This window comes from Hordeum vulgare, chromosome 5H (genome assembly GCF_904849725.1).
Source record: "Hordeum vulgare subsp. vulgare chromosome 5H, MorexV3_pseudomolecules_assembly, whole genome shotgun sequence".
NCBI classification, from domain to species: Eukaryota; Viridiplantae; Streptophyta; class Magnoliopsida; order Poales; family Poaceae; genus Hordeum; species Hordeum vulgare.
Genome location: NC_058522.1, coordinates 152,289,812 through 152,361,900, shown reverse-complemented (window position 1 = coordinate 152,361,900; position 72,089 = coordinate 152,289,812). Strand labels below are relative to the sequence as shown.

The following is a 72,089-nucleotide window of genomic DNA, read 5'->3' as shown; positions in this document are numbered from 1 at the left end:
GCCGACGCTCAGCGATGGGAAATGAGTGGGGAAGTGGCGGAGGTGAAGTTAAAGCTCGCTACGGTCACGATGGAGGTGGAATGGAGGCCGGAGCGAGCATGTGTCCCGAGATCGATGGAGCCCCGACGCGGCGACACCTCTGTCGATCTCGAGCACTGGTGCTTGAGGAGCTCGATTGAAGGTAGGAGAGGGGTTCTAGAGGAGGGGAGGCCTGGGTGGCCTTTATATATGCGGGGTGTCGTCCACCAAAGGGTGATGCGCCGGCGAGGTCATGGAAACGGCTAAAGGAGGGGAAACGGCTCGGGCATGAGTTTGTGGCCTTCATGGGTGAGGTCTACGCCCAGATAGAGGACTAAGGAGGAGTGGGGCTGGCTCCTTGGCGCGTCGCAGTGGCAAGCACCACCTGATCGCTTCGGGCGCGCGCGGGCATGCGTTGCTAAGAGCAGCGGCAAGGGGGAGAGGAGGGACCCGCTCGGCGCTGGCTTCGGTCATCAAGGCAGTCAAAGCCACAGAGCCTGTGGAGGCGAGACCTGGCCGGGGCTGGCCTCCTGCGGCTCAGGCATGCACTATGGCGCGTCCAGAGCGCAACTTTGGCATGCCATGGCATGCTGGTGCGCTTTGGCGCGCCCCCACCATGTCTATTAGCGCCTGGGTGCTCTGGAGATGCTCCTGGGATACTTTGGAGCCGAGGGGAGATGTGGCGGTCAAAGCAAAAGTGAGAGCAGTCTCTACCAGTGATGAACCAGAAGGGAAATTGGGGATTTTCTCTTTCTCCACATTGAATTAGAGATCAAGCTTTTGGCTGCAAATGTGCGGATAACCCCCGGACGTGTGATTAAAGTTTGGAGTGAAGGAAGTGAGTGGAAGGGATGAAAGTAGTGGTTTTACTAAATCACTAGAAGGTGTTTGATGTTGTTTTGAGTAAGTTAAACTCCACCAAATGCAGGGAGAATTAACATGATTAAATGAGGGGTAAAATAGTAGGATTCATCAAGTTTGAGCTCATTTGAGCAAGGTTAGCAATGTAGACATGGAAAACCCTAGAAATGGGCAGAATCAGGTTTCTGTGAACCAAGGTGAGTAAACCAGCTCCCAGAATTGCAAATTTTGGCGTGGCATCCTTATTTGGGGGTTGGATCACTCCTGCAAAGTTTTAGAGCAATTGGGCAAACTTGGCAATGTGGAGTTGTTCCAACTTGGTTCTGGACACGAAGGGTTTTAGGTTTATTTGGTGAATCAAATCAACTTGGATGAGGAAGAAACCCTACACACTCATCTCATATAACATGTGAGACATACCAGAATTTTCCTGGGATTTATTGATAATATTTCCTTTGGAAACATTTTAAAAGCTTAGAATAGACAGAAAGGGTTTTGAGGCGTTTTTCCCATTACATTGAACATGGCCGTGTGTTGAAACTCACATATATGGAAAATATATGTCTTGTGAGTTTCCCTGAATTTTCTCAAATATTTCTAAGGTAGGAAAATAAATTTTCTCTATGAATAACCATTTCTGGCCTCAGAAAAGGGCATTTATATAAAATGGGCAAATAACTTTTTAAATAATTAGTTTGTGGTTTCGGAAGGTTATCTTAATAATAGAATCAAAAGAAAAACTTGGGGGCAAAACATCTCCCCTAAATTAGGGACTTCTAGTGTAAATCCCAATTCAGGGGTTTTGAAGCTATAAAACAAATGAAGGGCTTTTTGTTTAAATAATATTTTATAAAAAATAGTTTCTGGTCCTATACACATGGCATGATCATTAGGCAATGGTTTGGGTCAAAGATAGAAGCTTTTGATAGAAAGTTGCTTTGGTGAGCTAAAACACAATTAAGCACACAAGCAAGTTGCAAGCAATTTAATCATCGCAATCACTCAAAAAAGTTTTAGTTGGTTCCAAATTTTGTAAAACAAGAAGGGGCAAACTGGTAAAAACACAGAGTGTGAGAGTGACACATCTCCTAGTGGTCGTCGACAAATTCACGAAATGGAGAAGCTTGACGGCCCGACGACCGTCACGTTCATCAAGTACATCGCCGTCCGCTACGGCCTCCCCAACAACATCATTATCGGCAATGGCACCAACTTCTCAAAGGGCGCACTTGCCCGCTATTGCAACGAGCAAGGAATCCGGCTGGACCTCGTATCTGAGGCCCACCCGCAGGCATATGGCCCTGCGGAGCGGGCAAACGGCCTCATCCTGGCCGGCCTTAAGCCTAGGCTAGTCGAGCCGCTCGAGCGCTCGGCTGGTGCCTGGGTTGAGGAACTCCCGGCTGTGCTATGGAGCCTGCGAACCATGCCCAACCGGTCGACTGGTTTTACCCCATTCTCTTTGGTGTATGGGGCCGAGGCAATTATCCCTACCGACGTCAAGTTCGACTCGCCACGGGTCACCCAATACACCGAGTCCGATGCCAAAGAAGCTAGAGAAGACGGCATCGACCTCCTAGAGGAGGCACGTGAACTAGCACTGTCCAGAACAGCCATCTACCAGCAGGGCCTGCACCTCCAGCACAGCCGGCGGGTCAAGCTCTCTCATTCCAACAAGGCGATCTGGTGCTCCGGCTGATCCAACGGACAACCAGCCAGCACAAGTTGTCCTCCCCTTGAGAGGGCCCGTTCATCATCAGCAAAGCTCTGAGCAACAATGCCTACTATCTGATTGATGGTCAGAAGCCAAGAAAGAACAAGAAGGACACCTCCGGCTCCGAGACAGAGCGACCATGGAACACGGAACTCCTCCACCCATTTTACAGTTAAACAAGTGTATGTATGTATCTTCCCTATTTTCAATCAATGAACAACCGACGCCCCAGAGCAGGACTCGGGGACTGCCTTTTCCATCCTATCTATGGTTCCATTATTTTCTTTCCCCGGCCGCCCCATGTCGGCCCAGCCGACTCAGGGACTGTCGGATCACCCAAGTCCCACCCCGGCTCGGCAAAGTAGCATACCTCCTCCTCGACAGCTTAACCCTTGTCAGCTACAGACCACAACTTGGATGTCCGACCAGCAAGCGCACACACAAAATGGGCGAAGCACATGGGAAATGTTGACAAGGGGCGGGCCGGGTCCGGCCACGCTGCTCAGTTCGTTCAAAAACCCAACTTGCAAAATCCAAAGTACTAACACCCTGCCTCCGATAGCCCACTCCTCACCCGACCACAGTCCGCAAGCCGGTTCACCGACAGGAAAAAAGGCAAAGGAGCGGGGCACATGAGAAAACGACTAAGGAAAGAAAAGGTACCGAACGAATCGACTGACGGTAATAAGTTAAACTAATACTGAAGCGCATAATTGAAAGATAGCGGCGCAAGGCCGAGAGTGCATTACAATAAAACTTACACCCCTAGTGGGTGGACTTTTCCATAAGAAAGTGTGAATAAGAAAAGCAGGAAGATACAAGCAACACCGGCTCCAGTAGTGTCGCCTCCCCGTCTGAGTCGGCAGGGTCGTCGGGTTCGTCTAAGCATCTAGGGTCGGCGGCGCCTCCCGGTTGGCCCCCACATCGCCAGTTGGTGGCACCTCGACATCACCAGTCGGGGACACCTTGCGGTCTCCAGTAGGCGGCACCTCAACGTCTCGACTCGGCGGTGTCACTGTCCAGGCCGCCTCGGCATCACCAGCAGGCAGCTCCGCCTCTTGCATAGAATATCCGGTCACACCCCCGGCCACCGCCTCGCTGGTCTCGCCATCGCCTTGATGCTCCTTTGATTTGGACCCTACTTCCTCCTCGCTGGCAACAATGGGGACGATGTACTCATCCTCCGGGAGGGGCGTGTGATACGTCCCAAACGTATCTAAAATTTCTGCTTGTTCCATGATCTTTTGGGTGACAATGTTATATGTTTTGCTACCCTTTTATAACATTTTACACATATTTCGACTAACCTACTAACTCAGCGCACCCAGTGCCAATTTCTGTCTGCTGATGTCTATTTTGCAGGGGCTTTTACCCAATTTTCTGAAGCCCAAACAATTCCAGAAAAAATATAAAAAAATATGCGAAACAGAAGCTTCCAGATCACCGAAGATGTGCCAGAGGGGGGCCAGGGGCAGCCCAGGCGACCTGCTGGCGCGACCAGGCCCTAGGCCACTCCACGAGGCCGCCAGGGTGGGCCCCACCTCCTCCGGTGCCCTCCTTTGGCCTATATTTAGTCCTCCGAAAGGAAACCCTTCCACAACTTCCAGAATCGCGAATTTCTCCATCGTTCCGCAGGCGCAGCGCTTCCGAGATCGGGAGCGTCACGAGACCTCTTCCCTGCACCCTGCCGGAGGGAGGATTGACCTCCGGGAGCTTCGCCACCGCCATGGACGCTTCCCAGACGTGCCGTGAGTAGTCCTCGTTGGACCATGTGTCCATGACCAATAGCTATGTGATGTCTTCTCTCCAATCTTGTGCTTCAATGGTTAGTCCTTGTTAGCTGTCCTACATGATCAAGGCATCTATGTAATTCTCTTGCTATTTCTATGCTCGGTTTGTTGGGATCCGATGGATTATGAGATTATGTTCAGATTGTTATGAGTTATATATTTGATTATCCTTTTATATTATGTTCCTTAGTGATTCATGCATGTTCTCCATTTCTATTTATTGCTTTGGCCGAGTAGTAGATTGTAACTCCAAGAGGGAGAGTTATGCATGATTGGGGGTTCATGCCCCTCGATGTCTAGCTTGAGTGACAGAAACATGAGACTAGGGGATGTGTTGTTGCCACCAGGGAGAAAACAATGGTGCTTGTGACCACGGTTGCAAGGATTGTTTACCTTACGCATAGTTCGTTAATGTAGTTGTCCGCTGCTTTGAGTTTACACTTTAGGTGGGGCTCGCAACTTAATACCGACGCGATGTTGTGGATAGATATCTCAAGGTGGATGATTAGTAAGTAGATGTTGTTGAATAAACGGTCTACTCATCTTGGCGTACTGCCCATTACTATTGAACCTCTAACTATCAAGTAGCATAATTAGCATTGCGGTGTGTTCATAATTCTGTCAATTGCCCAACTATGATTTGTTTACCCAAGCATAGTTATTTACCGTCTTTTGGGAGAGAGACATCACTAGTGAACATCATGTGACTCCGGTCCATATCACCATCATTGTTACACCTCCATCATTTACCGGTTTCATTTACTTTTCCGTAGAAATCACTATTACCTTCCTGGTTGTGTTTTGATCCTTTGCAAACTACAAGGCCGGAGAGATTGACAACCTCTCTGTACTCGTTGCGAGCAAAGTTATTTGTAGTGTGTGTAGGTCCATGTCTTCTGGTAGCGCCAGGGTGGAAGACACCTACTTGTTGATCCTGGGAGTCCTCATGGTTCGATAAACCTTACACTCTCCGTGTAAGGGCAAACTTGTTGCTGACTACATCTCAACCTTCCACTTGGGGTAAGCAACGAGGTGCAAGAAGTATATGCATCATCTCGTCATCAGCGCGTCGTCCTCACCCAACTCGGGGTAGTATGTGTCCAGCACCGCATAGTTGGCGAGCTCGTGGCCCCAGAAGACAATGACCTCGTGTAATAGCCCGAGACCGACGCTCCAGAAGATCCCCATTTTATTGAATTGCCGTCGTGCGATTAGATTGTTTGTCGCATTCATCATCGCATCATGTGAATCATCTGCATTGCATCTGCACTTGTTGCCGCCAGTTTTCAAAACTTGCATCCATTAGCATTTTAAAATATTGTTTTTAAAAGTGTATAAAAATTACTATGATTGGGTTGAAACTTGTCGTGCTATCTTATTTTAATGTAGGTAGGCCGTTTGCCAAATTTTGCCGCAATTGGAGTCCGTTTGATACCCCAACGGTCGACCGTAGCGTCATAGTCATCTGATTATTATGGGATGTTTTTTGGTGTTTAAAAATGTTGTGCCGGGACGCAAACCTCCCTCCCTTCCTACCTTGCTTATTCTTCATAGCCCAACACCATCAGCCGAGCCTACCCCTCCGTTTCGGACCGTCTGATCGAGATCCGACGGCCCAAAAACGGTGCAAAACTGCTAACCCTAGCTCCATGTCTATAAATACGCAGCCAAACGACCATCTCCTCGATTTTCGTGCCCCTCTAACCCTAGCGGTCGTAGCCTCTCTCCTCCCCTTAGCCACCAGGCCCGTTGAGGCCCAGATCCGGCCTGCTGAGGCCCGGAAACCCAGCTGTCGCCCCGCTCAGATTTGGATCGGGAGGATCCCGATCTCCATGGCCGCGGCTTCCGTGGAGCCGCAGCCACATGCCACCCACCGGCCCGTCGCCCCGATTGAGCACCGGCACGCCGCCACACTAGCCGAGCAGCAGCGCCCCATGCTCGTCGAAGCTGCCTTGAACGAGCTAGCCCCGTTCCCTCAACCTCCACCACAGCCCCAACTCACTTTGACCTCGCCCGTCGCCGCATGGAGCTGCTGCTTGCCGCCGGCCCTTCTGCTGTCGGGAATGGCCCCTTGGTCCCCGATCCGGCCAGATCTGAGTGTTGCGTCGTGCCAGTCGCCCCGGCCCCTGCAGCGCCGCCCCCGTCGTGGCCCAATTCCTAGCCGCCGCCATGGCTCCCACTCGGGAGGACGAGGCGACCGAGCACATAGCTGCCTGTCGTGGGCCTTCGCCAGCGCCGCGCGGCCCATGAGTGCTTCACCGGCCCGAACCTCCCCAAGCACCCCAAGGCCCAGCCAAGGGTGAGCATCCCTATTGCCCACTGAGGCGCAATTTATTTAAGTTGCGCATGTTGATCTGTTGGGCTAGAGCCAGATTTGTCCCAATAGTATTTTTTCTGTCATGCGATTGTTCTATTATTCCAGGTTTTAATAATTTCAGAAAAACATGCATATTTGAAAACGTCCTTAACTTTTAAACCGTGCGTCGGATCGGAATAGTTTATATATGTAAAACGTGTAGAATTTCGTGTAGATCAATATTTTCCAACTCCCATGCATATTTAAAATCATTAGCCGTGTTGTTTCCATTGGTTTTCATGACAACGTGTTAAAAACGGGTTAATTCGTACCTGTGATCCGTAGCTCCATTAGAGATGAGCTATATATGTAAACCGACTAGAATGTCGTGTAGTTTCACATGAACCACTTTGTTTTGTCGTTTAACAAACATAAAATGTGTTTAGGACAAATATGGACAGATTTCAAAGTTAACACTTAGGATCAGTTCGAAGATGATATATGTCGTTTCCGGCCTCATTTAAAATACCTAGATAGGTAATTTACTTGTGCTTCACCCCTTGTCATGTTTAACAACATTTAATATTGTCGTGTACCTAAACGAGAGTGAACTAAATAATTCGTATGTGGAGTTTCGTCAATATGCAACTCGTTGCATATTGAGCTTCACTTAATGTGTAATGTTTGATTGTTGTGAATTGCCATGCAATACCTTGCATCATTGAAATGGACATGCATCATATTAGGTTGTGCAGCATATCGTTCATGTGCATGGTGAATGTCGTGTGTTGATTGTTGTTCCGACTTGTTTCTTCTCGATAGAGTTCTGATCCGCTTCGGAGTCTGAGGATCTGTTCGACTATGTTGGTTCATCTGCTTCACTGATTCAATCTTCTTCAAAGCGGGATCTCAAGCCAGATGACTATTTCCCTAGATACCATTATTATCAGTGCCATGCTAGTTGTCTCGTTTCTTTTGCTATGTCTCGCTGCCTACCACCTGTTAAATGTCAGCCTCTCAACATTGCCATGAAAACCTTCAACCTTTCTACAACCTAGCAAACCACTGATTGGCTATGTTACCGCTTGCTTAACCATTTGACAGCGTTGCTAGTTGTAGGTGCAGTTGCTTCCATGTGAAAACATGGGTTCCTTGTTATATCACCATATTAAAGCTATTTAAATTAATGCACATATATACTTGGTAAAAGGTGGAAGGCTCGGCCTTTCTATCTTGGTATTTCGTTCCGCCTTTGCCGCCTTAGTTTCGGCTACCGATGTTATATTCCATAATTGAGCGCTCCTAACACGATCGGGGTTGTTATGGGGACCCCCTTGATAATTCGTCTTAGTTAAAGCTTGTCTGGCAAGGCCCAACTTTGAGCGCTCCTAACACGATCACCATCAATGAAACGGAGAAAAGAAGGCGGGAGATACGGCTCCCAAGCAGATCGACCCAGGGAGGAGCTGCGCGCTTTGGAGGGAGGAACGGCGGTAGTGTGCACTATGGGCGCGAGGAGGGGCGACGGTGGCGGTGAGCGCTGCAGGCGCGAGGAGGAAGGGTGACGGCGGCGAGCACCAGAGCAAGCGCTAGATGGAGGTGGGAGGGAAGGGAGGCAATGGCGAAACCAGCCTCCCCACTTCTCCCTTTTGAAGCCCGAGGGAGACGTGGGGGAGTGGGATCAGTTACACCGACGTGTCCCACTAACCCACAATCCCCGCGCGCATTAAATCGCATGGGGAACCCCAATCGGGAGCCCATGCAGCAATAAATCCCGTGCGTGGGCCGAAGTGTGTTAGGTCGGGCCTGCGGGACGTCTCGTTGCGCACGTAGTGTCGGGCCCGCCATCCACCACCAGCCCGCACGTGGCACGCGAGCCGACGTCAAACTGAAAGTATCGCCACGGGGCCTGAGGCACCGTGGTGTCCGACTGGGCCACGGCCGGCTGCCGCACCAGTCAACCAAAAGAAAAACGTCACCACTTGTCGGCTCCGGTAGGCGTATCAACTTCAACAACAACTTCGGGCACGGGGGGAAACTGTTGCCCCCCTTGTTCGGAGGCCTCCGGATCCCAACGGTTTCAGGGGCTACTGATGGGGATACTACCCCTCGGTATACTGAAGTGGAGATAATCTATCTCCAAGACATTTGGGGCCGACTGCCCCCCCTCCCAGGTGGCTCGCGGTAGCCGGCCCGCCTGGCCGATGCGCGCCACGCTGACTGGCAGGATTTTGCTTCCCCCGCTCGCCCGTCGCCGGCCGGACGACCGACTTTCGTGCCATCCGACCATACTCCTATATGGCGACAAGACCATATGCATGACACAGAGGCGCTCGCGGCAGTAGAAGGCGTGGCCACGGGCGAAATGATGTGGGGGTAAGCGAGGCTACAGGACCCCGGTCACCGCCGAGGCTGACCAGGTGAGATGTCACTGTAGCCACGCTCACCCCTACCTGCTCCCTGATGACCGGCGCGTTGGCCGCTCAGACACACGGCCGGTGGGCCCCACGCGGACAAGACCCGATAGCCGGCGGGACACGCGGCTAGCCGGAGAGGCTGGCAACCGGGTCCCACCTCCTATCCTATCTCCACCACTATACACTTCAATCTACACTATAAAGCCTTGCCTCGGCCCCTAGAGAGAGGAGAGGCTGATTGGATTCATACACGAGACACACCTAGAGAAACATCCACAGACCATCGAGGCAGCAAGGCCGGCAGCTAAAGCTCCGTCTACCTCCTCATGAACAGCTCAAGAAGCACCATTTGTATTGTGATCTCATATAGTCACACAGGCAGTACTAGGGGTTTTACCTCATCGAAGGGCCCTGAACCTGGGTAGATCGGTGTCATGTGTGTTGCCCGTACACCCATTCCTAGATGCCGCCAGCGCGTGTCGGCCCCAAACCACGATCTAAGCCACCCCCTGGCATCTACCATGAAAATACCACGACAATTGGCTTCACAACATAGGAGAGTATGCCGTCTAGTGAGGGAAATTATCAACGTAGAGGTACATATTTTGATGGTACAAACTTTGCTAGTTGGAAGCATAAGATGAAAATGCATATTCTTGGTCACAATCCTGCCGTTTGGGCTCTTGTTCGTGTTGTTGTGCAAGGTGATTTCTTCGGAGAAGGAAGATAACCGGATCGTGATGTGACAGCAGAGGAATTGAAGATGTTGCAATACAATGCTCAATCGTGTGATATCCTATTCAACTGTGTGTGCTCTAAAGAATTCAACAAAATCAACCGCCTCGAGAATGCAAAGGAAATTTGGGATACTTTGATTGATATGCACGAAGGTACCGGATCTCTTAGGGAATCTAAGTTGGACGTGCTTCAAAGTCATCTTAACAAGTTAAAGATGAAGGATGGTGAAGGAGTTGCTGAGATATGAAGGCTTAAGAAGCGAAGATATGACCGACAAATTCATCATCAAAAAGATACTTAGAGCCTTGGATGGAAGATACGACACCGTGTGCACATTGATCCAAATGATGCCAACCTACAAGGATCTCAAGCCAATTGAAGTCATTGGATGGATTGTTGATCATGAAATGTCACTCAAGGACAAAGATGAGTTGCACAACAAGTCAAGCGGTGCTTACAAAGCTACAACTGATGCTCCCGCTACTTCAAATGACAACCTTGTTACCAATGAAGAGATCAGCCTCATGGTCAGAAAATTCAACAAGTTCGACAAGAGTAGATGCACAAAGAAAAGCTCAAGATCAAGATATGATGAGAAGCGTTCATCTAGTCGTGACAGAAACTGCTACAATTGTGGAAATCCGGACACTATTCCAATGAGTGCTTGGTCCCCACAAACAAACAGAAGAGTCACCTACAAGACGATGCTCAAGAGATGAGTCACCTCATAGAGAGAGAAGGAGTAGAGAAGATCGTTATGAACGAAGACACTCCCGGAGAGGCAAAGAATCGGAGAAGAAGGACAAGTACACCAAGAGCATCACAAGAATAATACATCAAGCTCACGTTGGTAAACGAATTTTCGGCTCCGAGTCCGACAACAATCCAAGAGAAATAACCACTCCGACTCCGACTACAGTCAAGATGAAGGTGTTGTCGTTCTTGCACTCCTTTCCTCCAACTCCTACGACTTATTTGATTCACCAAATGAAGGGATTGGAAAATGCTTCATGGTAAAAGGCCCCAAGGTATCACACCCCAAGTATTTTGACTTTGACAATGATGAGGATAACTTTTTAGGAGAAGATGACTTGATCATTGATAAGCCTAGTGATAACATTGAAAATAAACTTGGTAATAATCATGCTAGTCAAGAGAAGTCAAATGGTGATGATAATAAAGAGATTAAATGACTAACTAAGGAATTAAACACTCTTAAGTTAGCTCATGAAACTACTCTTGAAGATTGTAGAGCGCTTGCAAGAACTCATGAGAAGCTACGCTTCGAGAAGGTAAATTTAGAGCAAGAGCATGAGTTTCTAAAAGCAATCAATGATGATCTTCGAAAGAAGAGTTCTTGTTATCTAGCCAAACGATTACTCTTGTCTACTTTTGTTCCACAAGTTGAACCTAAGAACACTAGTAACAAAGGCAAGAAAGTTTCTTCATCTAGTAACAACAATGGTAAAGCTAAATCAAATGATGTTGTTACTAGTAGCTCTCTTGATTCCACTAATGATTTTCTTATCCAAGTTACAATTGAGCAAGAAAATGATTTATTAAAAGAAATTATAGAGAGAGGTGTCTTCAAGAGTCTTGTCAAAAGTAAGCAATTCGAGGAAATTGTGCGCAAGCAAGGAGGACATCAGAAGAAGCAAGGTGTTGGATACTTCAATGCCAACGAGGTTGAATGGGGAGAAGGTCAACATCCCATCCCGGAGTTTGTTCCCCAAAAGGAGAAGTATGATTCTACTCTCCCCAAGGGAACAAGCTCTCAAGATGACCTTCTACCACAAAACCACAAGGGCAAGCTTCAAGAGGAGATTGACTCATTTTGAGGAAGAACCCCAAGCTGATGTCAAGTGGATTCCCAAGGACACTTCTAGTATCACTTCATCTAGGGATACCACAACTCCAACGATCCCCATCAAGTTGATGCGGGTCCCAAATAAGAAGAACTAGAGAAGTTCTTGAGGGGTGACTCCGCCAATGAAATTCAAGCTTATTCATTTTGGCAAGAACTATATGTAATCAACTCCAATCATATACATTATTTCAAGGAGTCACACATTATTTCAAGGGACAAGGTAATTAATGTCTCTTTGGACATCATATCACATGCATTTTATTCCATGTCCATAGATACTCTTGCATATGTTCCTTGTGCTTTGGGACTAAACCATGTAGGTGAGAAGAGTAAGAAAAACAAGGATTACTCCCAACTCAAGATGATCTTCATAAAAAATGAGCATCCACCACTACTACACCTACTTGAAGTCCTCTGCGACAAAACCGAAGGTTAGTTTATCCCTCTTAGGGGGATGTCACATCAAGGGGGAGCTTTACTCTAAGACTTGAGAATAAGAATTTCTTAAAGTTGTGAACACATTGAAAGCTTTATGTAATAGTGGTAAACCCACTTGTGCTTAAACGATGAGTATGAACTATGATCAAGTATTCTTGCTTGGCTCCTAAGTTAATATACTCATATATAGATGACTTCGTCATCGCCAAAGTGCTTGATAGATACTAGAGTGTTTGTGCATGTTCACAATGTTTTATTTGATATCTTATTGTGTGAGCATGTTGGTATGCATATTTTGCTCATTCAAGGATATCCTATTGTTGTTATTTGGATTTCTACTTTATTTGGCGAATTGGATATACAAGAATGCCTAAGTACCTCTCTCTAGCTATCTATGCTTTCTCGTCTCAAATTATATTCATGCTACATCAAAAAAATTGAGAAAGCACTTTAGGGACACTCTGTGTGAGGAGCACTCGCAGATCCTTCTTGATAAGGGCTGACTTCCAAAACCTCCCAAAAGCATCTTTGTGTGACCAACCTCAAAAACTCAATCCCACCTAAGCGTAGGGTTGAGCAGGTTTTCTTATCTCGGTACCACCGATTTGTCATTTTCGGCCTCACCGAGTTTCATTTTGTGCTCACAGTTATGGAATTTGGTGGCACCGAAAATTTCAACTCGGTGTCATTGACGGTCACGGGGTATATAATCTGTGGAACCCGATGTTTGAAACACATCTTCACACTTAGCCTCTCGCGTCTCCTCGCTGCCAAGCCCTAGGCCTCAAGACATCGCCTTGACTCTCTTGTGCGCCCTCGCCAGTGGAGTCTTCGCCTCAACGAAAATCTTCACCGTCGTTGTCGCTGTAGCGGATCCATCACCAAGATAGGGTATGGATCTGGCCCCTCTTTGTGCTCCCATCTCTGATTCATGTGTAGGTTTTATTTGAATTCTGTCCACGATTGCAAAACTCTTTCTAGAAGATACTCCTATAAATTAGAGAATGAATAAGAAGTTAGGGTTAACCGTCTGCAAAACAGAATCTCGGTGTCACCGATTCAGAAAAGTCGGTCTTATGAATTTTGTTTTAGGGCTACTGAGAACATTCTTGGTGAAACCGAGTCTCCCTTTTCGGTGAAACCGAAAAGAGTTGCCAATTTTTTGTTTAGGAGAATGCTAGTCCCGTGGCTTCAAATTTTTTGACTCGGTTGAACCGAAATCCCTTTTTGCTGAATGTTAAACCTAATTTTTTAGAGTTCAATTCTTTGCAAAACTTCTGATTTTTGTGATGCTCATCCATTCCAGCTCTTCTAAATCTTTTCACACGGTATGCTTGTCTGCTTGCATGTCAGTCAGTATGGTAGGATCATAGGATAGTCAGGACTTTCCAATCGATTTTTACCTTACCTAATTATATCTACGCCCAGGGGGTAGGTACGTCGCAAGCTCTGGCAGCTATCTTATTCAAAAGAATCTCGCTCCCTAAAAGGTTGTCGATACCATACCTCTATTGAACCCTAGTGGATCCAATTTTTTAAGTGTTTAGTCGAGTTAAAACAACTTTCGTGAGCCGAGTGCTGACATGGATTCACGCACTAGTCTAGAGAGGACAGCTTCTGACCCAGGTACTCCTAGCTCCCATGGTTTCCCCAAGGCAGCTACCAGGTCTAGGAAGAAGCTAAATTCAGATGAAGAAGATGTTGATTTTATCCCAAAAGATATTTCTTCTTAGAAGCAGAAGCAGAAGACCTTAGTCAGGAAGACTATGAGGAAGGAGTATGCGAGACTTGGTGATGTAAGAGCTCTAGAGGCAACTCAGAGAGGATTGAAGAACTCTCTTGGAGCCCCTTCTTCTAGGCTTGCTAAGAAGCCATGTCAGAGAAGAGCCACGAAGAGGGTAGTGCATGTTCTTGGAAGGGAAACTTATATGTATGAATACCTAGCAGAAGATGTTGAGGAAGAGGAGGAAGAGATTCCAGCTGATGCCCCTCCTGCTAAGAACAAGAGGCTTATGGTTGATGCTATGCCAAAGAAGTCTGCAGCCAAGCCTTCAGCTCCTAAGAAGGCAGTAGCTCCCAAGATGACTACCAAGGACATTCCTGCAGCAGAGAAGAACAGAGGCTCTGCATCCAGAGAGTTTTCTACAGAGGAAGAAGCAGAAGCACCATTGCTGATGAAATCGAGATCTCATATGACATTGCACAATGTTGCTCATCCAATTGCTGAGCATATAAAGAAGAGAAGGGATCAAGGTTTGAGAAAGTGGAGGTCTGCAGATCCATATGCTATCAAAATAAGAAGTGTTGTTGATCCTCATTTTCACACTAAGGAGCAACAAGATTTCTATGAGATAGTGTTGCTTAACAAGAGTCCTGCAGTCAGTGACCTGCGGTATGTTGATTGGGAATATATCAAGGTCAATGATGACTACTTTCCTCATGTGATAGAAAATTTCAGGCTAGTTGATATCGAAGATTTTGTTGGCAGAGAGATGACTGCGTGGAACAATGAGATGATAATGCAATTCTATTCAACTCCACATTTTTATCCTAATGGAAGGATAATTTGTATGATAGAAGGTCACCGGTATGAGTCTACCGTGGATGAGTGAGCCACTATCATTGGTGCTCCAAAGGCACAAGAGGGAGATTTGGATGTGTACTTAGAATTCAAGATGAATCATAACTCCGTGTCAAGGACGTACAATCCAGTGCCCATAAGAATGTGAAGACAGATAAGTTTGGCTCTGTCTATTTTCTGCAAGAAGGAATACCTAGTACGAACACCATTTTGAGACACACCCTGATGCCCAAGTCACGAGATGATAAGATGATCAAAGGTTATTCCATTAATACGTTGCACCATCTAGACACCCACACTTGGTTTCGAGTGATGGACTTGATATTACAGACTGTCAAGAGGACTACTGCATATCATAAGAGATCATGTGGATATGCACCTTATATTCAGATGCTCATGAATGCCAAGATTGGCAAACATGCATATCAACTTGATCGTCCGCACCTGCCACTTCAGCCATAGTTCAAGGACAACGTAGTTCTGATGGACCCTAGCCATCCCGGCTCAGCTTCAACACGTGAAACAACATAGGCAACAAAGGCAGAGGCCGCTAGAGATGCTCCAGCACCACTTCCACAACTCAGGACCAGAGAGGAGAAGATGTCTTTTCTTGTCAGCACCATCCAAGGGATGGAGAAGAAAATTTCTGAGATCTTGTTGAACCAGAAGAGCCTTGAGAGTATTGTGGAAAGAAATTTCCATGACCTGGATGTTAAGGTGACGGAGTTCACTACCACTATTCAGCAGCTCCAACATGAAGTTGATTATGTGCAGATTCCCCATTCCAACAGTTATGATGAAGAGTCGCCTCTTCCCACGAATACTCATTTCACGACCTAGACTAGGTCAACGGATGTGCCAGTTCTGGAAGCAAGACCAACTTCATTAGCTCAAGCTTCAGCACATTCAGCTTCAGCTCCTGCACCTCCAGTGACTACACCTCCATCTCCAGGGACATCCGCAGAAGCCTTCGTCGATGCTCTTTTGTCCACTCCATCGAGTGCCACCGGAGGAGATTGAGCCCGGAGAGATGATTAGTTCTAGAACTTTGAACATTTTGGTAACTTGTTGCCAAAGGGGGAGAAGTGTACAGATCAATTAGGTCTTCGAGAGAGAGAGCTTTGAATTTTATTTTCTCTCTTTTGGTTTTACAAAATTTTGGTCTTTTGGATGACTTAATCTTTCGTGTTTGATCATATGCTTTGATTGTTGATGGTTCTATGTTATACCTTTGAGCTATCAACATGATGATCATTCATTTATTTGGTTGGTGTTATTTGCATTACTATTCATTCATATCTTTTATGCCCACCACCAAGATTTATGTGGCATGGAAGAGTGACCCATAATCCTAATAGATCGTGCATTCGCATTCAAACACAAATTAAAATAATGCACAAATTTAGGGGGAGCTCTTGCTTTTCACATACTTCTAAATCGTCGATGTTAATCATTTATTATATAATTTGTCGAATCTTTGATCTATATATTGTCATCAATTACCAAAAAGGGGGAGATTCAAAGCACAATTGCTCCCTAAGGTGGTTTTGGTAATTAATCACAACATATGTATCATTGAACTAATGATCTTATCCAAGTATATTTCAGACAAATTCAAAGATGAATTGGCTAAAGGTTTGTGAGGAGAAACCCCTTCATGCAAGGAAAGGAATAGGATTGGCTCAAGCTTCAAGCAAGAGGACTCTACATTTTACATTTGTGAGAAATCACGTTTGAGTCCATAGGTAAGCCAATACTATTAAAAGGGGTGAGGTATTATGATGAATTGGTTGCTCAAGTTCTTAGAGATAGCCACCATAAATATTCACTCGTTCTCCCACAAATATATCTGTCCCAAGCCAAACCAGCAAAATCGGTGCCACCAACTTTTCCACTTGGACCTACCAATTTGTCAAGTGATAGATCATTTGCCAAACCCTAATCTCTCGGTACCACCAAGTTTCACATACGTGCAACTGAAGGCATGTGACCAACTTTTTGTTGTGAAAATTCCAAGAATCAGAATTTTCGAGATTGGAATAGGTCTCACCGAGATTTGGAAACTCCTCTAGGTCATCATATCGATACCACCGAGATTTATATATCGGTCTCACCAAGAATTCAAAAGTTGCCACATTTAGTGAAACTCGGTACCACCAAGATTCATTTCGGTGTCACCGAGTTGGGCAATAGTGTTGTAATGGTTGGATTTTGGGGATGCCTATATATACCCCTTTACCTCCTCTCATTTGTAGAGGAAGCACTCACAACACACACCCACTTGCCAAATCCATTTTTCTGAGAGACAGGCACCTACTCATGTGTTGAGATCAAGATATTCCAATCCAACCATTTGAAACTCAATATCTAGCCTCCCCAAGTTGCTTTCCACAAAATCAATCTCTCCTACCCATGCCAAATCTGTGAGAGAGTGATTGAGTGTTGAGGATACTATCTTTTGAAGCAAGAGCAAGGAGTTCATCGTTCTACCGCATCTATTACCTTTTGGAGGGTGGTGCCTCCTAGATTGGTTAGGTGTCGATTGGGATCCTCCTACTTCATGTTGTGGAGTTGAACCAAGAAGTTTGTAAGGGCAAGGATATCGCCTACTTCATGAAGATCTACCGTGAGTGAGGCTAGTCCTGTGTGGACGTAAGCCATGGTGGAATAGATAAGGCCGCTTCTTCATGGACCCCTTGTGGGTGGATCCCTCCGTGGACTCTCACAGTCGTTACCCTTCGTGGGTTGAAGTCTCCACTAACGTGGATGTACGATAACACCACCTATTGGAACCACGCCAAAAATCGTCGTGTCAACCTTTGCGTTTGATCTTCCTTCCCTAGACTCAACATTACATTTGCATGTCTTTACTTTCCGCTTCTATACTCTTTAATATGCATGTGTAGGGTGAACTTCACTAGTCATAATTGCTAAAATTGACCCACAACTAAAATTGGAAAAACGCTAAGTTTTTATTTTATCAAGTAGTCCAATCCCCGCCCCCTTCTAGACATACTTCAGATCCTACATTTTTTGCGCCACGCCTTTGACCAGATGAAGCCATAAGGATGGCTACAGCCGGCGACCAACCTGAGCAGAAGTCCTCTTTGACGACTTCCTATACTGCCGAATATCAAGATGGCGGAGAATGTGGTAATGGATCACTTTGTACTCGTGTGACTGCCTGAAGCCATGAGCATTGCTACACGCGCGATGAACATCAGCAGCATGAAAATGAGGAGAGTGTACGCTTTCTTTGACGACTTCGGGTACTCCCTGAATAGCACGATACCCGATAATGTGTTCACAAGTGGCAATGCTTGATAGACAATAATGCAGAAGCATTTAGAAACTTAGAATCATAGGTGTAGTGAAGTTTACTCTTCATTCTAAAAATTGTATCTACCACATGATATGTTTTAGAGATTCAATATTATTTTAACATCTTGACTGAATCACATAGAATGCAAACATGGTGCATTTCTCTTAAGATGTGAAGATGCCTTTTTAGGGTGCTATATGCAAACATATAAGAACCACGAGATATTGGTTCTACCAACCTCAACAGCATCACCACCAGCATAGGCAGCAGCCTGGCCACCCATGAACTGGAAGCCATTGCCAAAACCACAAAGGAGGCCGGCAAGAAGATCCCATTACCTGCCTTTCCAGTCATTCAAGTATGCCTTCAAGGATGACTTTGGCACGCCGGTCATTGGGAGGTAGAGGAACAAGATGTTCAACCCGATACCAATGACAAAACACGATATGGACAAGTAGAAGAAGGTGGTGTATGCAACTAGATGGGGGACACCGTCTTTGAGGGTGTGCCACTGGTCATTGGTGCCCAGATTAAGTGTTGAAGAGAAGAGTGAGAGGCACACACCAGCAAACAAAACTAGACCAAGCCCCTTGAGGGTACTCGATCCAAATACCTGGAAAATGAAGAGGTTTGGCTAGATCAGTTCATTGATGTTGCAATAACAATTATGCTTCTCTCTTTTCAAAAAGGATTCAGAACAAACATACAGTACTATCTGAATATTCTGCAATGACTTGTGGCAGAATTATGAGTTACCTTAACTGAACGCCTCCCTTCGAGCTCAACTATGTATTTTGCAGTTCTCGCCTCAGCTCCGGTGGCATCTTGTGCAGAAGCTCCATTCTCTTTGTCCTCTAGTGCATTTGAAATGGGCAAAGTTAGGAACTAGATTCTGCAACTGCAATACATCAAAAATACTAGTAGTCATGCACCATATAAAACTTATGTGCTTGGCTCCATACCTCCATTTGTCTTGTTAAATTAGACATTATAGTTATCAGAGCAGGAACCATAAGGCGCAAAATAGTTTGCAAAGATTGACATCTAACGACTTAGCTGATGTAAGTGAGCCAGTGGGTAATGTGACTCGGCGTGACCTAAAAATGTGCAAGTGAGACCATGTTACCCAAGGCGTAGCCATTTGCAGATTAATTAGTTTTTCTTCATTATCTGCTGAATTAGAAGCATGTACTCCAGTCTCAAGGATGACTACAACAAGCAAGCATGTTACTCGAGTGAAAAGAATATCTGCCCTATTGGTGCAGTTGCCACGAAATAATTTGGTGTTGTGAATGAAATACAACACGCGATTTAACAGAATAAATATTAAAATAAAATAAAGAGGCAGCTAATTTTATTGAATTCTTTGAGGACACATGATAATAGCAAACTGAACAGGTAATTTGGCGCATCGGTTTAATTAACCGGAAATGTTCTTTCAGTTCAGATATTGTTGGGAAAGCACACAAATGCACTTGTGGTTAACTGAAAACTGCAGCGGAAACAAAGTAGTCTCAGTACCACATCATGTACTAAATCAAGGATCGTTGCTTAGCACGGAAGGAAACATATGAAGCACCATATATGGAGGAAAAATGTTACTCAGCACACAAGACGCTCCTCAGACAAGTGTCTTGTGGCATGAGTGACGTTTTGGACAGCAGCAGGCATCAACAAAGAGACATCGGATTTTTTACCCGGAAAACCCTCAACTTTAGGCGAAAAACCATGGGCCGAATCCACCCAAATCCTCTTCCACTATTATCAAATATGGGGTACAACAAGTTTCTTCTCTAGATAGAGCCAGAGGGTCTCATACATCAAGATTTCGGAATCTTGGTTGAACACAACAAGATTTGGGGCTCAAGAGCTAGGGATTGGAACAATCTCACCAAAGATGGTGGAACCACAGCTTGAAGGACACAAGGTAGTGGATTTGGATCATCACAACCTTGGGGAGGATCTCCCTTTGCTTCTTCCTTCAATCTTTCTATTTTCCCTTTCTCACTCGGTTTTCTCTCTTCTTCTCCAATGGAGGCTGAACTAATTTTCGTCACACTAGGTGGTGGGTGCTGGATGGAGTGTAAAGCATCCCCATCCACTCACATGAAAAGACCAAAATGACCCTAGGTCATAACCCTAATGGGTAGTGGGCTTCTGCACCTCTTTGGGGCTGCCTAAATCTTCAAATGGTCATCTACTCTCAGCCCACATGAGGAGAATATCCCAACAAATCTCCCCCTCCGACTCATGAGGGGGGCACCGCCATACCCCCTACCTTGCAACATGCTTGTAGCTTCTCATTTAGCAATATCTTGGTCATCATATCCAAACCAGTGTCGTCGGTATGGATCTTCTCAAGTGTCACCAACTTGGAACTCACAACATCTCGAATCCAATGATACCTCACATCAATGTGCTTGGTCCGAGAATGATAGCTTGATTTTTTGGCAAAGTGTATAGCACTTTGACTGTCGCAAAACAGAACATACTTCTCTTGCTTCATGTCGAGCTCTTGCAAGAAGTTCTTCATCCAGAAAACTTCCTTGCCATCATCAACTGCCGCTATGTACTGAGCTTCTGTAGTTGATGTAGAAACACATTTCTGCAATCTTAATTGCCATGAAACTGCCCCTGCATAGATGAACATGTATCCAGATGTGGACTTCCTACGATCCTTGTCACCTGCATAATCTGCATCTATATAGCCCTGCAATATAGGATCGCCACTTACAAAGCATAAAGAAGATGTAGAAGTTCCCTTGACATACCTAAGAATCCACTTCACTGCTTCCCAATGAGCTTTACCTGGATTTGCCATGAACCGGCTAACAACTCCAACTGCATAGGCAATATCAGGCCTAGTGCATACCATGACATACATCAAACTGCCTACAGCAGATTGGTAAGGCACTTTCCTCATTTCTTCTTTCTCCTTCTTACTTGTAGGACATTGCTTTGAATTTAGTTTGTGATGGCCTGCAAGCGGAGAGATAACAAATTTTGCATCTTTCATACTGAACCCTTCAAGTACCTTCTCAATGAATCTTTCCCGTGAGAGCCAAAGCAACTTCTTTGATCTATCACAGGAGATCTTCATGCGAAGTATTTGCTTAGCTGGTCCTAAATCCTTCATGGCAAATGATTTACTCAATGCTTTCCTGAGGAGAGCAATCCTTTTTGTGCCATTTCCAACAATCAGCATATCATCAACATACAACAAGAGAATAATGAAGTCACCCTCGGCGTACCTCTTCATAAAGACACAATGATTAGGTTGTGCTTTATGCTAACCAAGCCTAGTCATAAAATACTTAAACTTATTTTACCACTGTCGAGGAGTTTGCTTCAAGCCATACAAGCTCTTCTTCAATTTCCAAACTAAATGCCCCTTGCGTGCAACCATGAATTGTTCTAGATACTCCATGTATATCTCCTCCTCTAGGTCACCATGCAAGAATGCAGTCTTCACATCAAGTTGTTCAATTTCCAAGTCCATGGTGGCTACCATGCCAAGCACAACTTGAAGTGAAAACATCTTGACCACCGGAGAGAATATCTCATCATAATCAATGCCTTTTTTCTGACTGAAACCTTTCACAACCAATCTGGCCTTGTACCTTGGGAGTGAGATGTTTTCTTTAGTCTTCACTCTATACATCCACTTATTCTTGAGTGCTTTCTTGCCCTTTGGCACATTCGCCAACTCAAAAGTATCATTCTCATACAGCGGTTTCATCTCATCCTGCATGGCTTCTGACCATTCTTCCTTATTCTCATCAGACATTGCCTCCTCATAGCATGAGGGCTCACCTGCATGTCAAGACATATTGATGTGCTAGATACTTAGAAGAGGGAATGTGACCTCTATCACTTCTTCTTTGTTGCTTCACTCGTGGTGAATCAGGTGCATTTTCGTTGGCATCATTATTACCAACTTCTTCATCATCCTCACTTGATGGCTGCTCGTCACTTTGACTTGTACTACCTTGGTCAGTTACATCTCCACTATCTTCAGTGTCGTCATCTCCCCCTTGATTGTCATGCACAAGAGGAGGACAGATTGGTTCGATGTCAACCTGAGGTGTGTTGGCATTGGCTTCTCTCGTTTCCCAATATCTTTTATTGTCATCTTTAATGAACACCACATCCCAGCTTCTCACAATTCTCCGGTTGACTGGATCCCACAACCTGTAGACGAACTCTTCACTTGGTTGGCTGAGGTAGATGCACTACTTTGTCTTCCTATCAAGCTTGAATCTCTCGTCCCTTGGGACATGTACAAATGCTCTGCAACCAAAGACCTTCAGGTGCTTGTACAATTCCTCCGTCCCTGTCCAAACACTCTCAAGAATATCACCTACAAGAGGAACTATCGGAGATAGGTTAACGACATACATAGCATTCATCAATGCTTCAGCCCAAAAAGAATTAGGTAAATGACCATGAGAGAGCATAGTTGTGACCCTCTCTGTGAGTGTCCTATCCATTCTCTTTGCAAGACTATTGAGCTGAGGTGTCTTTGGTGGACTCTAATCAATCCTGATGCCAAAATTCCTGTAATACCTTTCAAAAGGACCTCGCTATTCACCACCATTGCCTAATATAACACACTTCAATTTCCTGCTAGTTTCTCTCTCAACTTTGGCATGGAACTCCTTGAAGGCTTCAAGCGTCTGGTATTTGTGTTTCAGCACATACACAAAAACCTTTCTGGAATAGTCATCAATAAAAGTCACAACATATAATGCTCCACCATGAGATTTTTCAGTCATGGAGCAAACATCAGTGTGCATGATATCGAGAACATTTTCTACACGGTGTGGAGTGTACAAAATGCAACCCTATGTTGTTTGCCAGCAAAACAATGTGCATAGGGTTTCAAGGATATACCTTTCAACTTAGGGAGGTACTCCATGCGAGCAAGATCATGCATGCCCTTCTCACTCATATGCCCAAGCCTCTTGTGCCATAATTCCACCGAAGTGTCTTTTTCAGCAATGTTCAACACCTCATTGCACAACTTGGTTTTAGTCACATAGAGATTACCTTGCCTACTTCCTCGAGCCACAATCAAAGAGCCTTTGGTGAGCTTCCAATTTTCTTCACCAAAATAACTAGGGTGTTTGATATCATCAAGCTTGCCTAGTGACAACAAATTCAGCCTTATATCGGGAATGTGCCTCACATCATCAAGCACCAATCTGCAACATGCATTTGTTTCAATGCATATAGAGCCCTTGACAACAATTGTTGACCAACCACTATTTCCCATCCTTACTTGGCCAATGACACGACTAGTGTAGGATGTGAAATACTCTTTGTGTGATGTGATGTGGAAGGATGCACCTGAATCCACAACCCAACTCATGGCATCATCACGAATAGCACTATAGCATTCATCATCTTCAATGACTGGATAGTCCTCATCTATTGCAGTCATGGTTGAGCTGCTCTCAGCCTTTTGCTTGATTTTCTTTGCAAGTTTTCCCTCTGTAAGCTTTCTTTTGTACTTCCTGCACTCACTCTTTATGTGTCCCAGATTTCCACAATGAAAGCAAGTAATATCTTTTCTTTATTTTGACTTTGATCTCCCGCTGGATTTATTTCTGCCTTGCTAAAATCTGGTGTGACCACGTCCACGGTTCTCATTCTTCCCATGGGTTTCAGCCACATACGCATGAGAAGAAGAGGCATCACCTTTTTCCTTCTTTATGGCTTCTTCATTCAACATGCTGTTCTTCACCATCTCCAAAGCCAGCTTCCCATCCGGAGCTGAATTGCTAAGTGACACAACAAGCGTGTTCCAAATATTAGGCATGGATGGAACTCAGGAGCAACAATGCTTGCACCTCATCCTCAAAGTTGATCTTCATGGATGAAAGTTGATTTATATGGCATTGGAACACATGCAAGTGCTCAATCACACTTGTGCCAGCACGGTACTCAAGATTTGCAAGTCTTTTGATCACCGAGGCCTTGTTCATTGATGTCTTCCTCTCATACATAGACTCCAACTTCTGTCACATCTCATATGCATTTGTGTCATTTGCAACATGGTGAAATATATTGTGGTTTATGTACAACCGAATCATACCTACTGTCTTTCTGTGCAGCACTCTCCATTCTTCTTCCGTGGCTCCTATGGGTATCATGTCTTTCACAATTGGCTCATACAAATCCTTGCAATAAAGGATGTCTTCCATCATGGGCTTCCATAATGAGTAATTGGAAGAATCAAGTTTTATCATGCCACTTGTAGTAGAGCTTTCTTCCAAAGCCATTGTGAGCAACACTTCCAGCAACAATATAGTAACTGGGATTAGCAACCTTCTACGCAACCAAGACTCTGATGCCACTCTGTTGGTAATTAGCACACAAATGCACTTGTGGTTAACTGAAAACTGCAGCAGAAACAAAGTAATCTCATCACCTCATCATGTACTAACTCAAGGATCATTGCTTAGCACGGAAGGAAACATATGCAACAGCATATATGGAGGGAAAATGTTACTCAACACACAAGACGCTCCTCAGGCAAGTGTCTTGTGGCACAAGTGACTTTCTGGACAACAACAAGCATCAACAAAGAGACACCGGATTTTTTACGTGGAAAACCCCTCAACTTGAGGGGGGAAACCACGGGTCGAAGCCACCCAAATCCTCTTCCACTATTATCAAATATGGGATACAACAAGTTTCTTCTCTAGATAGCACTAGAGGATTTCATACATCCACATTTCTGAATCTTGGATGAACAACAAGATTTGGGGCTCTAGAGCTAGGGATTGGAACAATCTCACCGAAGATGATGGAACCACAACTTGAAGGAGACAAGGTAGTGGATGTGGATCATCACAACCTTGGGGAGGAGCTCCATTTGCTTCTTCCTTCAATCTTTCTCTTCTTCCCTTTCTCACTTGGTTTTCTCTCTTCTTCTCCAATGGAGGGTGAACTGATTTTCATCACATTAGGTGGTGGCTGCTCGATGGTGGGTAAAGCATCCCCATCCACTCATGTGCCAAGATCAAAATGACCCTAGGTCCTAACCCTAATGGGTAGTTGGCTGTTGCACCTCTTTTGGATGCCTAAAGGCCTCAAATGGTCATCTCCTTACAGCCCACATGAGGAGGATGTCCCAACTGATATCAGGTATACTTGTATCTTCAAATTTGTTCATATGTTGTGTTGTTTCTAAACCTAGACAATAATTGCTTGATAAATGATTCACCTACGATTGGCATACACTTTTTCCAAGCAAGTAGAACTATCACATAACCAGTGTTGTTGCGCAAAAGACTAACGTAAACCAACCAGTGTAACCTAGTAATTCAACCCCTATTTTAAAGCTTAATAAAGGAACATTATGATCAGTAATGAGATGTACGTCACATGTATTATCCGAAGAATTACTAGAAAAAAATAAGAATGTTTACTGCAATTCAGTTCGTAGAGATCAAGTTACCTATTACAACAACCATGCTAGCGCATATAACCTCTGTAACCAAGAGACCAACATATGCCCAAGCATACTGTGTAGAAAGGTTCCCAATACTGAGCACAAGACCCCGTGCCATTGCAAATAGCACTGAAGGCCAGTTATTCTTCATCAAACAATTCACTCAGAGTCAGCAAACCGAATGAACAATCGACTGTCTCATCAGGAAGTTCTTGCATAAATAAATGAATGTTTACTTAGAGATCTAACCTCACTAAGGTGGGTGAAGAAATTGGGCATGTTTTGTTCGCTCTCCCCAAGCTGGCCCATGGCGAGCGCAATGAGGACTGCGGCGAGGAGGTTGGTAATTGACTAATCAAGATAGGTGTGCTGCGGTAGCCGTCCCCTGCGCTCCAAGAGTGTGAGCAATGTTGGCCATGTGCCCAAGAATAGGAGGGAAGCAAACATGAGAGTAATGGCACTGCCTTTATCTTGTATGATGAACATGTTGAAGCCTTGTTTGGTGGAGAACACACGATTTAGTCAGCGGCCGTTCAACCACCTGCAGGCCATCAACTGAGAGTTTTCAAGCTATACGAATCTAGAATTAATTGTGGATACACGTGATCAACGAACACACTGATTTCTTCATCATCAAATCAATTGAGAGTTTTCAAGTTAGGAATATGGAATTAGTTGTGGATACAAATGATGAATGAAGGGACTTATTTCTTCATCTCTGCAAAGCTTTCATGAAACTGAATGATTTGAAGCACTCTTTACAGGGACAGTAATAATATCATATATCGGAACAAAACGTAAAACAAAAACCAGTCCAATAACCAAGAGAAAAAAAACCAACATCATGGAAGTGATCCAGTTTGTTCTAAACCCAAACTAAATTACTATCACTTATCAAATACTCAAAAGTCCAACTCAATTTGCACGAGCTTGAGTCGCATAGGCACAACTGCCACACATTAACTCGTGGCGTGTGCCTGGAGACCAGAGGTCCAATGAAATTGGGTCTTTATGGGCAGGCAGGAAGGAAAAAAGTTGTATCCACGAAATTGCGGAGGTGGAAACCCTCTCAAAACCCTAGCACACCCGCCAGCGGGCGAGAGCGCCTCCCCATCATTTTTCTTTACCGTGGATATTGTCGCCTCCGGGTTGGGTACTATCTGTGCTCGCCTGGAACAATAATATATTAACACTCCCTAGGATATATATATATCGGCACGTACATGTATAATAAGGAAGGAGCAGGGTAGGAAGGAAGGGATACGCACCGGCATTGGAGTTGGACACGACGAAGAGAGAAGATCGATCGTGAAGAAGAAGTTGTGTGTTTGTTCCTCCCTCCCCTTGCTTGCGTTGCCTTGCGTCGCTCTCTATATATGTTGATTTCGTCATAGGCAAGGTGGCGCTTGTCTTCCTTGACGACTATGGTAATGCAAGGGGGTTTGCATTTCTCCATGTTTTCTTTTTTTGAGACAATCTCGCAAAGCTTTTATTCAACCGTCACAAGGTTTACAGGGACGAAAGAAAGATTTCCAGGGTGGCCTAACCAAACATGGCGGCCAACCCCCAACTTTAAAGCATGCTTTGCTAGATTGTGAGCCTCGACATTCGAGTTCCTAAATTCATGAACGAAATTACAGCTATCAAAAGAACTACCGTGCTCTATTATTTCATGTAGATTGCTCCATAAGTAGCCATGTTCATGTGCTTGATGTCGTCCACCACCGCTTTGCAATCCGATGCTACATGGATCTGATGCAGGTTGAGGTAGCCAGCTAGAGCAAGGGCCTCTCGGACCGCCAGAGCCTCCAAAGTCGGTATATCTTGTATCCCTCCAAAGACCATAACTGAAGCCCCTAGGAACAGACCTTCGTAAGATCGACACACTGCAGCAACCGATCCATGGCGTTGATTCCTGCTAACTGCTGCATCGGAATTGAGCTTGGAGAAGCTCGCCGGCGGCTGCTGTTCATGGACAGTTTGCGAGGGAGAGTTGTTGTCCACCGTGGGCCGTGGCGGCAGCAGCGCCACGCTACCTCCGTTCGTCGCGTGGACCAACGGCCTACAGGCCCATATGTATTGGGCTACAAGAAGTTGGCACCAAAAGAAAAAAAAACTACCTTTTAAACAGAATTTGGTACTGCTCCCTCCGTGTTTTTAGGCAATCCGTATTTGATTTGACGCTACACACGCCGGTTAATACACCCTGCTGTGTCGCTACTGGGCCGGTCCATGAATCTAATTTTTATTTTCGTTTAAAAGCTGAGAGTAGGTACGTCTGCGAGGGTTCAAACCCACGATCTGTACCTACTAATGCCCTGTTTCTTTAAAAAATCATAGGACTTTTTTTAGTCCCAACTAAAAAGTCTCTAGTCCCTACCCGTTTCTTTCCAAGGACTAAACATGGACTAGAGGTCATTAAATGACATGCAAAAAGACCATGTTATCCCTAGTAATATACTAGAAGTTATTAAATGACATGCTAAAAGTAGGGACACTCTTGGAAAAAGTGTCAAAAAAGTCCCAAAAAGTCCCTCCCATAGGGACTTCTTCCTTTAGTCCCAACTACCCCATTTTAGTCCCTAAAAGTCCCTCCTGTTTTTTCCCCATGGGACTAAAAGGGACTTTTTTTAGTTCCTACACCAAAAAGTCCCTGAAAAGAAACACCCCTAAGCCAACGACCGCACCGCTAAGTGCATAACAACTAGTGTCTTAGAAATTCCTTAGTTATTTTTACTTCCATCTTCGGCCGCGGGAACTCATCCAGTTTAGGAAGTTTTCACAAGCTTCCCAAACCGGGGTTTTCGGTTCGGTGGTAATTTTCCAATGCGCTTTTATACTGATTTTATTTTTCATTTTTTTTCTAAGTAATTTTTTTATTTGTATTTTATAGAAAAAATGATTATTTTATTTTTGGTGTCGATGACCATTTTTTCCTGAACTACGATGAACTCCTTGTCAACTTTAATGAACTTTTTTAAAGGTAGATAATTCTTTTAAAATCAATAAACTGTTTTTTCAGGATCGTTGATTTTTTTTCAAATTCCATGTTTTTTTCCAAAATCAATGAACTTTTTTCAAATTCATGAAAATTTTCCTATTTTGTGTTTTTCCAAATTCATAAACTCTTTTAAAGTTTGCTATTTTTTAAAATAAATTGAAGTTCAAAAAATGAACTTTCTTACTCACTGTCTACGTTTGAAATCTGTGAACATGTTTTCAAATAATTGAATAATAAAAATATTACAATGTACGGCGCTATAGATATCGCGTCTACGTTTATGTTCTTATAAATTCCAGGCTGGAAATAGTCACTACCAGTTTGTTGGTCCAGCGGTTACACTTCTATATGGAAGGCGAGTAGAAGGGAGATTAGGAGCCTACTAGGATTGTGAAAGAAATGGACAACGGTCAACGGCCCAAATAACAATTTTAACTTGCAAATGTTTTATTTATTTATCCAACTATAGTGCCTTCATATCCAATCATTCGGGTATAAAACAAACTCAAGACGGTATTTGAGGTGTGACCTCGATATAATAGAACAAGACCGCAGACAAATATTCGAATCGTTTGAGGTCATTTATTTCTTGTTTAGAAAATAATTAAATACTACACGACCATGTGCGAAGTGTCTATGTCTCTGAGCAGAAGGGCAAAGGAACATGGGTACTTATTCACCCTTTCGGAGAAATAAAAATATAATATGTCTCAACCCGATACGAAGGCAACGTGTTGATGATGCCATGATGACGCAAAAAAAACTCAATTTCTAATTTGGGGAAAACCGTGGGCTACTACACACTCCTATGGAGATCCCATCGCGGAAGTTGGTGTTGGTCGGGCGTCGGCCGATCAGTGTGGACAGCTGCGACGGTGCATCTGACATCTGGAGGTGTCGTCAAAGTTGGGGCTTGGCTGTCTGCGGTGGCGTGGCTGCGACTCAAAGGGCGTGCGAGCTAGACGAGGTTTGCGAAATACAAGGCACTTGAACTAAACAGAAGGTCTTTTCCACCCATCAAGTGGCGATTCTACTAGGGAGGCTTCAATAGGTTGAAGCCTACCCTCCAAAATCCTATTTCAGTTAAATATAGCATATGACAATTACATCAAGGTGCTTCACATGCAATAATTTCAGTATATTTGCTAATTAGGCTTAGTAAATTGATGATCTGAGCATACCCTCTACTATCACACTAGATTCGTCACTCGACCCCTCGGTGTTAATATTATATATTTACAACCATATGAACATGCGGCGGAGTTGATGGTTCTGTTGACCCATCAACACAATACAAGGCTTATCATTAACATGCTGAGGCAACAGTTCAAGAGAAACATGCATGAGACTGATCTAGAGAAGATATAGAAGATAAAGGGCGAGTAAGTCACTGCTCCATGGACAAGATCCTCGGATGTCTTTCCATTTTTATTCTCGCCGCAACGTATCCTCTGAAACTCGTATCAACCACATCATATACGAGTTTAAGAAGACGAGGGGGAGTTCTCAGGTTACAGATGAAAGTGGAGTCTCACCATATGATGTATGAACAATGGAGGATCAGCTAATGCCCTGCTTGATTCTTGGCTCATTCTTCCGTGCAAAAAAAAAGAAAGTGAATTTTCTTCCCTGCAAAAAAAAGACAGTGAATCTTTATTTCTTTGTTGCATTTTGTTGTGTTTCTGGTTGTGATTGACCCATACAACACATGTAAGTGCCCTACTAGCTTCTGTTTGGTTGTTCTTTACAACTTTTCGAAGCTTGAAGACGTGTTGTTTGAAAGACATTTTCTTCTCATGATGTATTGATGAGGCACTTTCATCGTGTTTATTAATTATTAATAATTTCTCTGTGATTTATCGAAACTGACATTTTGTAGCAATCTTTTTTAGTGACACAAATTGATACCACTGGAATTGACCGAAGTGAGAAAGGCCTACACGTCTCTCTTGTAAAATCCTATTTGACGCTTTCTGCATCAAACTGTCGACCGGTCGCACAGGCGATCGAGCGATTCCTTCAAACTGGGTCGATCCATCTAAACATTGTCAACATTTTTGGCTTTGAGAACCTTGTGGAGGTTCCCACACGGTGTTTTACGATTTTGGGAAACTTCTAGAAGGTCTGTGAGCCGGACTTTTCCGGTTCTGTTTCTCTTTTCTTTTTTTTCTTATTCTTTTTTTTTTGCTCATTTGTTTTTCAAAATTATTTTATTTTTCAAAACAAATGTTCACATTTTTGAAATTTTGTTCGTGTTTCAATTAGTGTTCAAGAATTCGATAAGTGCTCATATTTTAAAAATATATTCGCATTTTTCATATTTTTTTTTCATTTTTAAAATTTTGTTCATAGATTCAGAAATAGTTCAGATTTTCTAAAAACAGTTTCCATACAAAAATTGGCACATTTTACGAAAAATGTTACCGTTTTCAATTTTGGTCACAAATATAAAAATGTTTGTATTTTCAAAATATATTTTCTTTTTTCATAAACTTTTTTTTTTAAAAAAAATGTTAATATATTCAGAAATTGTTCAGATTTTCAAAAAAATGTTCCCATTCAAAAATTGTTCAAAATACAAAAACTTAATTGCATTGCATGAAAAATGTTCATGTTTTCATTTTTTGTTCACAAATTTAAAAACGTTCATATTTTCAAAATATGTTCGCATTTTTCATAAAATTGTTTGTTTTTTCAAAAATTGTTCATAGATTCAGAAAATGTTCATATTTTCAAAGTTTGTTCACATACTCAAATAATTGTCCATCTCTTCAATTTTTGTTGGGAGTTTGGAAAAATATATATTAAGAAACGTTAACCCCGGTAACTAATTCAGGTTCGCTACAGTAGACAATTCCTGTTTTAGATTTATTGTTCATTTTTTAAATTAGGCGCTGCTTTTTTTATCAATAATAGTAGTCAACTGGAGTGGCTAGGTGTCGGTTGGAGGCTCAAATCCCTAGGATCGCACTAGCCTGTGTTTTTTATGCTAGTTTTTTCCTAGTCATGTTGCCTCGTGTGCGTGGTTCGTTCGACACCATATCTTGGATTTTTTTCCTTGTTCCTGAAAATACCACGGTAGATGAGATCCCGGGGAAAACAGATAAATGGATGCACGAATAAGGTAAAATTCTAACACTAAGGCGCAAATTAAAAAAAAGTATGATGAAATGATGCAAAAATGGGAGAAGGGAAGGAGGGGAGGGGAGGGAGTTCGACGGGAGCTAGGAGGAAAGGAGGGTATATCATGCTATCCTATTCACAAACAAGATCTCAATTTGTGCATAATCGAGTAGTTTACTTAGTAGCAACATAATCAAACCAGCCAATTCCCTATGCACCATTTCAAACTCTTGATTTTGAAGCTAAACTGCATCCAAATCAAACATAATAACTTCACAGTGATCTTTCGTAGCATTCCACCGAGTCTTAGTTCCTAGCATTATTGAGTAAATTGGAGAAAACATCAATTTTGAAGGCTAGGGTTATAGAAATCACAAGTTTACGAAATTGTGCCGAAAAACACTAATTCCCACGTTATTTTTTTGCAAAAGAAATAGCAGTCGATGGTTTAGACCATCTTTAGCATGATTATGACAGCTAGGCCCCGCTGATCAGGGTGACGTGGCACGAAATGATGGATCATAAATACTCCCTTCGTTCCTAAATATAAGTTTTTTTAGAGATTTCACTGAAAGACTATGGGCCTGTTTGGGACTGCTCTGCTTCAGAAAAATCAGCTCTGCTCTCAAAATCGCAAGCCAAACGGGACAACTCCACGATGTCCAGCTCCATGAAAAAACTCGAATCTGAGGGCCAACTTCGTGTTTTTTGTGAAGCTCCTCAAGGGGTACTCCCAAAATTCTAGTTTGATAACTAGACGTGAAGTTGTGAGATAATTACCCACCACTGCCACCCATAAGTCATACCGTTTCGTTCTTTTCTTTTTTTTTCCCAACGACAGGACCCTAGATCGTTCTTTCTCCTTCAGTCGCCGCAAGAACAGAACGGCACGACCTCCAGCCGCCGCCGCTGCGACCTGGATCGGCCGGCCGGAGTACGACCGCGGCGAGGAGACCACCGGAATGAGTCGATCTGATGGTCCTCCTCCACCTCCCCCCAATTCCTCCTTCCATCCCCAGCAGTCAGGCCTTTCCCCAGCAGCAGCAGCGAGGACAGCCATGGCGCCCGTGATGAGGGTCGGCCTCTCCCGGCCCGATCCGTCCTCGACGACAGCAGGGATGGCCGGTGTGGCGTTCGCTTCTTCTGGGAGTACCCATTCCGCACCTGCTGCTGCTGCCGCATGGATTCGGTGCACACCACCTGCATGAACAACACCAAGAACGGCACGAACAATAGGAAGAAACGTACAGCCCCTAAGGAAGTGCAGGTATATAAAAAATTTCAGTTGTATTCGTTATAGATGACTAGATGAATTATATGGATATGTACAGTAGAGATGGCCACAGTAGACATCCATGAGCGTGTATGGCAAAATAATAGAGGAAAATTGAGAATACACAAAATTGATACATGAACACTGCAATGCAATTTGAGAATACACAAAATTGATGCAAAGTCATACTGAATCATACTATTATGTTCAGGGTGATTCAATGGAGTGGACCGACGAGTACGTCCAAATCATTTGTTCCTTGATGGCCGAACAAGTGGAACAAGGGAATCGTCCCAACACTCATTTGAACCCTTCAACTTATAATACAGTGTCAGAAAGGTTCTATCAGATGACTGGGATTAGTTTATCAAAGATGCAACTGAAGAACAAGTGGGATAAGTTAAAGGGTGATTGGTCTTGTTGGAATAAATTAATGAGGAAACAAACTGGAACAGGTTGGGACAGTTCGATGGGGGTTATTGTCATGGACAATGAGTGGTGGAAGAAGGCGAGAAAGGTGAGTATTCACAAATATTCCATTACGATGGTAATTCTAGTTCATACATGTTATGTTGATCATTTGTTTATATATATAGGACATTCCTGGATGTGGCAAGTTTAGAAAAAAGCCTCTTCAAAATCAGTTGCACCTTTCCAAAATGTTTGGTAATATTTTGAATGATGAACAAGATCATTGGAATCCCATGAGTGACAATCCCATCATACCCCCAAGTCAAGAGAATTTGGTTGACGTTGATAATATTGTTGAAGTTGGAGAGGAAGAGCTTTATGAAATCCCTGAAGATGTTGGTAATGTGGTTGGAGGTGAGGAAGATGAGGTCCAGGAGGTTTCTCCTTGCATTGCTAATGCAAAGAAGAGGCCTCGTGTGCTTGTTGAAAAAAATAAGAAACAAAAGTCAAGCACAACAGTTGTCATCCAAGATAAAATTACAAAGATAGCTGAATGTGCGGCCTCTTTCACATCAATGAAGCAAGGAGAGGTGACAATCAAGGAAGTCATGGATATGGTCTTGGAATGTGGGGCCGTGTATGGTTCCGATGAGCATGATATTGCCACACAGTTATTTGTGAAGAAGGAGCAACGGGAAATGTTCAAGACCCTTCCTAAAGAGTGTAGGTTTAATTGGCTTAAGAGGAGATACAACGACAAGTATGGAAATTGAAGTAGTAATGTGTTGGCGCGTGATTTTTTTGTCTCATATCATTTGAACTATTTGGTTTATGTATGTCGGAGTGAACTATTTTAGCGTTATATGTCATTTGAACTATTTGGTTTATGTATGTCGGAGTGAACCATTTTAGCTTATATGTCATTTGAACTATTTGGTTTATGTATGTCGGAGTGAACTATTTTAGCGTTATATGTCATTTGAACTATTTGGTTTATGTATGTCGGAGTGAACTATTTTACCATTGTATGTCATTCGAACTATTTGGTTTATGTATGTCAGAGTGAACTATTTTACCGTTGTATGTCATTCGCACTAAAACATTTGCGCTACATATGTCAACTAATATTTGTCGGTTTTTATTATTGTGCTATATGCAGATATCTGAAAGTGATAGCGATGATTCCGATGATGATAGTAACCAGTTTTTGAATATTGTTTTGGGTGCTGCTACACTTGCACAAGTATATTGTGATCAATATCTTCATAAGAACCCACCGAGGACATCAATTCTAAGTGGTATGGGATGGTTGCAAGAGACTTTGAGGACTCCGGGCGAATGCCTTTCACAGCTTCGCATGAACATGGAAGTGTTCATGGACCTTCATGACTTGTTGGTGCGAAGGTACGGGTTAGAACCATCCATGCATGTGAGCACATATGAAAGTCTTGCAATTTTCCTATTCACTTGTGGTGGCAATGAGTCTAACAAAAGAGGTCAAAATCGTTTCAAGCACTCAGGAGAAACCATTAGTAGGAAATTCGATGAGGTTCTCAACTGTTTGATGAAAATGGCAAAAGATTTCATTACACCTAAAAACCCCAACTTCCCCACTGTTCATAAGAGGATAAAAGATGATAGGCGGGCGTACCCACACTTCAAAGATTGCATTGGTGCACTTGATGGCACACATATTTCAGTGTCTCTCTGTCCCGAGGATAGTATCAGATATATTGGGAAATCAGGGATACCGACTCAAAATGTTCTTGCAATTTGTGACTTTGACATGCTATTCACTTATGTGTCTGTGGGGCAACCAGGAGCTATGCATGACACTAGTGTGTTATACAATGCAATAAGTGTTGATGAAAGGTTCTTCCCACACCCTCCAAAAGGTAACATTTTAGCATATGATCATACAATTCACTAATTGTTTAAATATCAAATGTTTGTACCAGAAATAGATGATATCATTTTCTTCTTTTATAGGCAAATATTATGTTGTTGATGCGGGATATCCCAATCGTCTGGGATACCTAGCTCCTTATAAGGGTGAGAAGTATCATATGCCAGAATGGCGTAGAGGTATGGAGCCAAAAACTCCAACGAAAAAATTCAACCGAGTCCATTCATCTATCCGCAATGTCATTGAGCGATCATTTGGAGTGCTAAAAATGAAGTGGCAGATTCTGTATATGATGCGACCGTACCCGATGTTCAAGCAAAAAATGATCGTTGTTGCTACTATGGTCCTTCACAACTTTATTCGTGAGCATAAAAGCGAAGACTTGGACTTTTCTCGGTTCGACCGTGATCCTGATTATGTGCCTACAATACCGAACAGGTATAACAAATTTGTTGCTGCCTCTGATAGATCTACAACCGAACCTGATGCTCCGACCATGGATACATTCCGTAATGAGTTAGCCACCGCTATTGCCGATGGTTGAAACTAGATTTCTACTGTTAAAGATGGTCCGGGTTTTATTTGCATGTTTTTTCTTCGAGGGAGTAGAACAATTGTATCGTTGGACATTCATGTGGATCTTTTTAATTATGTATCGCAATAGTTTACATCATTTTACAATAGTTCACTTAAATCTTATGCCATTTTTTTATGGTTGCCATTTATAGTTCACTTAAATTTTATGATAGATCTACAAGACTTTAAAAAATATCTCAAGATGCACAAATGTTGGGCCGTCAAAACATTATGCATAAAAAAATAGGGGCAGAATAGACTATTTCCATCAAATACTACTGTTTTTGAAGTTGAAACTAGCTGAAAGCCAAACAGTATAAAACTGCTTCAAGGTGGAGCTACAACTTCTTGGTGGAACTGCTCTAAAGTGAAGTTGGTGGAGTGAAGCTGATTTTTTTGAAGTGGAGTAGTCCCAAACAGGCCCTATATACGGATATATATAGACATAATTTAGAATGTAGATTTACTTATTTTGCTTCGTATGTAGTTTTTTAATAAATTTTTTAAAAAAACTTATATTTAAAAACCGAGGAAGTAGACGGGATAAAAGAGACTGTATTGTAAAAAGGGACTAAAAAGATAAAGTGTTTTTAAATTAGAAAAAGGAAGGATAAGGTTCCACCTCCTCACCTCGTTGACTATCTCTGCGCCGGCGGTGGAGCTCGAGCTTGCCGGCGTCAAGCCAGCAGCAGCTGCCGTGCCCCACTCCGAGCAGCTCACATGGAGCATGGCCGTCGGCGGCACTACTCGCGCCCACGCACAGCCGGCGCTGCTGCTCGTGCCCACGCGCGGTCGGGGCGCCGCTGCTCATGTTCGTCGCGTCTTCTCACGCCCACGTGAGGCCTGGGCGCCGCTGCTCATGGCCGGCGCGGCCTGGGCGCCGATGCTCGCTCCCACGCGCGGCCGGCGCGACTGCTGCTCCTCGCGGCCGGCACGGCGGCTGCTGCTCCGGATTTCGCCGCCCCTACCATACACTGGCGCCGGAGAAAGAAGCTGCTGCTCCGGCTTCGGGCTTCTGCGGCCGCCGGCACACAGGGAGGGAGTGTCCGCAGGGCCGGCTCTATATTTTTGGGCCCAGGACGAAGTTTAAAATAGACCCTTACGGATAATAAATTTATACGCATCTATAAATATACATGCACAAAATATTAAAGTTTACATTTAACATCACATTCTTATTTAGAAATGTCTATACATAATTGATAAGCGCTTAAGTTATGCCATATCATGACAAAAGAAATAAAGGAGTAGCGAAATATAATAAATAATATTCTCTGTTAGTTTGATTATCTCAAATAAGAACCAAATTCTTATGAGTTCCTTGACAATAACTTTTCTCTCCCGTATTGTACTCATTAATGTCAGCATCGGTATCTGCATTTAAATACTACAATATGTTATTAGTTACTTACTTACTTCTACAAAAATCGACGTTAGTTAGTTACTTACTGTCATCCAAGGAATGTTCATTGACTTCAGGATCATCATCTTGTCCGGTTGAGATTCTTGCCTTTGATTATCAACACTAGTTACCATAAAAAAACTATTTAAAGCACCTTTTTATGATTCAATGAGTTGATTCTCTTGTTTTTTTTGTTTCTTTTCGCAGCATCAGAATTTTGTCTCGGCGGCATTGTAACACCTAAGATTGTAAAGAATCATTAGATCAACTGATTTAAGAGGACTAGGGCACTAGACAAATATGTACGTAGGCACGCAATGTTCAAATTACCTTGAGCGAATGGGCGATCAGGGACACGGATTCACGGCCTGGACAATCTCCAATTAATGCAGGTGCACCGCGCATAGGGGTTAGGGTCGGAGGCACAACCACGCAGTGACGCAGGCGGGCGGCCGAGGCGAGACGTCAAACAAACGAACGAACAGACAAATGTTCTGGATGATCAACCGATCGATGGATTGCGTAATGCATATAGGTGCGTTTTCCTTACCTAATAATGTATCTTTTTCAGTCTGTTTAACAGTAGGACTCCAGGAGTATACATACACATATGCGATGATGGACCCTCCCAAAACATGGGCCCTTGGGCGTCGCCCATATTCTCCTAGGGCCAGAGCCGGCCCTGAGTGTCCGCTGGCCTGCTCCATTGGAGACGAAGGTCATGAGGACCCGATTGCGTGTTTTCAGGGATCTATTTGTAAACATAATAATGTATGGATGTAATTGCCTTCTTTATTTGCCACGTCACCCTGCTCAGTGGTACCGACCTGTCATAATCTTGCTTAAAACATTCGATTCGAATGATTAGTTTTTTATACAAAAAAAATAGCGTGGGAATTAGTGGTTTTTAATACAATTTCGTAGACTTGGTTTCTGTAACCCTAACTTTCAATATCGATGTTTTTTGCAATTCACTTGTTACATTGGCTAGAGATTTTGAGAACGGACACACATCATTTTTTATACAATTTCTGCACTAACTTGAAATCAAAGTGCATCAACATTTGCCATTTTTGTGGTTATGTACAGCTCCATTCAAACGAAAACTTCATGAATGGAGTTCACTTTGTGTTGACATGGCCTGCTTCCTGGGTCAAGGGCTCAAGCCCCTTGTCTTCATGTCTGGAATTCTTCGCCTTGTGGCAGGAAGAGTTGCAAACTAGAATAACTGATGAAAGGATGCGGAAACAGATCACTTTGTGCTCCTGTGACCTGCTGAAGCCATGAGTGTTGCTACAGCGGCGATAAACATGAGCAGCATGAACACGAGCAGAGTATACGTTTTCTTCGATGACTTCCGGTACTCCCCGAATAGCAGGATACCCCAAAATGTGCTCACAAGTGGCAATGCCTGATGAACAGCAATGCTGAAACAGTTAGAATCAAAGGTGCAGAAAAGTTTCCTCTTTTTTCTGAAGGCTAAGTATTAATTGGACAAACCTGAACAGCATCAGCAGCTGCATAACCAGCAGCCTGACCACCCATGAATTGGAAGCCATTGCCGAAACCGCAAAGGAAGCCAGCAAGAAGAGCCCATTGCCTGCCTTCCCAGTCATTCAGATAGGCCTTGAAGGATGACTTGGGCACGCCAGCCATTGGACGGTAGAGGAACAAGATGTTCAGCCCGATACCGACGACGAAACATGAAATGGAGAAGTAGAAAAAGGCGGTGTAGACCACCAAATGTGGGACACCGTCTTTCAGGGTGTGCCACTGGTCATTGGTGGCCAGGTTGATCGCCGGGGAGAAGAGAGAGAAGCAGATGCCAGAAAAGAAAACTATCCCAAGCCCTATAAAGGTGCTTGATCCAAATACCTGGAAAATTAAGAAGTTTTACCAGATCAGTTCAGTGGTCTCACCGTTCAAAAAAAGTTTAGTGGTGTTGTGACAACAATTATGCTTCTCTGTTTTGAGCACAAGGCTCAGGACAAATATCAAATACTATCTGAATTATTTTTCAGTGATGATTGTATGACAGAATTGCACCCTACCTTAATTGAACGGCGCTCTTCGAGCTCAATTAGGTATTCTGCAGTTCCAGCTTCGGCTTTGGTGGAATACTCTGCAGAAGCTCCATTCTCCATGTCCTTCGGAGCATCTGAAATAGACAAAGTTCAGAATAAAAACCTGCAACTGCAACATCAACAGTGCCAGTAGTTCATACAATCATGCGCCATATTTAATACCTTTGTCTATAACTTTTTTGCCTGTCTCCGTACCTCCATCCGTCCTGTAAAAGTACGCATTATGATGGTCAGAGCAAGGATTATAACTTTATAAGATGTAAAATGGTCTATGAAGATGGACCCCAAAAGCACCCAACAGAGGCAAGTTCAAAAGTGGGTAATGATTCAGTTACTGGGCACGGCAAAAAATGCACAAGAAAGTGGGAATAATTTTACCCAATTTTGTAGGTATTTCTGGATTCACTGAGTTTCTTTTCATTGTCGGCCGCATTGGAAGCATGAACAGCAGAGCCAAGGATCACTGCAACAAGGAAGCATGCCACTCCAGTGAAAAGAATCTCTGCCCTGTTGATTCGGTTGTCCAGGAAGTAATTTAATGTCGTGCCTGAAAATACAACATGCAACTTAACGGAATAAATATCCAAGAAAGAAAGAGGCGGCCTCTAATTTGCCAGGTTCTTTGATTAGGACATATAGGATAATAGTAGAGCAACAGTTAGTTTGGTGTAGCTACTGAATCATCGGAAGAATGTTCTTTCAGTGATAAATTTTTTATCCTCTAATTGTGAATGCTATTTTTTTCCAGCGGTGGAATTCAATGAATGGTTGTTAATGAAATTCAAAGAATGCTTTTATTGCCATCAATGGTTTGCAATTCTTCAGCTGTTTAAATCTGGATGAAGTTTCTTGAAGTGAGCTAACTAAGATTTGATAGACCAATTTGCTCAAGCAACTTTAACTTTTAGCTGAAAAAGCAACTGGAACTTTATATTTATGTCTAAAAAAGCAACTCGACGTGTCAGATAACTAGTGTTAAATAATTGAACCCCTCCTGTAATGCTTATATATAAATAAAGATTGCGATCAAGAAATCTGCGACTCACATGTATCATCAGAAGCATAACCATAAAAACATATATTCCGATACTGAAAGCCTCTCGCTTCAGCCTAGCCAAGGCGTCTGACGAACTCGTGGCTGCTATGCACGGGTTGTCCCTCTGCCTCTCTGAAGGGGAGGCTTCCGATACTGATGACGCTGCGGACAAGCTTGCTCACATTGTGATCGTCTGCGGAGCTGACGCCGGCGAGGCAGACGCAATTCGCGCTGCCGGTGCCCTGCCCTCTCCATGAGGAGTGCTAGATTTGTAGCCAGGAATGCGCCCCCTTGAAAAGGGAGCTCTCGGTCCATCGCGCCAACAGCCGCGCCCATCTCTCGTCCTCTCTGTAATCTCAATAGGTTTAGGTTGTTTATGTGCATCGATAGGGTAGTTTCTCGTTGCACCGCTTCATGTTTTCCCTTGCTGTTTCGCTACCTGGCCTCTGGTGAACATGTGTTTGCCTATGAATCAATCTAGCTTCTCTGTTATGTCTTGGTGTTAGAGTTGTGTCGAATATTATTGTACACGGTAGGTTATAGTTGGACTCTGAGTAGTATTGTGTTTAGACACGATATGGGGTCGTGTCTTAATAGGACACTTGTATCCTAGGCCTCTCATATATAGCGGGGGTAGACACACGATGTAACCTATGCCAACAAAATAGCACAGGCGTGCAGGGGGAGCCGGTGGTGTGTGCCGGCGCCGGGGCGGCCGGGGTGCGGTATTGTGACGGTGTCATGGGGAGGAGCGCCCGTAGTCATGCCCCGGGGATGTAGGCGAGTTCGCCGAACCTCGTTAACAAATCTCGGTCTCGTGCTCGTGTGATTGCTTGGTCCTCGGATGATCGACGGTGTGCCTCGAATTTATTATAACAAGTGGTATCATGAGCTAGGTTATTGGAGAGGTTAAGACTCTTGATCTAGAGGTGCAGCAGAATTTGTCGAGTTGATCGGTGGTCGAGCGGCCGGACAAGATCGATGAGACGGCGAAAGTTCTGTTTGTAACAGAAGTAATCGAAGACAGCAGCGTGTAACGAAGATCGTATGCAAGCGGCGACGACAGCGGAGTCTCAGCGTCAGTTGGCCAGATTGGGAGTTCTCGACCACATCGATTCGTTGGCGGCGCGTACAAGGATGCGTAGTGGCGCACGGCTTGCAGCGTCAGCGAAACGATCGATCGAGGCAGACGTCAGAGGCCCAGGAGCAGCAGCGGCCAGGTGCGGAAGCGTGGCCCACTGGGCAGCATGTCGTGCAGGCTGTGAGGCTGGGCAGGTTGTGTCATGAGGAGCATATGAACATGCTGCGTTGATGTGAGATTTGTTATTGAAGAAAAGGGAGTCCTTGTGCGTGTAGCTATTGTTAGTAGGTTCTGAAGGCAAGCTTGGCAAGTTCCTCGAGGAGCAAGGTTCATCAAATATAACTAAAGGAAGGGGAAAAAAGGAGATCGTGTAAAGAGGACTTAATGTCGTGCGGTTTGCATGGATGTTTTTTTTTATTTTTCAGGTTAGTTTCTTGATGATGGTGCTCAAGGACAATGCCTAGGAGGAAGCCGAGAACGTTGCGACAGATAGCGAGAAGGCAAGGATGAATGTGTGTACGTATAAGGCTAGGAGGAGTCTGGAGCACGTCATGGCAGGATCATGTAAACACAAGGCGTCAAGCAATGCACGGAGATGTGCGGAGGGCACGACGCAGGGTGGAGCATGGTTGCAGTCAGTTAATTTCGGCTGGTTCGGACTGGACAGTCTGACGGATCGACGGGAATGTTGATCAAAGCAGAAGACGGCTGTGATTTCGGCGACGATGACATAGGACCGTGATGCCGATGGTGACCGACTTCTGGGCGTGGAAACACGCGGCGCATGCTCTAGGGCTTGTGTGGCTTCGACAAGACTATGACGCGGGGTTGACTCAAGGTGATGTATACACGGAGCTTGAAGTCGACGAGGCGTGGGGTGGACTGATCATCTACCATGGAGTCATGTTGAAGGTGGAGCTGGATTGAGGGGCTACGGTGTAAGGATCCGGAGATCGCAGCCTATTCAGCGGGAAAAGCGAGTGACACGTGGTTTGGACTGGAGCTCGGTGGTCTGATGGAAACGTGATACTCGTCATCGGTCGGTGATGATCGGTGGTACTCTGCAGTGGGGGTTGAGTGGTGTGGGTTCGCGACCCTTGAGACTCGACCGGGACAGCGAAGACTCGACGCGGTAATAGCGGAGAGGCGTGCGGTACGCACGGGGCATGGAGACGGGCCAAGGCTCTGGTGGTCATACATGTGATGAGACAACTGCGAATTTGACTCGGGATGACTACAAGCAATGGTGAAATTCCTTCAAGTTTCAGACGGGCGGTCAAGTAAGAGCGATGATGTTGAGTTCAGGTAACTCTTATGTGCGACACCCAATATGAGTTGTTCACTTTCACGCAGCGCAGTGATCGGTGTGTGATGGTGTTGGATACTCTGGAAGTTGGGAGCTCAACTAGAGTAATGTGGAGCTTAATTTCATTCATGCGTTGACTATGGTCAAGAAAAGAAGGGACTACAAGTTGCAGGTGGAGTTACATGGAGTCTTTGGAGTAGCAGCGGTACTCATGGAATAATCTCAAGTCTAATGTACATGGAAGTTTGACGCATGGATGAACTCAAGGTGGTGGAGAATATTCGCCAAGGTGGAGTTTGTTAGAGTTGTGTCGAATATTATTGTACACGGTAGGTTACAGTTGGACTCTGAGTAGTATTGTGTTTAGACAGGATATAGGGTCGTGTCCTAATAGGACACTTGTATCCTAGGTGAAAAGACCTCGATGACGCCTAGAGGGGGGGGGGTGAATAGGCTATTTAAAAACTTCTTCAGATTTGGCTTGAACCTAATGCGGAAATAAACTAAGAGGGTACTTGTCAAGCACAAATCCTAAATGCACTAGGCACTGCAACGTGTATCAACAACACGATCTACCAAGATGGACACAATGCAGTTACTAACAAGCACAAGTAAGTTACACAAACTTACTTGAGCTATATCACACAACAAGTAGGTGAACAACACAAGATACTAGATAACACTATATCACACGATATATCAAGGGCTGCAAGTATGTACGTGTGGATATAGAGGGTATGCTTGAATGATTAATCTTGTACAAGAAATAGACAACACAATATAATGAGCACAAACAATATGCAATGTATGTATGCTCAAGTAACACAAGTAAACCACAAGTAAGGAGTTAGGGTTAGGGATAACCAAGGTCACTGAGACGAAGATGTATCCCGATGTTCACTTCCTTGGAGGGAAGCTAGTCACCGTTAGAGAGGTGGATGTTACCACGAAGGCACACCAACGCCACGAAGGCTCACCCTATTCTCCCTTTGAGATAACACCACGAAGGCGTTTTTCAACCACCAGTGGTAAGCCTTTGAGGTGGCTTCCAAACCCTCACGAACTTTTCCGGGGGAAATCACACGAATTGATTCCTCTCCGAAGAACTCCTACCGCCTAGGAGTCTCCAACCTCCAAGAGTAACAAGATCACGGGGAATGCTCAAAACTTGCTCAAATCACAAATAGCTTGGGTTGAGAGAAGGAGAGGGAGACGATCTATCTTTTGATTGGAACAACTCTCAAAGGGGCTCACAAATGCTCTTGGGATCTAAGATTTGGAGTGAGCAAATGTGTGTGAGGTGGAAATGTGTTCTTATGAGGATAAGGCTGTGTTGGGCAACCCTCTCACGAAGTGGGAGGGGGGTATTTATAGTGGGGAGAGAAAAAGAGCCGTTGGGGACACTTTAAGTCACACAGGGTCCGGACGTCCGACAGTTGTCGGAAGTCCGGGCGTCCGCGAGGGGTCGGGCGTCCGACAAGGGTCGGTCGTCCGAGGCCAGTAGATACGACTGAAACTATTTTGAATTAAACAGCGACCGGACGTCCGACAGGGGTCGGTCGTCCGAGGCTTGTAGATACGACTCAACCTATGTTGAATTTATCAGCCACCGGACGTCCGGGGAGGACCAGAAATCCGAGTTATACAGCTCAACTTCTACTGGTGGTAGGTTCCGGATTTCTGACGGGTGTCGGACGTCCGGCGCTCGGACGTCCGGAGGGAGCCGGATTTCCGAGATATAGAACTCAACTTCTACTGGTGCAGGCTTCCGGATTTCTGGGTCTTGACCGAACATCCGGGCCTCGGACGTCCGGACGGAGCCGGAAGTCTGAGTTATATGGCTCTGATTTCTCTGGTATAGGATTCCGGGTTTCCGAACTAGTCGGTCGTCCGGTCCTCGGACGTCCGGAGAAAGCCGGATGTCCGAGGCACTGGTTCTGTTTTCAGATAACAACAAAGCAGTGGAGATGTGGTCTGAGCAGAAAGTGATGATGTAGTTTGAGCAAGTTTATCGCAAAACCTGTGATCCCCTCTTAATAGTGCGGGATCCCTAAGGACTCAAGAATCATAAAAGAGTACTGATGATCCATGCTTGAGTGTATACTTTTATTCGCTGATCGTCACTCCGCACAACTAACGTCAAAGGAACTAATACCTTTGAGTTAGCCCTTTCACCTGAGCTTGATGTTGTTGTTCCTTCTTGGCTCAAGTTGAAAGCAAGACATGATGAAGTCTTCAAGTAGCTTTCCCATACACAATGCGGAAAGCCTAGCTTATGTATTCATCTTCATTTGTCCACCATGTGAACATCCACAAGAATCAAGCATGAAGTTCTCAAGAATGCTTATCTTGATCTTGTCATGTCCACCATGTGATCATCCACAAGAATCAAGCATGTAGTGCTCAGGAATGCTTATCTTGATCTTGTCCTTGTTAGCACATGAGGTTGTCCTTGTCAGCACATGATCATTGACAATAGTTTCAATGATATATTCGTGCTGATCCGCTTGAACTTGCACACCACAATCTTGATGACGATCACCACTTGACGTCATCCTTCATGGGTTGTATGACATCTTCTTTTTGACGCAAGCCCAATGGAAGCACACCTAACCCCCACATAGGAGTCTCACAAAGACCATGGGTTAGTACACAAACACGTAATGGACAATGCTTACCATACCATGGGATCACTTGATCCCTCTCGGTACATCTTGTACACTTTGTGTGTTGATCATCTTGATTTACTCTTTGTCTGAGATCTTGATCAACCTAGTGTTTCTATGACCATTCTTTGGATAATACCTTGAATAACATCTTGGTCATCATATAAACTCCTTGAACCCAACAGATGGACTTCAAGAAGTGCCTATGGACAAATCCTATAAATATAACTTAAGGCAACCATTAGTCCATAGGAATTGTCATCAATTACCAAAACCACATATAGAGATATATGCTCTAACACTAGGCCTCTCATATATAGCGGGGATAGACACACGATGTAACCTATGCCAACATAATAGCACAGGCGTGCAGGGGGAGCCGGTGGTGTGTGTCGGCATCCGGGCGGCCGGGGTGCGGTATTGTGACGGTGTCATGGGGAGGAGCGCCCGTAGTCATGCCCCGGGGATGTAGGAGAGTTCGTCGAACCTCGTTAACAAATCTCGGTGTCGTGCTCGTGTGATTGCTTGGTCCTCGGATGATCGATGGTGTGCCTCGGATTTATTATAACACTTGGAATGTGCGTGGACTTGGTGACGATGATAAGTGCAAAGAAATTCTTTCGGAGCTTATTATGATCAGGCCGTCGATAGCCCTCCTTCAAGAGTCAAAACTTCAAAACATCCATGTCGCTAAGCTACACTCCTTCTTACCGCGCTTCCTAGACCAAAGTGTATCTCTACCCGCCACGGGATCCGTCGGAGGAATTTTTTCTGCTATTAATTCGCACAACCTAACCCTCACTAATCACTATCACGGACTCTTTTCCACTTCTCTTAAGTTATCTTGCACTGTCTCCGGCACAAACCTAGTGATCTCTAATATCTATGCTCCGTCCCAACACTCCCTAAAAACCAACTTCTTTCACGAGCTCACTCAAATAGCCCCTGATAGTGTCATTCCTTGGTTACTTATCGGCGACTTCAACCTAATTCGGTTCGCTTGAGAAGAATAACAACAACTTTCGCTCCTCTGAAGCTGCCATGTTCAACACAACCATCTCAAACCTTCAACTCATTGAGCTTCCACTTCTTGACCGTGCGTACACTTGGTTCAACAATCGGCTAAATCCAACTCTTGAACGCATAGACAGAGCCTTTTTTAACCTCGCCTGGGACGAACAGTTTCCTAACACTACACTTTCTTCCCTAACGCGCTTCTCCTCCGACCACGTCCCGCTCATGGTCAACATCTCTTCTCATATTCCTCGCTCCCGACTTTTTCGTTTTGAGTCCTTCTGGACCCTTCACCCGGCATGCAAACGTATCGTCACTAAGGCTTGGACACGACCTCTTCTGGCTACCAAATCAGACCATGCCCTCGCCTCGGCCATAAAACGCACTAGGGCGAACCTCAAAAGTTGGTCCAGAACACTTAGACCAGTACACCAACGTGAGATTGACTGCAAACTGGTTATAGACAGGATCGACCGTCTGGAAGAAAAAAGAACACTCTCTCGGCCCGAGGCTTCCCTCAGAATCGTTATTGTCACATCTCTCCAAAGAGCTATTAGACAGAAAGTCCTCTTCTGGAAACAAAGGGGAAAGGTAAAAGCCACAATTGACGGAGACGAGAACACAAAAAAATTTCATGTATCCGCCTCTCAAAGATTCCGCAAGAACAACATTGCAATCCTCGAAGACAATTGGGTGGAGTTCTCTGCCCATGATAATAAAGCGGCCATCCTTCACAACTTCTTCCGAAATCTGCTGGGCACAAAGAGAGTGCCGGCATGGCACTTCACCCTCGCAGACCTTTACCCGATGCATCTTCCACAACTGAGACACTTAGACTCAGATTTCTCTACTCAGGAAATTAAGGACGCCTTCTTTCAGATGAATGTCAATGCAAGCCCGGGGCCTGATGGTCTAGGACCAGGTTTCTGTAGACGATTCTGGCACAACATCAAGCTTACAATCCTACCCTTCTTCGATGACTTCGCCAACCTTCGGGTGGATGTCGAGCGCTTTAATAGGGCCCATATGATTCTCCTTCCCAAAAATGTCTCGGTCAGAACTCCCGAAAATTTCAGACCCATATCCTTGCAAAACTGCCCTCCCAAGGCGATCGCAAAAGTTATTACAAACAGGATAAAGCCAATCATTCCCCTACTTGTCCATGGGGACCCAAGTGGTTTCATATCAGGCAGGTGCATTGCCGAAAACTTTATCTATGCTGCGGACCTTCTGAGTGCCTGTCACATTAGAAAGGCGCCCACTATCGTGCTCAAACTTGACTTCCACAAAGCTTTTGACTCAATAAATTGGGATTCGCTCCTTGTAATCTTGCTTGCTAGAGGGTTCCCGCCCAAATCTATTCACTGGATCAGAACGCTGCTAATCTCCAGTAGGACGGTAGTTGTCCTTAATGGGAATCCGGGCCCATGGATTAAATGTCAAAACGGTCTCCGGCAAGGTGACCCCATGTCCCCCTACCTGTTCCTAATCATCGCAGACCTTCTTCAACGCCTGATCTTAAGGGCTTTCTCTCCGGGCCAGCTATGCCACCCAATATACACGGACTGTCCGCCTACTGTGCTGTAGTATGCCGACGACACTCTAATCATAGCACACGCCTCTCCCCAAGCCGCGGCCACCCTCAAAGATATTCTAGACAAGTTCGCCCTAGCTACCGGTCTTACCATCAACTTTCACAAGACTACACTAGTCCCGCTCCACATGGATACCATCACTACCGAAAACATCGCCTACGCCTTCGGCTGCGACATCTCAACCTTTCCCCAAATTTACCTTGGCCTACCTCTCTCACACATGCGCCTACCATCCTCTGCCTTTGAACCAATCATCCAGCGCTTCCTGAAGTACTTATCAGGTTGGGCGGCAAAATTACTCTCTCGTGGCGCCAGGCTAACACTAATCTCATCTACTCTCGACGCCCTTTCTACCCATTTCATGTCCATTTTTAGGCTACCAAAAAAAATCATCAAAAGGCTTGACGCTATCCGTCGGTCCTTCTTTTGGGCCGCGGACGAAAATTGCTCCGGAGCGAGGTGCCTCATATCTTGGAAAAATGTCTGCACCCCAAAAACTGCAGGCGGCCTAGGCATAAAAAATCTGATACTCCAGAACAATTGCCTTCTCATGAAATTTGCCTTCAAGCTACTCCAAAAACAAGACTTACCTTGGATCAACTGGTTCTTCCAACATTATTCTCTCGACTTCCAAAGCAAACCCCACACACCCTTCTACCTTTGGAAAATAGTAAACAAACAGCTGTCAGCCCTACGAAAAATCTCTTTTGTCCTTACCAACAACGACACCTCCACCTTCTTTTGGCTTGACACCTGGCTTACTCAAACTCCACTCGCAGACAAATACCCACACCTCTTCTCCACTCCACATCACCCTATGTCCTGGTATCACAAGTCATGCATAACGGTTTACTCGCTACTCTGCGGAATCGCCTAACAAATGTTGCTTCTGTCGAACTTGCGTATGTTTTGTCTTTGTTGCAGGATGTTGCCACGAACAACGCGCCCGACGACAGGTTCCTCACCCACGGCTCCTCGTTCTCCTCCAGGAAAGCCTACTCGTTGCTCTCCTCCGACCATGAGATAGATCTCAACGTTGGGTACATCTGGAGCTCTAAGGCACCTATAAAGGTCAGAATCTTCGGCTGGCTTCTCTGCCATGACAGGTTGAGCACGATGGCAAACCTACATCATAAGACCATTACCTCTCACCCGGACTGTCCACGGTGCACTACCTCTCATGAAGACGCATTGCACATCTCCATCCTCTGCCCATACGCGCTTCAGGTATGGGCACTCCTAGGGTTGCAGCCACCTCACTCCATACATCACATTTGGGAGACTACGACACCGGTCGGCCTCGACATCAACATCTGGCCTACCGTTGCCCTCGCCATTCTTTGGAAGTTGTGGGCCTCCAGGAACGCTCTAGTCTTTCGTAACGAGCTACACACACCACAAATTACTCTTCGGAACATTGTTTCGGACTTTACGCTTTGGGTCCTTAGATTTAAGGACTCCGTTAGTAGGGAGGATGCCATGTCTTGACGGCTATACCTCGCCTCTCGTTGTAATTTATGATGTAACCTGCCTTCGGGCCTTTGAGTAATATATTAAGGTGGGGACTCCCCCCCCCCCCCCCCCCCCCCCCCCCCCCCCCCCGGTGATTGTTCAAAAATAAAAACATATATTCGTTGCACTTTAAATAGTAGAGGAGTTCAGATTTACCTATTACAACAACCATGCTTGAGCTGATAACCTCAGTGACCGAGAGACCCACATATGCCCAAGCATACTGTGTAGAGAGGTTCCCGATACTGAGCACAATACCCCCTGCCATTGCAAACAACACTGAAGGCCAGTTGTCCTTCATCATAAAGTTCATCCAGAATCAGCAAACAGCCCACCACCGAACCAATTTTCTTGCACCCCTAGTTTACCAAGAATCCAAGATAGCTAACCTGACTGAGCTGAGTGAAAAAATTGGGCATGTTGTGCTTTGCATCCCCAAGCTGGCCAAAGGTAAGCGCGATGAGGACCGCCGCAAGGAGGTTTGTTATCGAGTAGTCGAGGTATGTGTGCTGCGGCAGCCGTCCCCGGCGCTCCAAGAGGGTAAGCACCGCTGGCCATGTGCCCAGGAAAAAGAGGGAGGCGCACATGATAGCAATGGCACCCCCTTTGTCCTCTATGATGAACATGTTGAGGCCTTGTTTGATGGAGAGCAGGGAATTCAGCAGGGGCCCTTCAACCGCCTGTAGGAATCATGTAGGTGAGACACTTCAAGTTACAAGATGAATGAAACCATGGTTTCTTTCTTCCTGCAAAGCTTGCATGAACTGAATGAATTGTTACAAGGAGCAAACGTCAGGGCAGAAAAGAATAAAAACTTCAAAAATAAAGAAATCATTAGAGCATCCAATCATTTGAGAAGCTAACATGAGCAGGGAAGTTGATAAGATGGCAGTTACCAGAGAAAGGATGAGATTATCCAGAGAAGGGAAAAGGAAAGAGAAGATCACCCCAAATCGGAAGCGAACTTACAACAGGGAGGATGAAGGTGGGAGTACCTCTTGGCATGGAAGCAAAGAAGAAGCACATGCTAGAGCATGATCCATGGGCATGGGGGATTTTATAGTGGCAAGCAGTACAGCTCACAAAAGCTGGAGATCGAATGGGATCTTTTCACTCAAAGTCCAACCTGATCTGCACGAGTTTGACGCATAGAGCTATTGGAAATTTGCGGCGTCTTACCATAGGGAGATCACCAATGTCCAATGGAGTTGGGGCTTTTATGGGGAGGAAGATTTTTTTTGTAATGGGTCGGGACCAAGAAATGGACAAATGATGCACGCATCAGCGGTTGGAATAATTGTGCGTGTGACAATGACCTCCACGCGAATTAAATCAAAACATGAAAATTAAACCTGTGATTTGCGTAAGATGTTGAATGTGAGCAGGAGAAGTAGAGTATCACACTCATTGGCTAGAGATAAAGAATCCAACCCATCTCTTTCAACTAGGCTATCCAAGAAAAAGGAACATTGACGAAGGGCAGGGAAGAGGAGTGAGGATTCCACCAAGAAATGGGTGCTGAATCTTGTCCATTTTCCTCCCACAAGTAACAACCCAACATTTCTATTTATTGCTTTCAGAAACACGATGGAGAAAAGTGAGACCCGATCGGTGTTTGAGCTCACATGGATCCAAGAACTCAGCGAATACCTTGCCAAAATAAAGAGAGCCACACAATAGTTTTGTCCATGTATAGATAACAACATATTTGCAGTCCCAAAAATAAAATCCATCATAGACACATGTAAGAGGAGCAGGATAAGAACACACACCTCGAGAAGAGAAGACCAAGACCAAGAAGAATCCTTCTCTTCCTTGAAAGAACTCAAACAACCTATGTCCTCTCTGTGTTGATATGTGTGTATGTATATATACGTGCGTGTGTGTTCAGAATTCAGATCAGCGGTGGTTGTTGTGGCTCTCCTCTACTAGTAGTACCTGAGCTGATGATACACGAGAATTAATTAAGTAGTCAGGCACTCCGTTGTTTAAGTACAGCTGTGTAAATATTGTAGGGGCACCAAACTATGATCCCCTTTGACTTCGGATCTGGAGCGCAGCTGGACAGATTCTCCAGATCAGTGCATGATTATCAGGATTCTGTGTTTTTTCTTTTACCCATTTGGAGAACCACTAGATTCCCAGTTTACACGGTTGGTTGGACACAACCCCACCGCGCTGAATTTCTATCGATCTTTACCGTCAGTAAATTTTCTAGCGGGCTAGATCAAGCCACGTCACATTCGTCACTCCTGAAGACACCTTTGTTCATGTAAAATCTCGCGTCGACTCACAAAAGCTCTATTCTAGACAGGTAAAAGTGAAAGACTACTTAGAGCATCTCTAACAGCTGCCCTATATAGGGCAGTCTCTTTTTAATTATAGGGCAGGAAAAATCGAGATATAGGACAGCAAAACAGCAGCCGTTTTACCAGCAACCTAAAATAGGGCAGCACCCGCCCCAGCAGCTGCCCTATATAGGGCACGGCTGCACAACAGTTTACTTCTATTTTGCTACATCTTTACACATATATCTCATAAAAAATATGATAAAAAAGATAAAATATAATTCAATAGTACTAATTATTACAACAATAGTTCATCAAATGGTTCACAAAGTTGCTCACAAATCAACACACAAATAGCAAGTTTCATCACATGGAAGTAATAATCAAGTGCACAGGGCGGCCCTTTGACGTCCATACCATGACCACCATTCTTTTATAAGATCTTTCTGAAGATCTTTGTGCACATCGGCATCACGGATGTCGTGGTATGCATCCAAGAAGCGCTGAACTCGGTCTCCACCTCTCGTGGGACGCATTGGACGTCCCATCAACTCATAGGTGCCATAGACCACATTTTGCCCACGCTCATCTTGAATAATCATGTTATGCATGATTATACATGCAGTCATGATGTACCAAAGCATCTCCTGGTTTCAAAATCTTGCCGGTCCCCTGACAATAGCAAATTGGGCTTGCAGAATCCCAAATGCCCTCTCCACATCCTTCCTCGCTGCCGCTTGAGCATTATGGAATTCACATTCCTTTTTACCATGGGGGGCAACTACGGGCTTCACAAATGTAGCCCACTGCGGATAAATCCCATCTGCAAGATAGTACCCCATGTTGTATGTGCGGTTGTTGGCTTGGAACTCCACAGGTGCTGACTCGCCGGCGGCTAGCTTGGCAAACAAAGGGGACCATTGAAGAACGTTGATATCATTGCACGAACCGGGCATTCCAAAGAATGCATGCCATATCCAAGTCTCCTCATCCGCCACAGCCTCCAAAATAATGGTGGAGTCTTTCTTCATCCCTTGAAACTGTCCATGCCATGTTGCAGGACAGTTCTTCCACCTCCAGTGCATGCAATCTATGGACCCAAGCATTCCTGGAAAACCTCGAGCCTTATTAATCTCCAAGATCCATGCAGTGTCCTCGGCATTGGGAGCTCTCAGAAACTCAGGGCCAAAAGCTTCAACCATAGCAACTGCAAACCGTTTGACACATTTGAGACTTTGACTCTCACTCATGGCCAAATGGTCATCCACGAGATCACCGGTATCCCGTATGCTATCTGCCGCAATGCGGCAGTCACCTTCTGAAAGGTGTTGTGCCCAAGCTCTCCGGCGACATTCCTCCTTTGCACGAAGAACCTGTCATGTACCTTCAAACGCTCGGCGATTTGGTTGAACAATCTGAGGGACATCCGAAACCGGCGCCGAAACATACGCTCGGGGTAAATCGGATTGGGATTGAAATAGTTGCGCATGAGCTTGTTGTCGGCATCAATGCGTTCCCTCTGAATCACCTCACGGCCATAGACCGAACCTCCGTGTTTGGGCTTCTTCCTCTTGTGCAAAAGCAAAATCAAAGCAATGTCTTCTTCATCCTCCAAATCGTATTCCTCATCGGATGAATCCTCAATCAAAACCATCTACAAACAAACTAGACCGTATTAAAAAGTGTAATCCTAAACTACAATCACAAAAATAAACAAAAAGTTGAATACACATTACCTTGAACACCTTGCGGGCGGCCGGGCCGGTGGGTGGCAGCTGCGTCGCCGGAGCAAGCCTCTCCTAGCTGCTGCTGCCGTCGCTGGGTGTTGCAGGCGGCCAAGGGGAAGCGTACGAGCGTCGTCGGGGTCGCGGCGGCGGCAGAATCGGCGTCGGTGCCCCGGATTCGTACAGCGGCGGCAGCGGCAGATCGACGATTCCGGTGACGGGCAGCGGTATTCCGGCGGGGGCGAGGTGCGGGAGGGACCGGCGGTGGACGGACGACGGATTTTGGGCAGGGGCGCGGCCTACGGGTGGCGGCGGATTTGCGCCGGCGGGGTCGGGGGCGGGAGAGGCTGGGAAATTTTCGGGTGGCAGTTGGGCTGCGTGCGCGCGTCGTTGGGAAAATAGGGCAGCCACACAAGTGTTGTATATTTGCAACAGTTGGGCCAAATTTAGGACAGTGTTGTAAAAAATATATGACAGTTGATGAAGATAGGGCAGCTGTTAGAGATGCTCTACGTAACAGTTTCAAGTGGCCACACATAAGTGTCAGGGTAAGATTCGAAGCCAGTCCAAACAAGAGAAGAGGATGAAAAGACGGACCAACTTCCATCCAGATGTGCGTTGGATGAAATGTTGCTGTACCTGACGGTGACGGATGAGGAGCGGTGGCGCTGAAGGAAGAAGTAGTGATGCGGCCTCCATCTACTGTAGTAGTACTATTAATTAATTAACAGCTGAGTTCCCTTAAAAGAATAAATTAACAGCTGAGTTGGGTTGAGATGTAGAGAAATCCACGGTGTGCATGAGTTGAAGCCAACAAGAGGGCGGATCTTCTTGTCGAGACCTCGTTGTTCGGAGTGGTCGTTTTTCTTGGCATTATATACTCCAAGTATGAGCGGCGATGATTTTGTGGAGTGCGGTTGTCCAAAGATTCTGAGATAACTAGAATCACGTTTTTGGGACCGAATCTGGAGTGGATGCAGTTGGACTGGGAGGACGCGGAGATACTCTGCTCACACGATCAGTTCTCGGAATTCCCATGCTGCGCGGTTCAGTTTGATGTCACTTTTTTTTTTTACGGGAACAGTTTGTTGTCACTCATGTCCGTCTTAGCGGATGTGCTTGTTTTGCGTGACATAACCGGGTGCAGATTTTTGGCTCTCGGAGCATAATGCCTCCTAATGAACAATAAAATTAAAATAAATAGTAAAATAATTTTCTTACTTTTTTTTAGATGTTTATATTAGTGTCGTAAATGTGCTTGCCAGCTTTCAAGTCATATGGGATAGCAATGTTTCATCGATGAAAAAAATATTAAGTGTAACATTTGGAGTCTGTTTTTTTCATAGGTCAAAATGTTTAAGTTTTCACCTGTAAATTTGCATGTATTATTTGGGTGTGACAACGATCATATCTATTTTTTTCAAAAAAAAAACATTTGTAAAGTCCATTGTTGACACGTACACTACAGGAATTAGCTTCTTTGCCGCCTGCCATAGCGGACGGCAAAGGGTCACTCCACGGACGGCAAAGCCCTTTGCCGTCCGCCGGCGGTCGGCAAAATTTCTACGGCTGCTTGCGTTGGTAAAGGGTCCTCTTTGCCGTCTGCCGGCAGACAGCGGACGACAAAGGGTTTTGCCATCTGTCGGCCATGGCAAGCAGACGACAAATTATTTAGACGACAACACACACACACCTACTCTGTTAGGTGGCTGCCGTCTGGCACGAGCACTCCCTTTGCCGTCTGCGAGGGCCCCCTCCTTTGTCGTCTGCCAGGGGCCCTCCCTTTGTCGTCTGGTAGGAGGACTCCTTTGTCGTCTACCAGGACGCCCCCCCTTTGCTGTCTGCCGGGGCCCCCTCTTTGCCGTCTGCCAAGGGCCCCTGCCGGGCTCCCCCCCCCCCTTTGCCGTCTGCTAGGGGCCCTCCCTTTGCCGTCTGCCTGGGCCCTCTCTTTGCCGTTTGCCCGGGTGATAGCAGACGACAAAGTGACCGTATGGACCAGCCGGCTACCCCAGGTTGCACGGGTAGGTGACACGTGGCCCCTTTGTCGTTCGCTGGCAGACGACAAAGACCTTTGTCGTCCGCTGACGTATGGCAAAACACCTGCATTGCCACTATTTTGTTTTCTTTTAGTGATTTCCTTGCATTTTAAAAATACACATATGATATACATAATTTCTAACACACACATATAGTTTCAAAATACACATATCATATAAGCAACATATAGGCCATGTATCGAACATCATATAAGAGCAAGACAACAAATAGGCTAGCTTTCAATACATACACATAGTTTCAATCATCATACATACACATACTTATCTCATCTCCATACATACACATAGTTTCACACTGTTTATCAATACAAATCGAAACAGAAAGTAAACAGTAGCATTCCATTAATGCTGGCTTCCATGAATGCGAGCTTCCATGAAGTGAACCAAATCTGCAAAATGAAAATAAGAAATTTACAAGAAGAAGAATAAAACTAGAATAATAATAAGAAGAAAACTAGAAGAAGAAGAAGAAGAAGAAGACGAAGAAGAAAACTAGAAGAAGAAGAAGGAGGAGGAGGACAAGAAGGACAAGAAGGAGAAGAAGGAGAAGAAGAAGGAGGAGAAAAAGAAGAAGAAGGAGAAGAAGAAGGTGAAGATGATTACTTATCTTATTTTGAGCTTATTATGTCATTTTGGAGGAAGAAACGCTAAGTTATGAGCTAACCAAGGTTCTTATTCTATTTTTGACCTAACTAAGCTAATTATGTCATAAATGAACTAAATAAGCTAATTACGTCATTTTGAAGGATAATTAGCTAAGCATGTCATTTTGGAGAATAAAACTCGAAGAAGAAGAAGAAGAAGGAGAAGAAGAAGATTAGAAGAAGGAGGAGAAAAAGACGAAGAAGGAGAAGAAGAAAAAGGAGGAGGAGGAGGAGGAGGAGGAGAAGGAGAAGAAGGAGGAGAAGGAGAAGAAGAAGGAGGAGAAAAAGAAGAAGAAGAAGAAGAAGAAGAAGGTGAAGATGATTACTTATCTTATTTTGATCTTATTATGTCATTTTGGAGGAAGATGCGCTAAGTTATGAGCTAACCAAGGTTCTTGTGCTATTTTGACCTAACTAAGCTAATTATATCATAAATGAACTAAATAAGCTAATTATGTCATTTTGAAGGATAATTAGCTAAGTATGTCATTTTGGAGAAAATAAGCTAAGTATGCCGCACAACACTAGGGAAAACTTATCGTCGTCGTCATCAAGGATGTGAATCATGGGGGTTTCTAGGGGCGGGTTTACTTGGAGAAGGTTGCCCTCGAGAAGGGATGTGCGATGCAACTCACGAGTTATTCTGCACTAAAGATATTTTGCAATGTCGCATTAGCATGATGACACTCAAATGTTAGTACTAGTAACTAATCACCATTGAAATGAAACTCACCGTTCCAACCCCAGAAATGTCCGGTATCGGTGGAGGGGCCTGACCGTTTTGGAGGCACATAGACTGCACATTTGGTTTTGAAGGGTTAGTCATACCAGTTAGTAATGAAACGGACATTACATGCATGATTTGGCTAATATGAAAAAGAAACTTACCATAAGGAGATCTTACATGGCCCAGTTAGCCGCCTCATTCCATGCCCTCTCCTCCTCCAACAACCGAGCCGTGTTCTCCTTCGCGTCCTGGTCCCTCTCCTCTAGAAGCGTTTGGGTTGCCGCTCTCTCTTTCTGAAGAGTAGCCTGCAACACCACTCCTCGTTAGCATTGTAATCATCGATGGACACACACACACACAATGTAACGGATGGAAGTTTTCTGAGTCCGTATAACTAACCTCAATGGCGAGATCGACTGGTCGTGGACGGGGCCTTATCTCAGGAGAGGAACTCATCTGACGCGCCTTGATCTCCGAGAGAGTGAGAGGACAACGTATCAGCCCATCTCCAGTGGCTATCGAGCCATGGGGCCTCCTGCCACTAGATATCATCACCAACTCTGCATCCAAAGGTTCCTGGATCGGGTTGAAGTCCTCCCCTCTCCTCTTTTCCCCCTCGTCCTTGTATCTCACGAGCTTGTGGTGGGAGGAGATGTTGGGAACTTCACTGGATGATCGAGGTCAGACTCGCAGAATGCCTTGGCCTTCTTGTAGGAGGAAATAGGGGCCATGCCATAGAGGTCGTACAACTTCGGCACCTCCGTCTTATTGTGATGCGCCTAAAAGAGAGGAACAAAGTATTAATAAAGGGCTCAAGCTAGCATGAAGAATGAATTGCATGAATCATGAAGAAAACCACATACCCAGTTCCATCTGAATTGAAATAAGTTGGCGATGTCTTAATGGTGTGGCACACCAACCATTTGGGCACGCCGGTCCTTTGCATTATTGTGGACGGCTCGCCATTGGCCTGTGCAGCACTCATCCACCAATGCCTCCCAACAATCCATCTGATCCGCACACCATCTTGGGGGCACCTATAAGTTAGTAAGGAGAAATTTGAGCGCTACGCCTATGAATCAAATCAAGAAAACTACATACAAGGCTTTACGAATAGGTAATTACCTTCATGTACCGCTCCTTCTTCACATACTTTCTGTGGCACAACTTCTTGTCCTTCTTAATACCACACATGGCGTAGTAGTCTCGAACAGCCTGCGACCGAGCCTTGTGGCGTAAGTTCAGTAATAGCCGCTCGCACTTGGCCACGATAACATTGGCTGCCTCCTCCTCATATCCCTCTTCACACCTGTAGAAGGTGTGCAATCAAACGAGACAACACTGATTAGTACAATAACTAGTTATATTGTCAATTTTAGATTGTGCAAAAGGAGAAATTACCCAAAATATATTGATCACCATCTCGGCCCTCGTGTGGCACAAGACACCATCGATAATCTCCTCCGGCAGGGCCTGGGCAACCTGGTGGTGCTCCCAGGTAAATCCTAGTGTAGGAAGCTCACCCTCACCGGGCAACGTGACAAACCCAAGGAAATTTCCCAGCAAAGCACACCAAGGACGGTGCTCGGCTTGCGGACTCCAAGGGGGTGATTTCAACCCTTGCACTAGGACCAGGCCAACACATTAGATTTTTGAAGAAACTTGAAGGAAAAAGGTACAAAAAAGTAAATGCACTTACTTCTCCCCTTCAGGCCTAATCACTGGCCTCTGCTTGCAGGTCAATGACATGATTGGAGACATGTACTACCACGCTGGTACACGATGACCCCCTCAACCCCCTCGCCTTCACTATTAGTAAACTCATCATCGGCCTCCCCGTTACCATCAGAATGGCCACCCAGCCCTTCGGTCCGATCCGACCAAGTATCCCATCCGGCTGTCTCCGTGTTGGACGGAGCCTCTGGGGCAGGAGTCTCCTGGGACGTAGCCCCGGGTACAGGAGTCTCGTGGGCCGAAGCCTGAGGAACCGAAGTCTCAGGGGTCGAATGCCCGTTGCCCACATGCTCCTGGACCGGATTCCCCGTAGCCTCCACCTCAAATGGGTCCTCCATAGTAGTCATGTGCTCGGGTGAATTAGCTGGGGGTGGCCCAAGGACGGTGTAGCAGTCTTTCCACCTCTTCGCGACCTCGTCTTGTACCTTTCGCCTTCTTCCCTGCCCGACCTCCTCTCCCGGTGGGCAATGACACCGACGAAGAAGCACACGTGGATGTCCCCACACTGTCTGCCAAGACTACGGAGAGACTGGGGTGGAATGAAAGTACCCCTTGCATGGGACACCGAGCGATCTAGAGTCGTGCCCACCATCTTTCAACACTTGCCATGATAAAGAGTAATAGAAATTAGTACAACATAAAAAAAATTGAATACCTACATGAATAATAATATGTACATATATAATTTAAGTTGGGATGCATACAAACTAATAACAGTCTGGATCAATAAATGCATCATCATCGTCACTATCATGCGTGTCTTCACAAATGACGTGCTCATCGGGTTCACCGGCATCAACTTGTGGAAGGCCTTTCTATAATTGGTCAAGCATTGACATGTACACTACAAGAAATATGTCCGTTTATGACAAAAATATATTGACCGTGCTCAATTGGTCATAGATCCGTGACCAAAAAATACCAAATGGTCATGTGGTATCCAAGGGGGTCCAAACTGTACACCCTTGTGACCATTTCTATCAAAAAGGTCAAAGTATTATCTATGTCAATAGGTCATAAAGCATATAAACACTATCCATGGCCTTATTTTCGGTCCATCTTGACCAAATTAATAAAGTCATAGGCTTGAATAAGGGTGATTGGACAAACAACTCTATAATTTCACATATGACATGCATGCGTGTATTAATGTTGTCTATGTGTCATACATACTTGTCAAATCAACCTATCCGTGGGGCGAACAAAGTATATGTGGGATCCAATTTTCTTTGAAAGGACCAAGATATGACACTATGGCCAACCTACATGCAGGACGTGCTAGTGTGTAGGGCTCACCCACGATAAAGCCTTGGAGGTAGCGACTCCCCACTCGAGAGATGAGCGTCAATTTTGGTATTTTCCAATTCTTCTTCCATTGGACAACACAAATCTAGGGCGCACAATGAGCTTTCGAGGTTATGAGAGATTAAATAGAGATAAAAAATTTATGGTCAAACCCCGGCCGCCACTCAATCAACATACTCCAACTGCCGCTACCTTCCTTCGCGACGGTCATCTCAAATATGCCCCCTGTGCACCCGACACTCTCAATTTACTTCTTTGACGTGCGTTTCACGCCCGTGGCTGTTTGTTTGGGAGATATACCATGGTCTCACAAAAAAATATTGTTAATCGATGATGGATTAATGATGAAATTATTGGAAGGCATCATAGATTAGTCAAAATATGTGAAGGTTTCATAATTTCAATCACAACGAACTGCTCTCGTAGGAAACTAAAATAGGGCCTACTGGCAGCCACCCACGGGCAAAAAAATAAGAGTCCAAAACTAGGTGAAGCAATGCGCGCGGAGAAGGAAAATTTGGAGTAATTTACGCGGGGAGACCAAATTTTTAGTGCTAGCCCATAAGTCCACAAGCTCACACCCGATCGCCTCTATTCCGAAACCCTAGCAAGTTAGTGCAACCGCCTCCATCTCTCCCGGTCATTCCCAATCACCCCATCCAATCCCAATCCACATGTTCCAGCCGCCATCGTCCCAACTTCGGCACCTTCTCATGGCACCTCGACGACGGTGAGGCATCCGATCTGGCGCGCACCCAAACGAGGTGGCGGCAGATCAACATCGATGGTGTGGTTTGCATCTGGTCATCAGGAGAGGCGAGGAGACGCGGATCCAGAAGGCAGGCCATGGCAGCGGCCAGATCCATGCTGGGACAGGATCTGCGTCTGGATAACCATACCATGGAGGGAGGAGACCCACGCCATGGAGCTGCTCGTCAAGGAGAGGCCCGACCCATTCCTTTCCCTTTCCTAGTGAGTGCTCGTCAAGGTCTTTGATTTCCTTTCCTGATGCGAGTTCATTTGATATGTTATTCTTCCTCTTCCTCATGCAGGTGCACACACATGTGGGTCAACAAGGGGCAAGACCGACAGACCAGCAGCACCATGCACACATTCAAGACTAGTAGCTGTCGATGCCTTGGAAGGTCTACTCCAAATCTCTCAACTCTCTGTTTTGTCCCGTCTGGTCTTAGGCTACATCAGTTTTGTGATGGAAACCACAAAATTAAGAACTTCTGCTCGTCGAGATTTCGGTTTTGTGATGCTTTTGTGTGTGTTTTCTGTTGGCAAAATCAGAAACTGACGTTGTAACCATGATTTGGCAGATGTACATGCAGATGTGGAATAGCACCACCCTAGTATGGTTGTAACTCCAGCGACTCAGCGGGATATACGATGCTGTTTCACTCCCCCATCATGTGATTGGCAGCTCACTGGAGCCATCTAACTTCTTGTAAGATGATGAAGGTATTCCAGTACTCCGGGTTCCTCTTTTTTTTCGCGTCTTGGTGGAAGCCATTCGGTACCATAGAAGATGCTGAAGCTATCGCTGTGCTTGTTCTTTTTTTCGGTTGTTCCTATAGTTGACCTTATGTGCGTGTTTCTGTACGGGTAGCCGGGTTACTTGTGAGTCTGTGATGGTTTTCTCTTGTGCAAAGCCGCCGTTTAATTACATTGTTGTGCAGATAGTGTATTCCCAAATCAGTCACGCTTTTGTATGTATCCAATTATTTATGTAACTGAATCTTTGTGCATGACTATGACACTCAAACCCATATTTGGCTACCACTGTATAGTTTCTGTCTGATTAATCACATATCAATTAGCTTTGATGGTATTCATTATGTGCCTATTGTTGAGATGTATGTAATCTTGATGAGAATTCAGGTCCAGTCTGTTACATGTTTTAGAAATACAGTAGAAAACATGAAAGAAATTGGGGGAAAAATAATCCGGGTGTCGGGTTCCTTTCATGTAATTCAACGAACATCCTGTTATGCAATCTTTGTTTTTTCCTTGCTATGTAGTATATGAGAGGGAAAGTAGTGGCTGTAGAAAAACTGTACTGTTGATATGAGATATTATTGGCGCATAATACAATCAATTTTTTTGTATTAATCAGCAATGTACATAAATATAATGATGTTTTAATGGCAATTATTTTTCTCTTCATATTAGGATAAAAAATATGCAAACACGTAATGGCAATCTACAGCTCTAGAGAGTCATGTTAATCCTTTTTATACAGGAGTAAGTGGGCATGTACAGGAGTCGAGGGGGATTTTCTTTCCTAATTTCTTATTTTGAGGAAGAGTTGCCGCTCCTTTCATACGTGATTGTTTTCCCTTTGAATTGACATCAAATGAATCTGTTTTTTTTCTTTTTATTATCGGTGCAGGTTTTATGTAAGGAAGCTACCTTTTTGTTATACAGCTAGCGAACCCATGGATGATTTCCTTCTTCACTTTCACAAACTGTACGTGTGGGTCTTTTTTTGGCCGGGCCATCTATATCGTAGAAGTTTCAGCCGAGAGGAGTCATGGGAGAGACATTTTCCCTTTATTTTGCTTGTTCATTTTTATTTTTAATCGGGAAAAGAAAGATTTTACTGATGGACTTTCATGGGTAATAAAATAGATATGTGGTTTTTTTTCACTGGCCATACCTGTTACTAAATTATCTACATCTTGTCATGTGGAGCTGATGTACAAAATTTTGTGGATACAAAAGGTATTAGTATATGATATGTTCTGTACTTAGTTACATCTTCCTTGTGTCCTCATGGCTGCTCAAAACTTCTGTTCCAATAGTTGAGTATTGTATTGCTATGTATTCATGTTGATGGCTTTACTAAGAATCATAAATAAATTTTGGGATAGTGAAACATAAAACCCAGCCAACCTGTCTCTTCTACTGTCTTTTGATTTTGATTTTAGTTCGGCAACCTACTTGTATGCTTAATTAATCATATGTTGCTATTTACTGGAGCAGTGTGAGAATTTACTATTATTTTGAGTTTAATTCTTATTATATGAATATGAACCACTTGCCATGGCAGCACTACTTGAAGTACACGCCTTGCAATAACTAGCATGGTAGCCCAATGACGCTCTTTTTGTAGGAGATTCTGTTTTACAATGTCTTCTCGTCTAATATAATTTTATGCTTATGAAAATGTAAAGCATGTTTTGGGTGTTTTATACTTGTAGATAAGAGGTAATATGGAATTTTATTTTCTCAAGATACGAGTGAAATCATGGGCTTGAAAACTAGCGACAACTATTTAATTCTAGTTCATAGTTTATGTTCATGCTTAGTGGAGTAATTACGTGAGTTACTAAGTGGCTGATTTAAGTTGGATTGATTTTCTGTGTTCTTTACTTGCTGTGGATATTCTTGGTTTCTCGCATAAGCATGCTGATATGTCCATTCCTTTTGTTTGTCTCTTCTTTTTTTTTGAGCTCAAGATTTTTCATCTAACTTGTTCTCTGTTTGTTTTTTAAATGTGCACAGATTTTCTACTCAAAAGCAGAATGTTGCTTTGCTTCATGACAAGTACTAGAGTTCATGCTCGAGAAGAAGAGGCAAGCCTGAGTTGATGCGAGAGGAGCTTGTGGAGGCCAAGGAGAAATACGCAGAGTATCAGTTGTTACTTAAAAGAGTTGGTGCCATGTTATGTTACTATTCTATAATTATAATAAGTTACTTGTGGATAATGTGGACAAGGTCCATTTTATGAACATGGTGTAATGGTACAAAGTAACTAGTTGTTTTTTCTGGTTGGCACATCTTATGAACCTATTGTTTAATGATACTGCTGGGCCCAATATTATCATGGTTACCTGCCAAATTGTGTTATTATTTTGGGCCTGAAAGTAAATCTGCAAATGGACAGAATTATTGTGCTTGGCCCATAGTTTTGGCCCAAACAAAAATCTGGAAACGGGCTAAATTACTGGGCCTAGCCCATCAGAACAAGTGAAGTGGACTGATCTTGCATGGCATCCATGTCATAATTTTTGCCACGTCATCATATGTGCCATGTAGGCATCTCAACATTGGCTTGGCCACAAGAGATCCTATGTGGTGTAGGCTTATTAGTAATGACCATAATTTTGGTCAGAAACTTCTTGACCAAAATTTTGGTCAAGAGCGTTCTTGACCAAAATTATACAAAAGGTCAAGTTTGTTCATTCTTGACGGCCAACTGTTGACCTTCTGAATTTGGTCAAAAAATGGTCAATAAACGACAATAATGACGAAACAATGACCAAAATGGGGAGTCATAATTGACTGTATTTCTTGTAGTGTGTCATCCGCAGCAGTAATGTAACGACTAAGATGCGGCCCTTTCCTTATTTGGGGGCGAGGCCTCAAAACGGAAAGGGGCGCATCTAAACGTTTTGCAAGCGAGATAATCATAACATTACATAACTAAAAGAGTGGCAAGTAGGGCATACACTTGCCATATGATAAGAATATAGCATAAGCTTACAAACACACATTATTCAGAGCATGGTTTAGTCCAGCTACAGACAACATGAAAACAGATAAGCTATGAAATCTCGCATACTGGCCCCACGATCACGACCATGGCCTCTAGTCCTTCGGATAAGTCACGTACAGTCTACCAGAGTCCTCATCAAACTCCCACTTCAGCTGGCTGTCATCAGGATCTCCTGCATTAGGCGTACCTGTACCTGTGGGTATTTGTAGTAAACCGTGAGCCGCGAGGACTCAGCAATCGAATGACCTTGGCATCGAATCTAGCCGAGTTAATGAGTGAGGAAGGTTAAGTGTATGGGTGTGCAGCAACCTAAGCAGATATGGTGGCTACCTTACAATGATCAGAGTAAATATATGGTGGCCTACGCAAGACGGTCGAACACTAGATTGATCACTAAGTGACCCTGAACACCTACTTACGCCAGGCATAACCCCACCGTGTTCTCGATCAGAGAAGGATCTCCGAAAGAGACAGTCACGGTTACGCACTCAGTTGGCAATTTTATTAGAATTACTTTAAGTTGTCTAGGACCGGATGTTAACAAAAATATCCATATTTGCCACATAACCGCGGGCATGGCTTTCCGAAAGATTAAAACCTGCAGGGGTGCTCCAACTAGTCCATTACAAATTACCACAGGCCGCAAAGTAATCCTCTATCACGAATCTCGTGATCTCGTCGGATTCTTTGAAGGAAAACCTCAACTTTGAGGAGGCCCAAAGTTTCACCAGAATTCCAATGCGCAACATATATCGCTAAGGTAAGACAAATCTGGCAAGACCTCCCGACGTGTTGACGATCCCGATAGGAGCCGCGTATCTCGTTCTCAGGACACGACAGATGAGCAGTACGTACAACGGCGTGATAGAAATCCTCGAGTTGCCCCGGGTGGCCCCGCAAGTGGCTCTAGTTTGGACCAACACTAATGAGGAGCACTGGCCTGGGTTGTTGATTAAATCCTCGGGGTAGCCATTCCCTATGCATTTTTATTATTAAGTTGCAGCAATTAAAACCAAAGTTGGGTCCTGCTAGACAAGCCTTAACACTACACGATTTATCAAGGGGGTCCCCATAACAACCCCGAACGTGTTAGGAGCGATCAGTTATGGACTCAAACACCGGTAGCCGAAACTAAGGCAGCAACAACGGAACAAATCACCCGACAAAAGGCTAGGCCTTCCGTTATTTACCAAGTATATAGGTGCATTAATTAAATAGCAGTTTAAACATAATGATATCAAAATGCCCATGTTATCACATGGACTAGCTGGCACCTGCAACTAGCAAAGCTATCCATTAGAGGTTGAGCAAGCCTACTTAGCCAAACAATATTTGCTAGGAACGGGAAGTGTTTGGGGTTCATGGCAAAGACAGTTGGCATTTATATCATGTGGTAGGCAGCGAGCATGTAATGATGGAAACGTGATTCTAAGCATAACAAAGCTAGAAACGGTGTCAAGGTCAATGTCATCTTGCCTGTGATTTCTTCAGACTGGAACTGCTCTTGTTCTTCCTGCACGAACTCTCCAGAATCCACGTACTCGCTCTCCGTTCCCGATGCTACCCAAAGATAAGATAATAGCCAATAAACACCAGCAAAACATAATGCAACAACCAATATGATGCATGTGTGAAGAAGGAAGCATGCACCACTATTCTAGTCACTTTCACATGCATTAGTTGAGTTGTTTATATTCTGGACAGAACCTCATGTTAATTTATCTTGACATGCATGAACATGGAATAATCACATGCATCATCAGAAAACGATACAAAATCATATGAAGAACGTCGTAAACGGAGTCTCGGATCAACCGAAACTAGAAAACAAGTTACGAAGGTCTATGGGTACAAAACAAACACAAACTCACTTAAATGGGCACTCACTAGTGTAACCAGGATACCAAGTGATCAAGAACCACAATACAAGTGGAATGGTTCTTAAGAACACACCACACCATCAACCAATGATCACACAAGCTCTAAAACCATCTAAGCACACAATCTGTTTTTAACAGCAACATAGCAGTTTGACTACAAGATCTAGAGCAGCTACATCCCTCTAAATAAATCAAACAAGACATGTAACTGAAGCCGTGCAATTGCATTACAACCTCTAACAAACTCTAAGGCAAAGGAATCACCCATGAGCAGATAAACAACCTCTAACTTTGACAAAAATATCACAGATTGGGACTTTGTGAAAATTACAGATTTTCACCATCTGCTCATGCTCTGAAGCATTTTGGCAGCCACCAAAATGATATCTACAGGAGGTGTCTAAGCATGAAATTTGTCAGGGAGCTAGACAAACATCACATCAAACAAACACTAGTTTTTTGCATGGGCTAATTCCCAACAGAGGAGCAAATACACACAAAACAACAGGGAAAGAAAATAACTCCTGGTTCCTAGACTTTGTGAAAATTACAGGTTTTCACAAAGCTGCCAGATTCACCCAAGTGCCCACTTTGACAGGGTGAAATAGGTACATGCAGAAACCTAAGAACAAAATAAAATCCCCATGATGTAGAGGGGTTCACCCACTACCAATCCATCAAAGAATCACCCACAAAGGATCAAAGCACCACCTGATATTAATCTCTAAGCACGGCATGAAGATATAAAGTGCAACACTTAGGGAAGATTTAAACATGGTGAGGGTGGCCCACTTGGTAATGCCTCCCTCTTAGGATGACATGTGGGTCCTCTGGGCCCACTGTCATACACACACACACACATCTGCACACATACTAGCCACACACACACTGCCACGCCACAGGCACAACAGATCCACATACACATGAACACACAACCACACTAGATCCTGCTTAGCTGCAGATAGGAAAAAAACAGGCAGAGTGGGATTCGAACCCTGTACCTCATCTGCCACTGCGCTCCTACTGAACATGCCAGGTGCAAAATACAAGCTAAACTTGACCTGCTATCGAGTACACACATCAAACAAAATAAATGACACACACAAAAAGGCCCACTGTCATACACACAAACACACACATCTGCACACATACTAGCCACACACACACTGCTACGCCACAGGAACAACAGATCCACATACACATGAACACACAACCACACTAGATCCTGCTTAGCTACAGATAGGAAAAAAACAGGCAGAGTGGGATTCGAATCCTGGACCTCATCTGCCACTGCGCTGCTACTGAACATGCCAGGTGCAAAATACAAGCTAAACTTGACCTGCTATCAAGTACACACATCAAACAAAATAAATGACGCACACAAAAAGGCCCACTGTCATACACACACACACACACATCTGCACACATACTAGCCACACACACACTGCTACGCCACAGGCACAACAGATCCACATACACATGAACACACAACCACACTAGATCCTACTTAGCTGCAGATAGGAAAAAAACAGGCAGAGTGGGATTCGAATCCTGTACCTCATCTGCCACTGCGCTGCTACTGAACATGCCAGGTGCAAAATACAAGCTAAACTTGACCTGCTATCGAGTACACACATCAAACAAAATAAACGACGCACAACAAAAAGGGCCAGAGTGGTCTCGAACACGCAACTCATACCACTGGAGTAGGAGGGTAGAGCTTGAACCACAACTGGTTTAGCTCCTCAAGGACACTACCGCACGGTCTTATCCTACCTCAGGAACCGAATGCAGAGAAGAGGGCTCACTGCTGGTGCACTACTACGCTGCGCGAGGCTGCGAGCACGTATCGCCTCTAAGCCTGAAAGCTGCTGCTACTGCAACTACTACATACTGCTGCTGCTAATCGCTGCTACCTTGAAGCTCCTGCTACGCCACAGAACAGAACAGCGGCACCGGAACAGGGGACGACGGCGACGCACACACCGGCGCCTAAACGTACATCTAAGCATCACGCGAGGGAGGCGGTACCGTGGGGGTTCCATTTCTGGGGTTACTTCACCCGGAGGACGCCCACAACGGTAGGTCGAGGGAGCTGCTACTTCGGCCGAGCCGAGCTTGATGCCGATGACCACCGCTTGTAGAGGGAGAACTAGACATGGGGGAAGGAAGAGGAGAAGACAATGCTCGCCCTGAGGTGTCTCGGAGACGCGCTACTGCCGAGAAGAGGAAGAAGAGGCGGGGCGACCGTCGACGACCCTGCTCCTCTCCGCCTCCGACGAGGCCGAGGTGGAGGAGATGGCAGAGGATGGGATCCGGCTCCCTAGCAGCGGGAACGGGTCGAGGGAGGATCCAACATCCTCCCTACCACCACGGCCATCTCGGAAGGGCTACCGACGAAGGGGGAACGACGGGGATCGACGGACCAAAGCTCTGGAACTAAACCTGCTCCTCTCTGAACCTTACTTGAGAGGGAGAGGAAAGGAGAGGGGCATAAGGTGACGGCAGGGAGAGGGAAACCTAGAAGGCACGCACGCCGAGGGGGCTTGAATAGGCACGTATAGGACAGCTCCTCGACGTCTGTGAGCCACGGCGTCGGCCTCTCTCTCACACGCTATGACGGAAAGCAGGCAGAGGAACGAACGACGTGATGAGGAGGAAGAAGGAAAACACATGGGCTCTAGCGCCACGGAGTAAGCCATGGGCCAGGAGCCCATCCAACGCCCTTATCTCTATTTCTAAAACAAGCATGCCTTCTCTTTTTTTGATAATTCAAGCAGGTTTGAAAAATAATTAAAGAGAGAAGTAAAACCAGAATAAAAGAAGAAAGGAAATGGTTGCAAGTCTCTAAAATGCCGCTCCTATTTATAAAAATAGAGGAGGTATTTTTGTAACGACCAAGATGCGGTCCTTTCCGATCTGGGGATCGAGGCCCCGAATTGGAAAGGAGCGCATCTAAGCGTCTCGCAAACAGGTAACACAACACATACATAATAATAAAGATAGACAATCAGGGATTCAATTGCCTTCTCATAAAAATCTCAGAGTACATCACACATACAACCAAGGTAGTTCTGCTACGGACTACAAAAAATAGAAAGGCTATGCTACCCTGTCTGCAGGCCCACGATCACGACCAGACCTCAATCTTCTGGATAGTTCACGTACACGCGGTCTATCTCCTCGTCGTACTGCCACGCCAGCTGCGTGCCGTCGGGATCATCTATCTCTGGGGTACCTGAACCTGTTGGTATTGTGGAGGAATCCGTGAGCCACGGGGACTCAGCAATCTAAGACCTTGGTGCCAGAACTAGTCAAGTTAATAGGTAGGATAAGGTGAAGTGTTTAAGGTTGCAACATCCTAAGGTTGATTTGGTGGCTAACTTACGTGGAGCAATTATGAAGGTGTACTATACTATCGGTCGCGAATACTTGATCACTAAGGGATCCTGAACACCTACCTACGTCATTCATAACCCCACCGTGTTCCCGATTGAAGAGAGATCTTCGAGGGGACATTCATGATTACGCACACAGTTGGCAATTTTATTAGCTTATGCTTAAGTTATCTAATACCGGATGTTAACAAAATATTCCAAGTTGCCACATAACCGCGGGCAGGGCTTTTCGAAAGATTAAACCCTGCAGGGGTGCTCCAACTAGTCCATCACAAACGTACATAGGCCGCAAAGTAATCCTCTATCACGAATCTCGTGATCTCGTCGGATTCCTTAGAGGAAAACCTCAACTGTGGGGGAAACCAAAGCTTCAGTGGGATTCCTATACGCAAGATATATCGCTAAGGTAAGGCAATACTAGCAGGACCTCCCGACGTGTCGACAACCCTGATAAAAGGCGCGTATCTCAGTCTCAGGACACGCCGGATGAGCGATGGTTACCACGCCAAAACATCGAGTTGCCCCGGGGAGCGTAGTAAGCTGCTCTAGGTTGGACCAACGCTCATGAGGAGCACTGGCCCGGGTTGTTGATTAAAATCCTCGGGGTAGCTATTCCCTATGCAGTTTATTATTAAGTGATTAGGAATAAAACCAATGTTGGGTCCTGCCGGACAAGCCTTAGAACTACGCGATTTATCGAGGGGGTCCCCATAACAACCCCGAACGTGTTAGGAGCGATCATTATGGAATCAAACACCGGTAGCCGGTAACTATGGCGGCAATAATGGAACAAAGCACCCGGCAAAAGGCTAGGCCTTCCGTTATTTACCAAGTATATAGGTGCATTAATTAAATAACAGAATTTAAGATAATGATATCAAGCTCATGTTGTCACATGAGACAAAGCACCTGCATCTAGCAACGCTAACATTAGTAGCTGAGCAAAGCCTACTTAGCCATTCAAGTTTGCTAGGAAGGATCAGTGTTTGGTTTCATGGCACATCAAGAGGCAAATATTTCAGTGGTAGGCAGCGAGCAATATGACATGGAAATGCAAACTAGCATAACAAGTCTAGAGATGGAATCAAGGTAATATCATCTTCCCTATGATATCCTCAGCTTGGAATGGTTCTTGTTCGTCCTGCACGTACTCTCCCGAATCCACGTACTCGTTCTCCGATCCTGGTGCTACCCAACATAAGAATAACATCCAATGAACAACAGCACCTCAAGATGCAACAAGCACATGATGCATGAGATGAAGAATGAGCATGCATCACTAATTTCTATCACTAGCACAAGCAAAAGAAGCTAATACAAGTTCCTGGACATAACTGTACCCTAAGCTATTTTGACATGCATGAGAATGACATGATCAGATGCTTCTCGTGAAAACGATGCAAAACCATATAAAGAACAATACAATCGGAGCTACGGATCAACGGGAATCAACGAAACAAGATATGAAGCCCTACGTGTCGAAATCATCACCACACACTCAAATGGCACAAATCTGGTATTCCCAGGTTGCCAAGACATTAAACAACCCATCATGGATGGGGTGGAGCAAAGAAGAACACCACAACATCAACTAAGCACTCAAAAACTTCAAAATGACAAAACTACACAATCTGCCATAAACTACATCATGGCACTTTGTGAGCTACATGCAAAGCACCTACAACCACTCAACTATGACATATAATATATATGGCTGTAGATAGCCAAGAATACTACCAGCACAAGCAAGAATCACACAAAAAGGAACTAAACACAGAAAGTTATAAGACTGCAAACTTTCCCAAAACCATCAGATCTTAGGGACTTAGTGAAAATTCCTGCACCTAACTTGCTGTCTTTGCTCTGAAGCCTTTTGACGGCAGTCAAAACAAGACCTACAAGGCTCCAAATGACATGAAATATTACAGGTAGCTAGACAAACATATCAGGTCCAACTTTGTAGTTGGAAGCTAGGGCTATATCACAACACAATGACCAGCACAACCTCATCTATAGGGGAAGAAAATATAAACAAATTATCACACTTAGTGAAAATCTCAAGATTTCACTAAGCTGGAATTTCAGCCACATGCCCACTTTGGATGGGCACAACTTGCACACATGGATTCCAAATCATGAATTGAAACCAACATGTGGTAGAGGGGGTCACCCTCTACTACCACAAACAAGAAACAAACACAAGAGCACATCACAATTCATGGAACCAAGCTCTAAACATAGAGGAAAATGAAAATATGTCATCTCCAGAAAATGTTCCAATGGCAAAACTGAGTTCACCAATGGATTCCTTCGGAGATTCTACCACGGAAACATATAAAAT

At 44.7% G+C, this 72,089-nt stretch overlaps 2 protein-coding genes, 1 long non-coding RNA gene and 1 pseudogene across 8 annotated transcripts; 1 reads left to right on the top strand and 3 right to left on the bottom strand.

Moving 5' to 3' along the window:
• Positions 1–17,878: 17,878 nt before the first annotated feature.
• LOC123452975 lies at positions 17,879–26,033 on the bottom strand (annotated as a pseudogene).
• A 3,652-nt stretch (positions 26,034–29,685) lies between these two features.
• Positions 29,686–37,788, bottom strand: LOC123452974. Of its 5 annotated transcripts, XR_006632682.1 has the most exons (3): positions 36,419–36,623; positions 30,035–30,128; positions 29,686–29,950 (listed from the first exon to the last, which is right to left on the bottom strand). XR_006632682.1 is itself a non-coding variant. In XM_045129724.1 (2 exons), the coding sequence occupies exons 1-2, from the start codon at positions 36,515–36,517 to the stop codon at positions 32,487–32,489; spliced, it is 435 nt and encodes a 144-aa protein (XP_044985659.1). In that variant the 5' UTR covers positions 36,518–36,623; the 3' UTR covers positions 31,326–32,486. The 5 variants fall into 5 exon arrangements, 1 of the variants encoding a protein (XP_044985659.1); XR_006632681.1 differs by having other exon boundaries at positions 29,686–30,128; XM_045129724.1 differs by lacking the exons at positions 29,686–29,950; positions 30,035–30,128 and adding an exon at positions 31,326–32,822.
• Positions 37,789–38,116: 328 nt separating this feature from the next.
• LOC123452973 (ureide permease 1-like) lies at positions 38,117–51,390 on the bottom strand. Of its 2 annotated transcripts, none has more exons than XM_045129723.1 (8): positions 51,257–51,390; positions 49,874–50,164; positions 49,641–49,779; positions 39,653–39,821; positions 39,437–39,480; positions 39,242–39,348; positions 38,691–39,065; positions 38,117–38,601 (listed from the first exon to the last, which is right to left on the bottom strand). In XM_045129723.1, the coding sequence occupies exons 2-8, from the start codon at positions 50,108–50,110 to the stop codon at positions 38,443–38,445; spliced, it is 1,230 nt and encodes a 409-aa protein (XP_044985658.1). In that variant the 5' UTR covers positions 50,111–50,164; positions 51,257–51,390; the 3' UTR covers positions 38,117–38,442. The 2 variants fall into 2 exon arrangements, with proteins under 2 accessions (XP_044985658.1, XP_044985657.1); XM_045129722.1 differs by lacking the exon at positions 51,257–51,390 and adding an exon at positions 50,480–50,695.
• A 9,447-nt stretch (positions 51,391–60,837) lies between these two features.
• On the top strand, positions 60,838–63,756 carry LOC123395498. The gene is made up of 4 exons (XR_006609770.1): positions 60,838–61,108; positions 61,289–61,430; positions 62,362–62,439; positions 63,477–63,756. It is a non-coding gene; the product is annotated as an uncharacterized LOC123395498 (long non-coding RNA).
• The last annotated feature ends 8,333 nt before the right edge of the window (positions 63,757–72,089 follow it).

What these genes read in the sequence shown, in the direction of transcription:
- LOC123452974 (XM_045129724.1), bottom strand. Translation starts at nt 36,517, where the DNA reads ATGCTCCATGTGAGCTGCTCGGAGTGGGGCACGGCAGCTGCTGCTGGC. An exon ending in GCGCAGAGATAGTCAACGAG is followed by an intron (nt 32,823 to 36,418) that starts GTGAGGAGGTGG and finishes TTGTTCATGCAG; the next exon opens with GTGGTGTGCACCGAATCCAT.
- LOC123452973 (XM_045129722.1), bottom strand. Translation starts at nt 50,533, where the DNA reads ATGCCCATGGATCATGCTCTAGCATGTGCTTCTTCTTTGCTTCCATGC. An exon ending in AAGCATGGTTGTTGTAATAG is followed by an intron (nt 39,822 to 49,640) that starts GTAAATCTGAAC and finishes TTGTATTTTCAG; the next exon opens with GCACGACATTAAATTACTTC. An exon ending in AGAAATACCTACAAAATTGG is followed by an intron (nt 39,481 to 39,652) that starts GTAAAATTATTC and finishes GTACTTTTACAG; the next exon opens with GACGGATGGAGGTACGGAGA.